Here is a 72,089-nt window from a genome sequence, read left to right on the forward strand (position 1 = left end):
GTATAAAGGATACAAGATATCTTTAATATCTTTTTCCACTGCCTTTAGAGGGAATTTTATCTCCATCTCCTTTTCTACTAGATATATTATCATCCTAAAATAATTCCTTATTTGGATATCATATTCATCTACTATATTCATCCAATGATCTTCTAATGCATCCTCATACATAAACTACTTCCCTACCAAATGATGTATCATCTTGATTTTATTGAAGTAGGGAGAAGGGGAGTTTTAATCTTCCAAGGGATATTGATCCCAGTTAGGATCAAAAGTCATGATGTATTTCTTTTTTTAACCTCAAAAGCACTAGTGGTGATGGGAAATTGTCTTCTCACTTTATTGTATGCACAAGTGAGTTGGCATGCAATCTCCAACAAAATTATCCTCTTAGATGGATATCTTGGGAGCTTCCTTGGGTTTTCTATAATATCAACCACCCTAAGATAAGTGAATATTTTAAATAGAATTTAGTAAGCACTAATCTCTATAATCCTTTCCACTACTCCTATTGACATCCTTTTTTCCTAATCACCTTCTATAAATCAGATGATTACAAAAATGAAGCCGTGATTCACCACCCTATATTTGACACTCTACTCTAAGAGTTTCTTTTTCACCAATTAGGGATATACCACATAGGGCCAAGCATTAGGATCTTGCATGCTCCCTTTCCTATAGAGGCTTGGATAATCTATGGTTCTTGTCACCAATAAGTACACCATATATGATGTCATGTAGAATCTTGGATCAGCTTTCATGACTACAAGTTGTTCTTAGAAATTATCACTAAGGATAGTAGACCAATCAATTAGCATTTAATGGTTTCAATAAAGTGGAAAATCTAGATGTGAAGGTGTCCTATTGTACGAAGTCCCATGACTGTTCTTAGAAGTATAATTGCATATTCAATGTCATCCTTTATATACCCCCTGGTCATGTCCACCCTGTCGACTCTATGGCCTATTGGTGTTTGATCAATCAGGAAAGAGTATGAATTATTTCTTTAGCCTCTTTTTCATTCTCATGATACCATCTTTATGCTTTGTCATAAGTAATCTTCAAATATTGGTTAGTGCTAGAAAGATGGGATACATTCTCAATGTTTCTGGGTTAGAGGTCAAGGACTATTATCTCTCCTGTAACACTCTTAACAACCTTTTCTCTAGTCACATAGTTTTTTGCAAGAGTAATTATGAGTTCTAAGGACTAGAAAATTTTTGGATGTGATGCCTTGTTAACAAGGCCTGAGTAGATAAGTGTGGACACAATTGTATATTGTTCTTTAGGTTTGTTATAGATTATAAGGAACATCTTCCAGTCTATATCCTTGAGTTCTATGTCATTGATCTCAACATGCCCATATTGAAATTAGGACTTCCTTGGTGCACCTTGGTACTTGAATATTATGGTTTTTAGAGATATCATTCCCACCATTGAAGAGGATGATGACGATATCTTATCTTTATAGAAAGGAAACATTAGTTTAGGAATGTAAAATTTAACCTAAAACAAATCCTAATTTACTCCAACCTTGTCAAAATCAATTAGAATACAATCAAAACCAATCAAATTCCCCCTCATTTCCTTGAAATTCAATATAGTGCACCCTTATAGGTGTGGAGGTGTGCTCATTTATCCCTAAAATGGTCTTTTGTGTGCAATTATGCACCTGCGAATGTGTGCATTTAGGGAAGGTGTGCACATGCGTAGTGCATGCAATTGGGGGTTTGAGACTTGGATTTTTTTTTTCTTGAAATCACAAAAAGTGCACACGTGTGCACCTTGAGGAGATGTGCATGTGCACACTTAATTTATTGAAACTTATATTTTTGAAAGCACCAAGGTGTGCACATGTGCACCTTGAGGAGGTGTGCATATGTACACCTTCATAATGTCTTAGTGGCTTGGGTTTAAAGTTTTTAGTTGGAGGTCTTCACATGTGTACCTCATGGAGGTGCACATGTGCACACCTTCTTGAAGGTTGTTGATCTTGGTTTGTATGAGTACAAGATGAAAAGCGATGGAGGAGCACACATTGAAAGGTACAAAGGTGTGGTCAAGTATAGGAGCAGAAGAAAATGAATAATTAGAAGGGGATCTAGGGTCTTAGATAGACCCTGAAGAAGGCACACATCTAGGATGGTGCACATGCAGGCACACCTAGAGGTGTGCATCTATGCATTTCCAGAGTGTGCACACTAGCGTAGCTTATGGAGGTGCACAAATGTGTGCCTTTGGGAGTGCATAGGTGTGCACTTCTAGAGATACACATTTTTTCAATTCCATAAGGACATGCTTATTCACACCTTGTAATGATGTGCATGTGTGCACCTACTAGGAGTGCAAAATATATCCTTTAACAGATTCTTTTTGTGTCCCTGATTCTTAGGGTCTATCTAGTCAGATACTAGGGCTTGAACTAGACTCATAAGGGAGTCTAAAAGTGACCCAGACTCCATATTGGGAGTTTGGTATACAAAAAAGGTACTAAGGGGTCCCCATTTTTAGGAGAAATGGGGCCTACATTGTGAGACTACAATAGGTGCCAAGGGAATTTTGGGATGTAGGGGAAAGGGTGGATGAGAAGAGATGATAATAAAAAAATAAGTTATACAATTTATCCTATTTACCATAGGATTTTCTCAAGGAATTGATGCCATTAATAGTTTAAGTGTAGATAACAACCTTTTATTTCTAGGAAATCTAAATCCCATTCTTCACCATTGGCTCCACAATGTTAGGTTTTCATGCATACATAGCTTTATCTCCACATAAAGGGGATAGTGAAGTGGAAACCATCTTGTGATTACCAAGTAAAAGGAGAACTAAGAAATGAGTGTTAAGATTATAATTGGGGGAATTATTTCCATAGTTTAATGCTATTTTCCATATTTTTTCAAAAGGTAGTGCCTATGCTTTTTAAGGTTTATGTTTAGGTTTAGGAGGGGGTTCTAAACCAAATTTCAAATTGGAGTCGTGAAAAAGGATTTATAATGTTTCCAAATCTCCTTGGTTTCTAATATGAGGGGTTATGTTATTATTAAAGGTGGTCTTGAGGGCTTGAAGGTTGTCATTAGGTTCTTAAAGGTCTTAGGAATCTGAATATTAAACAATGGAATAGTGTGCTTATTAGGTTTGGACTATGTATGAGAGGTGAAAGTAATTATTGGTTTAGGTTAAGGCTAGAGGATTATTTCTTTTTGTATTAGAGGATATCAATACCTCATATGGCCCTCTCTCTCACATAGGAAGAATGTGTTAATGCCTCTAAGAAAAGTGACAAGGCGAGTAAAAGTTTAGTCTTGCAGATCAAAATAGATGACTAATGGAAAGTATTTACCAGGATTAATAGAAATGATGATACTTACTTTTGTATGATGGAATAAAATATCAGTATAATCAACCTTATTCACTTTACCAATAATATCAAGGGTTTGTAGAATAAGGTTCCACAAGAAGGGTAGAAGGTTACTACAAGTGATTCATCTTGGTGAAGAATTAACTAAAGTTTATTCATAAGAAGCCTCAAAGAGCATGGAATTTCTTCAAAATTATAAGAGCCTATATGTTATAATTATTTATTTATAATTTCCTTTTGAGATTTGGGTTTGCCAAAAAAAAATGAGAAATAAACCTTTTTATATTATATGAAAATAATTAAAGTGAAACCATATATTATGTCCCCAAATATCATCCAATTGGTCATTGAATTTTAGAAATTTTTGTACTGCTAGAAACATAGTAGACACTTTCAATCTAATTTTTTCTACTTATACAAATGTGTACTTTTAAAAATTAGGTTTGATAATGCAAATATTTGTAAGAGTCTTACCTTCATTTTTATCACTTCATGTCTTCTCTAAATCTTGGAAAAAAATTTGGACGGCTTTGGAACCATCTGGTATGTGTTTTTCATCTATGAGGATCCTCTTGAATAATTTTATGGTTTATTATATGGTTATTTACTCCCATACTCCACTTTTATTGAGTCTCTTTCTTAACTCTTTAAGTATCCATACCCCAACATCTTCTAGTTTCTCATTGGTTTCTCTCATACTTGTAAGAACAACTCTTATGGCTTTAATTACATTTTCCTTAGAAAAAATTGAGAATGTATTATTCAATATAGATTAATTATGATTCTTAACAATTATCTCTAAAATTTCATCCATAGGAATTAGTTTAGATTTCTTCTTACATTTCTTCATAGCATTTTCTACTTTAGATTCTTCTACTACCTCTTCTATTACTATTTCTCATGTTTCTCCTTTGTTAGTTTCGATTTCTAATGAGTCTTTTTCTACTTGTGTCGATGGTGACCCTCTTTCCTCCACCTATACTTTAGGATTGTGTGGGGAATCCTTTCTAATTTAGCTTCCATTTCCTCATTAGTCATCACTTTAATCAATTCATCTTAGGATGGCTTTGCGACTTGGCTTCTCATTACACTTTGTGGGGTCCTTCCTCAAATTTCTTCTTCTCTATGAGAAGCTTGTTCCTTTATTCTATGTAGGTGTTAAACCTTCAAAAATTTGACCTTTATTCAATTTCTAGTAAGAAATCTATGTATGGATTAGCCTCTTCTTTTTTATCTTCATATCCAAATGTGTCAACTCTTGATTTCCTAGTTGAACTATATACACATTGCACTTATATGTGCTTACAAGGAAACATATATCACTCTTATAATTTCTACTAGACTAGTGGGAATCCTTTATAATTAATGTATTTCCCTTCCAAAATTCTTGAAATAGTCCCATAGCACGGTATTTCTCTTTCCCTCAAAATTCCTATATAGATCACTTATCTATGTGGTAATAGGTTGATGTTATCTCCAGTTGTAGAGAGGAGACCCCTAGGAACTCTCTCCTAAGATATAAAAATATGCAAACTAGAATTGAACCAAATCTTAATGTTTAGTCTTTATGGTATTTCATTATTTTACCTAGACTTTCTATTATTTTCCAGTGCAAGTATCTGCATAAGTCAATCAATGACTTAATTTTCAATGGCTTGGAATTCTCCATAGGCTATGTTGCTTGGGAATATAGCTTTCCTTTCTTGTGTGGCATACTTTGTTCCCCATTACCATGGCTACAAATCTTATCTTTAGACCTAAAATATCATTTATTGGGAATCCCAATGTATCTTGGGTCAACTTCCCAATGGTGATTTTAACCACATATTTTTTTTATAAGAGATTCATAGATAAATCAATTCCATCCGCATTGGATCTAGTTACCTTTTTGTACTAAAGTCTTTGTGATCTTATGAGACTTATCTTGTCACATGTATTGTTCATGGAATTTACATAACACAATTCTTAACCATTCTTCATAAAATAAATAAGGTATGTCTACTACCCCATTTATCTTAGGCTTTTCCAAGTCTTTATGTTCATCCTTTCGGTCTCCTTCCAAGTAAAATGAGATATATAGCTCGTGTATTGCGTTATCACCCAATTCTAGTACCTGGAACTCTACATATGGTCTTATGTCCTTTGTAAGAAAACAATTATCATGCAAAGATGAAAATTATATTCCATTTTCCACATCCTTTCCTTTAAAAATTATTCCCTCATAGTCAGAATGATCACTTTGTTTGTTATTGATTAGATTAACCTTGTTTGTCTCTTCATCCATTATGCCCTTGTGTATTTCTCAATTTGAAACTATGTTGGATTGTGTGAGATTAGTTATTTTTCAAATTTACTCAAAGTTCTTGGGGTTTTGTGATTTTCAAAGCATGAATGATTTCAATCTTGCAAAGTGACTAATGACTTGCAACGTATCTACTTATTGTTAGATAACTAACAAGTGAGGTGAATTAGTTATGTACAATTATCATATAGTCCCTTTCAAAAATTCTAGTACCAACTAAAAATTATAAAAATTAGCTTCAATCACTTGATCTACACATTAAAAAACTCTTTCTAACACTTTAATCCAAACTTTCAAATCATTGTTCTTTGCATTTCTAATTGACGGTAAAACTTCTAGTAATTACCTAGTGATATCTTAGTTATTAATAAGTTGAAGTAAATAGTAAAACATGTAAAAACACTTTAAAACACAAATAACATTCACAAAATTAAAACTATGATGTTAATGTGGAAACCCTATGAAGGGAAAAACCATGTGGGACTACCAACCCAAAATTTTCACTATTCTAAAGTAAGCTTTGCTAGGATCCAACCTTGTTAAAGGTTACATATACATTGTTATTGTGAACTACTAGAGGATTTTAAAAAGAGATCTTATAGACCTTATCACTCCATATGCCTGAAAAAAAAAGAGTTCCCTTGACGTAAGGCTGAGATAACTCAAGGAGATAACCCCAAGCTAGCCTTTCTAAGAGTTACACATGGAAACTTACTAAAACATCAACAAGGAATAAGATGCTATATGTGACATATCAATAGGTGTAATTATTTAAGTTCACATATAAAGACAACTATATTCCTAGTTATGAGGCCTTCCAAGTTGTGTCCTTATAAAAAATAAGAGTTACAAATCAGAGTCCAAGGTCACATCTTCTATATTATTCTCTCTTAGCTCTAAGTTCTACTTTCCTATTACATTGAACCAAGCTTCTTGTATAGCTATCTAAGCCACAATTTAGTTAGTCAGATAGTTAATTATATTATAGGTCCATACTTGGAAGAGTGAATCAAAACCCAAGAAATGGAAAACATAAGATCATGTGCTCTTAAGTATAGGTCCACATGGAAGCTATGGGTTGACCCCAAACTAGATAAGATGCCACATTACTAAAAAAAACTACATGAACCAAAACAACATGCCTCACCATTGGAAACTATAGAAAATAGAGACTACAAGAATGACATGAAACTCAAAGAACATGAAACCTTAGAATAGTGCACTTAAGTCAAGGATCTAGGATAGGTCCTCAATATGATATCAATGATGCACAACCTAAAAAAAAATGTAGCAACAAAACTTTGCAAAAGGTAGATCGATAAAGAAAATAAGAAATATTTTCAAATGATGCAAGATTTCTCATTGACCCAAGATGTTCTTATATCAGACATCTAGTGTAATAAGAGAACTAATGTCCACATCAGAAATCCTTAGTGTTCTAACTAAATCATAGAGATCCAGTTCAGCGCCTAATATGCATGAACTATCTATAACTAGTTTTCCTTTTCCACTAAACAAAGTATTCTATGTAATCATTTCCTCTAGTATTTTTGCTTATTCTAGTATTCAAGATCTATTCAATGCCCTCCTCTTTCTTTCTTGGATAATTTGGATTATCATTCAACCCAAGATCATGGTACTCAAAAATATCAAAAAAGTTGAATACGGGTGAAATATCCATATCTCTTGGCAACTCAGCTTCAAAATCATTTCCACTGTCAAAGTCTCTCAAAATTTTAAAAGGCCCAAACTTATCCATTTTCAATTCTCTATATGTTCCAATTGGAAATATATTTTTCTTCAAATGAACCATTAACTGATTACCTTAATTGAAATATTTATGTCTTCTCCTCTGATCAACTCAGTTTTTATATTCTTATTTATTGTTTTGTAAAGTATCTCTTACATCATCATGCAAATCTTTTATGAAAATCACAAAATCTTTAGCATCAACACTACTCTTTTCTTCCTTGCCCAAGTCACTTAGTTATGTAGTTCCTCTAGGGTGCAATCCATTTATGATCTCAAAAGGTTTCTTCTTAGTACTTCTATTCATAGAATTGTTGCATGCAATTTTAGCCTCTATCAAGACCAAGTACTAATTTGTAGGTTTATGTCCAAACAAGAATCTCAACAAATTACCCAAGCTTCAATTCACAATTTTAGTTTGTACATTAGTTTGAGGGTGAAATGTAAAACAAAACTTAAGCTCAATATTCAACTTCTTCCTAAGTTTCCTTCCAAAACTATCTAGTGAAGTTACTATCTCTATATGAAACAATTACCTTAAGCAATCCATGCAACCTCACTATCTCTTTCAAAAATAGTTCTTCTATATGTTTTGCATCAAATGTTTTCTTTCAAGGTATAAAATGTGTCATTTTAGAAAATTTATCCACTACCACAAAGATAGAATAAAAATATCTTTGAGTTCTAGGAAATCCAAGTACATAACTCATGTGTATATCTTCTCAAGGTCTGTTAGGAATAGGAAAAGGTGAATATAATCCCAAATTCTAACTAGTTCCTTTAGTTACTTGAAAAACTCCAAAGCTTCTCTCAAATATTTGGTCATCCTTATACATATGAGGCTAATAGTATCTTTTAGCAATCAACTTCACTGTGTCATCAATTCTAAAATATCTATCAATTCCACCACTATGCTTCTCTATATTGATATTACTTCTCATAGATCCTCTAGGTACACAAAGTTGAATTCCTTTAAACAACAACTCATATTGAATGAAATAGTCAATCCCTTATCTTGTTCATTTGTCAAATGATACAAGCTTTTCAAGGTTCTACAAAATCAAGGTTAGTTTCATACAAAGTCTTTAAATCATCAAAACAAAGAACTTAAACCTTCATTTCTATTAGCAAACTCCTTCTTCTACTCAAAGCATTAGAAACTTTGTTTTATTTTCCACTTCTATTTTTCAACATGGGGGTAAATTTTAGCAAATATTCTACCCATTTCATATATCTCTAATTTAGTTTGTTCTAACTTCCAATGTACTTCAACGCTTTATGATCTATATACAAGACAAATTTCATAGGCATCAAATAATGTTTGCACTTCTTCAAATCTTGAACAATAACATAGAATTACTAATCATAAATTGAATACTTCCTTCTAGCATCATTTAATTATCACTAAAGAAAGTTATAGGTCTTCCTTCTTGATTCAAAATAGCTCAAATTGTATTCCCATTGGCATCATAGTCTACTTGAAAAACCTTAGTAGAATTAGGAAAAGAAACTATAGGTAACTCTACAACCTTTTTTTTTAATGCTTCAAAACTCTTATATTCTCCTTCTTTTGCCTTGAAATCCCCTTTATCTCCCCTCATAGTCTTTTTCATAGAATTACATTGGAAGCTAGAATTTTTTATAAATTTTATGTAAAAAATCTCAAACCCATGAAATGATCTAACTTCTCCAACAATTATAGGTATAGGCCTTTCCAATATAGATTTTACCTTCTCAAGATCCATCTTCAAACCTTTAGCTGAAATCATGAAAAAAAAAATGCTAATTCATCCTTCACAAAAGAACATTTCTTCAAGTTAATATATAATATTTCATCTTTCAACCTTTGTAACACTTGTCTAATATTCTTAAGATGTTCCTCTTTAGTCATATTGAAAATGAATTTGTCATCAAGGTATACAGTCACAAATTTTCCCAATAATTTATTCAAAACATAATTCATCAATCTCATGGAAGTGCTACTGCATTTACTCAAACCAAAAGGCATAACCAACCATTCATATAAGCCTTCATTAGTCTTAAAAGGAGTTTTAAATTCATCTTCTTCTCTAATTCTGATATGATGATATTCACTCTTTAAATCATTTTTGATAAAGTATCTAGCTTCACTCAAACAATCCATGATGTCATCAATCCTTGGAAAAGGAAAGCTATACTTTATTGTGATTTTTTTTATACCTCTAGAATCAATGCACAATCTCTATTCTCCATTATCCTTAGGTTAAATCATGTAGAAGGCTTATCGACTTATGGATCCTACTGCAAAGAAGATATACATCAATAGAGATTTAATCTCTTATGAAAATGCACAGTGATTCTACATGCATAACTCACCTTTCTATACGTCATCATCTACTTAGTGCTACTATATTCAACTTGGATTGAAAAAGTGAGAAATTTTGAGATTATTCAAATGGGAGTTTTGATGATCAATCTAAATCAACACCCACAAATATCACACAACTTGTGCCCAAGTTTTAGGGTTGTGTGTGGGAGGCATTGTATAGTAGAAACACCTTGAAAATAGTAGGGATAGAAGGTTGATGCCATTCTTTTAGCTAGCAGGATAATTAACAATAATTAATAGGAGGGTTCTAATTGCTCCCACCCAATGAACCTTGATTAGCCCTACAATAATCTACCTCTACATGTACCTGAACTATAGTGTCATTAGGGAGGGGGGAGGGGTTAAGGGGATAGATTAGTTGCCCTTCTATTCACTAGGGGGTAGGGGGTTATGTTTGACATTCCCACCTACCCCTATGGGAGAATGATAGATTTTGTGTGTGGGTTTGGTGGGTAGAAGGTACTACACAATGAATCAAAAATTCTCTTATCAAACCTCTCTCAAGAAATTCTTGCACTTGTCTATTCACTTCAGCATTCTTAACAGGGGTTAGTCTATTTGGTGTTTTATTTGGTAAGCTATCTCCAAGCATCAAATCCATATAGTGATTAATATTTCTCATAGGAGGCAATCCATCAGGTGCATCCTTAGAAATAACATCTTCAAAATTGTCCAAAAAATATTTTATCTTAGGTGTATGCTCAAGTTGATCTTGTTTTTTAGTCTTCCTCGGAATAAAGGAAAGGCATATGTTCTATTCCTTTATATCTTTAACAAATTGATTTACATCCACCAAAAAGATCTTACAATAGTTCAATGCTTCTGATCAAGTTTTTTAATCAAAGGTAAAAAAATATGGTTCTCCCCATTTTTCCAAATTGTATATTCATTCAATCTACCATAATGAAATTCTTTTCTATCATATTGCCAAGGTCTATTGAACAAAATGTGACAATGATCCATAGGCATAATATCACACAAAATTTCATCACCTTGATTCCCAATTTTAAATTTTACAAGGCATTATTCACTTATAAATAATTTATGCTCATCTTAAATCCAAGCAACATGATAATCTTTTAGATGTTTTAATCTCTACAACTTTGGCTTATTTTGTAGTTCCTCAAAATCAAGATTTTCTGAACTACAACTGTCAATGATCACTTTGCAACATTTTCCATCAATTTTACATATATTATTTAATAGACTTCTCCCTAGAATAGGTCCTTCATCCAATTTCTCATTCCACAAAACCCTTCTTATCATTACAATCTCTTCATTCTCAAGTTCATTAGGTGTTTTCAAAAATTCTTCACAAGACAAAACATTTCTACCACTTCTTCAAACCTTTTTACTAGAATTAGTACATTCAAAATCTATATGTCCTTCTTTACCACATTCATAAAAATTACCTTTAAACCAAGATCTTTAATCCCTCTTAACATTACTACTATTCTTAGAGTAACTAGTATAGTTGCCTCTAGTGTCTTTACCTCTTTTACAAGCATTGTCATCTTTCCAAATAGATTTTCCTTTCTCTTGCACTTCATATCTACTACTTTCTAAATGGGTTATGCCTTTGTTTCTTTAAAATTACCTCCTTTTTCCTCTCTATCTTTTTTCATGTTTCTTGTTCAATTTCTCCTTGGCTTTCAAGGCATACTGGTATGCTAGTTATACACTATCCAATTTAATAAAGTTGATTTCATCCTAAATGGAGCTTCTCAATCCATTAAGGTATAATGCTGCCTTCTCAATTTAATCTTCCACATGTCCATATCTAATTTCTAGCTTATAGTGTTGCTAAATATATTCCTTCACATTCATGTCCTTTTTCTTCAAATTCTATGTTTTCCTCAACAAATTAACCTAGTGATCTAAATGAAGAAACTTTTTCTTTACTTTTCTCAACATCTTCTCCCAAGTTATGATCTTTAGATTTCCTCTTATATGTCTATTAGTTTGTAGATTCTCTTGATGGGACTCAAAATTGCATCCCCACTTTGAGTACCATTTTATGCTTTTGAGTAATTTTGAACTCCTATAAATGGATTTTTATGCATGATTACCCGACTGTCCTTTTGAGGCTTTAGAGGTGTTTAATGTTTCTAAAACCTTGAATTCAGTATATCCATGTGTTTTGTAATGATAAATTTTCATTTTGAGCCACCCCGTGAAGTTTCATTTTGAGCAATGTTTAGATTTGCGTTTTTGCCTAAGTGTCAAATAGCAATAGGAAACCTAGTTTGCATTTGAATAACTTGTACCCAGTAATGTTTCTTGACTTACTACTTTGGAAGTATTTATTACACTTATCAAAGAACCTATGTTTAATTATGTTTTAGTTTTCAATTTATTTCAATTTGTTTGACTTTGTTTTGAATCCCTCAAAGTTGGTTGCTTATTGTTGTCATGCTTGATGAAATTTATCAGAAATCTAGGAGGCCATGTTTGACCAGTTATAAATTTGACCTAGCTAACCAAAATGATAAGATTCCTTTTTTATTTTATTCTAGGGGTCAAAGACTTGTTGTATTTTATTTTTGAGCTTATGAAAAATTTGTTTGATTAGATTTCAAACATGATTCCAAGAGCAATTTGTGAAGTTTTACTGGTGTCAAGAAATATCGATTGATTTGTACCCCTATTTAGGATGTCATAACTCTAATTTCATGATTTTATAAACCAAAGAAATTATACCACTATTTTCTACTCTAAAATTTCTTTAAGTGTGTCAATTTTCAAATCTTCACAAATCTATTTGCACACTTTCCTAGGTCCATTCTATTTGAGAAAATCACTTTTCTACCAGTGTTTCTAGTCATGAAAATCCAAGTACCCCACCTTGAAGGTTCACCAAATGCACCCAATTATTTTTCATGAGCCCTAATCATGGATTTATACCCCCATCGTAACAATGAACCAATTGTTAGAAATTTCTTCAATGCTTCCCTTTGGATTCATGAAGGGGGCTTAACCACCTCCTATGTACTATAAGTTGAGTGGTTGTATCGGGCATTGAAAAATTATTATTTTGGTGCAATGAAAACCCCAGTCTAATAAGTGGTATTAGACCTTGGTCACAAGTTTGAATCCTTAGACCCTCAGGTAATGTTGAAGGGGATATTGTTAGAAATTTGTTTAGTGCTCCCCTCAGGATTCATGACAAGGGCTTAACTACCTCCTATATACTATAAGTTGAGTGGTTGTATTGGGAATTGATAGATCAATCTTTTGGTGCAACAATAACCCCACTCTAACACTAATGCCCCAATTTTCAGGCCTCCAAGTGTCATTTTGACCTTTTTTTGAAGCCAAAACCAAGTGTAATTTATGATTTTTTGACATGTTTGCTTGTCGGTAGCTACGATCAATATCTTTTGACCCAAGTGTCTTCATGACACAAGATCTAACAAGGTAAGAGATTTTGAACCAGAGAATCAACATGTAAGTTTTCAGACCTTAGTTAGGTGTTTTTATCATTTTCTAAGGCCCGTCAAAGGACCTCTTGATAGAAAAATCTCAATTTGCAATAAGTGGTAAAATGAGTTAAAAATGATCAAGCAATGGTGTAAATTTATTCTAGTCAGTTTGAAAAGGTCAATCAGTGGTTGCTAAGAAAATCAGGTGCTTGAAATGAAAATTTCATTTAATTGAACCCACTTTGGGGCCTAACTGATTACATTAGATTGACAAGATGTTAAGGTAGTATGTTAAAGATGTCATGTTTTTGGTTATTCTAGTTGTAAGAATTAAGTTTTATTCACAATTTTGAAGATAGTGAATAGGTAGTGTCTCCTTGCTTGTGTACCTTCTACATGAATAATCATTATTAAGATGGAAATAAAGAGAAAGAAGGCCATCTTCCTCATTCAACTACTTGAATTAATCTCCATTACAATTCTGCTTGATCACCTAAAGAAGGTGTAGACCTTTCCTCCCAAATATAAAGTTGTTCAATGTTTCTAAAAAAAAATGTTCACAAGTGAGAAAGATCGAGACTTTGGGTTTAAGAATCACAGGTCAAGGTTTTCTTGTCATCTCTATGCTCTTAGCATTTGTTGCCTAGGATGTTGTAGTGGCATTCATGGAAGGTAATAAGTAGATTTAGGATAGTGCTTTCACCCTTAGTTCCTTGACTATCCAATTTTGTGGTTATTTTGATGCCTAAAACATAAATTCCTTTAGAAAATCAAAAGAGAAAAAGAGTTGTAGATGTTGTTGAACAAGCAATTTTCTAGCAATATTTCTCAACTTTTTTCAAAAAAAACTAATATCACATTCCTCTCTTTGCATCAAGCATACTATATGTTTTTGGGTGACTATCCTTAAGGTTTCTTACTCATATTAATGCATGTTTGGACTACAAAAAGGAATGTGTCTACAGTAGTGAGGTAGACAACTGGAGTAGAGGTAGATGCCAACAGAGAGTAGAGATAATGTTTAAATGCAAAAGTCTTTAACAAAAACATACCAAGTTTGCTACCAACTCACTTCCACTATAGAAGATCACTTGCTCAAACTCTCAACTATACAAATGGAAGATTCCATTGAATTTTCATGCATGTAGGGTCCTAAGAAGATGTTTGGAAGCTCCACTACAAGAGAAGATGTAGAGATACATTAAACAGATGTTGAAGAGTTGATATGTTTTAGTGAATTTAGGGAGAAGGCATCGAATAGCTACATATGTCAAAAGGAAAGGGGGGAGGTGTTGAATGCAAGAGGGGAGACCAAGACATGATGGTTTGAGTGTGCCTTCATCTATTCAATTCACTAAGAACTCAAAAGTTAGCTAATTAAAATGTTTGTATAGTCTTAAATCCCTTGCAAGTCGACATATTCATGGGTAATGGAAGAACATAGTGGAGAATATTACAAAGCCAATGTGAATTCATATTGCATATAAATAGGGCAACATTTTTAGCACAAGAAGGAGGATAAGGAGTGACACATGATAAGTTTCAAATGGAAAAGGATGCTTAGAATCAATATGAGTTGTAGTGGGACATATCTAATCTTTGTTTACTTCAACATCGTGTACACATAAATATAACTGGAAATCCACCTCCATTCTACAGGTGGGTTTTTAATATGCTTCTGAATGTAATAATTAAATGAAGGCTCGGGTTATAGGGTATACCATGGGATCTGAGGGGGCACCTCCATTAAACTAATAGAAGGAAAAGCTACTAAGATAGTGGAGGAAAGGTACAAAGACTGGAGACCTACAATTTTGAAGGAAGGATTCAATATTTTAATCCCATATTTTTCATGTTGAAGGGCTTTTATGTTTTTAAAAGAATGAGCACTCACATAGTAAGTGTCTTGAAAGGCATGTGCTTTTGAAGATACAAGGCCTATGTGAGTGCCTACCACAAATGGCAAAGACAACTGGCATGAATATATGATTGAAGCAAAATTTTGAACTGACAAACTACAAATAGATAAAAGGATGAAATGATGAAGTCATGGTAGAAAGGTGGTGTTCATTTGTAGCATCACAGAGGAAACCACATGATTAGGCCTTGATCGTACAACAGTGTGAAATGGTTAGACTTAACAGTGGTCATTAGGTTGCCAACAATAAGTGTTAAGGTAGAAAATAATTGTGACCAAAAGAAAAGGTGCAACAGTGTAATATGCTTGGTTCACTTGGTCGCCAGAGTTAAGGTCGAGTTAGGACTTAAGCTCGTGACAAAGTGAGGAGTTGACACATAGTGGTGCCTACTGATAGGGCAGTGTTGAAATGTTGAAATTTGACCAATGGAAAGCTACCATGTGACACCAAATTGGTGGTCAATAGAGGTTTGACCTAAATTAGAAAAGAGGGCAAAAGGATAAAATAATAAAAATTCTTCTTTTTATTAATTTTGATTGATGTTCATTCAAAAAATTGAATGTGCTACTGAAAAATTTAAATGTTTAAAAGTTATTTATATAGTTTAAACTATAGACTATTTAAAAATTTTCATTTAATCTTTGAGCATGAAATGGGGAATGAATTTTTGAATGAGCACCATGGGGGAAAATTTTATCAAAAATGTGCAGTGTAATATACTGTCGGAATTGGGAGAAATTGAAATTTTCATTTCTATAATCAGATTTTGCATAGATCTTAAATGGTAGAAGCTATAGGAAATTTTGTGTTTCTGGGGAATCCTCGATATTTATGTAGATTCATTACTTTAGAAGGAATAATATCATATTGTAATTAGTTTAAGATAAGATCAAATCCACTAAAATTACTAGCAAGAAGAATTGAATATTTTTTAGGGCAGTCACGAGTGATAATGTTTTGTCAGAAGAGGTAGTTGAGGATTCATGACAAGGGTAGATGATGAAAAATAGAATCAGTTTGAAAGATCTCCACATTCTGGATGTGTATCAAATTTTCCATTAGAGGGGGTTATTCTGATTATTCTATGGGGATATTTTTGCAAATCAATTTTCCATAGCATTGATGAGATTTGATTCAAGGTTGATGAGAGAAGAGATGGGTCTACAGCAGTAGAAGGAAGAGTTTCAACTATACACTTGGAAATAGTAGATCCAATCTAGAAGCCTCTTTCTCATCTATATGTCTCTTTTCTTTCCTCATTGTAATGGTTCCAATTCTAGGGAAACTTTCTTATTGTTGTGATACCATAGTTGGTTCTAGTTTTATGACTATGATACCATATTTTCAAATTTTCTCTATATATAAACAGTTGTAAAAAGTTTTATATATAGTCCTAGTATATTGATTTGTTTCTCAATTATTTACATGCATCTTAAGTATGCTACTTCAAAGAGATGAATACAATGAAAATCCAATTTCTTAGTTTCATTTTGATTCTCGTCTTCTTCCTCAGTTGTTTGTTATGTTTTGTTGTTTAGGAAAAAAAATTTAAACCTATTTGTTGCCCCTTAAAGTTGTATGTCTTGTTAGGTTTTTCTATTGGAACAAAGAGCCAAGTGAATGCTTACTTACCTTAATAGGGTTGCAAGTTTCATCAAAAGGATATTGCATAAGTATGAGAGTTTTCATGAACATTGATGTTTGATTGAGAAGGTGATAGGATAGATCTGGGGTCCTGGTACATGATATGTGTCAATGATTTCCAAGGATGTGTATTTTTTAGTTGTGGAATTTCCCAATAGATGAGGCATTAATCAATTGTAAGATCAACATGATCTTGTTGTTGCATATTTGAATTTTGCTAATATCAATATTTAATCAAATATCTTTTCCCTTTTAGTTTAAGAGTTAAAAAAAAAATTTCCTCACTTAGTTTATCAAATTCACATGTCCTATTATTAGCTATTTCATGTCCATGAGTGTTTGCATAAACATAGAAGAGTCAAAGATTTTATCTATTATATAGATTCAGTTATATGCTTTGACACTGGTACCATATGAAGAATCTCAGGTACACCCACCTAGGTCTTGTAGCGCCTAAAGAAGAAGAAGGAGGGTAAATATCCTTATAGTTGGCCCTAGTATTTGAATAGGTGCATTGAATACAAGAATTAGCTACCATTAGGTTATTTGTTCTTATCATTGGGTTATTAAAAAATTGTTAATTCAAGAGCCAAAATCTCCCACCATAGGGAAGCATGCCCTTCAATTTTGTAATATCTATATTCATTTTCTTATCTTTGGAGTGTTGTCATACGCAAAGTATTTCTCCATCTCATAGATCTAATAAATAAAGTAATTTTTGTCTATCTTTCCATCGTAGCAAGCAACTTCAGTAATGGGTCTACTATTTTCCCTTGTCAAGACTTTTACAAGTCTCTCTTCATCTTCATCCACCTCAGGTAAAGGATTAATATTTGGTGATGCTTCTTCTACCTTGTCATCAATCACATCTTCAATTTGTACTACTCTTCTCTAGGTTGTTTCTACAACTTCAAGTCTAGCTGCTATCTGCCTCAACAAATCCATGATAGCATTGTCTATATTACCTCTACCTCAAAATTTTTTTACCAATGTTCTATAAGAATCATAACCCTCTACAAGTTATAAATTATATCATCAATCTCCTACCTTACAACCAACTTAATCTTAGGGTTCTCCATGATCTCAATCTCACAAGGAAATAAAACCATCTACTCTGATACCACCTGACACAAGATTGGGGCAACTCAAGAAGAGAACCCAAGAAACCCTTGCTAAGAGTTACACACAAAATCTTACTAAAAAATCAACAAGGAATAAGAGGTTATATGAAGCATATCAATAGGTGTAAATATTTAACTTCACATATAAACATAGCTACATACCTAGTTGTAAGGCCTTCCAAGTTGTGGCCTTATACAAAATAAGAATTAAAAATTATAGCCCAAGCTCACATCTATTATCTTCTCTCTTAGGTCTAAGATTTAATTTTCTACATCTAACCAAGATTCTTATATAGCCAACTAAGCCACAAGTTAGCTAGTTTGACATTTAATTACATTATAGGTCATGTCTTGGAAGGGTGAATCAAAACCCAAGAAAAGGACAATATAAGGTAACACGCTCTTAAGGATAGGTCCACAAGGGAGTTAGGAGTTGGCCCCCAACTATATAAGATTCCATGTCACTAGAGAAAATAGTGTAAACCAAAATAACATGCCTCACTAGTGGAAATTATAAGAAATAGAGACCGCAAGACCAACATAAAAATCAAAGAGCATGAAACCTCAAAGTATGCATACTTAAGTCAAGGATCTAAGATAGGTCCTCGATATGATATTTGTTGTGCACAACCTAAAACCAAAAGTATCAATGAAACCTTCATGAATAGCAGAGTGGTATAGTAAATAATAAATACTTTTGTTTGATGAAATATTTCTCATTAACCCAAGATTCTCCTACATCATGCCTAATTTAAAGGACCTACAAACACCACTAATCAATGTTATGATATAGGATTTTATAGACTCGTTAACTCCACTCGATACCTCTAAAATTTTCTACTATAATGATTGAACAGTAATAGTATATAAATGATCTATTAGAATATAAACTACCTTTACTTGTTTAGATATTTGTTCTTTCTTTTTCTCTGCCTTTTATCACTCAAATAATTCTCCCATTCACCAATTATGCTTCTTATCTTTTCTCTGCTATGCTCGGCTCACCTAGCTCAAGTCTATTTTCTTTAACCTTCTTCAACTTTGCACCATGATTTCTTCTCAAAAATATGATCAACAACTTTAGCCAACATCAAATTTGAACCAATAACCTAAGACTATCTCATTCTCCTCCTTAAATAGGTCCATACTTTTTTTGTTTCATACATGGGTTATGATGAAATTAATCAACTATCAAAATCCACTTCCCTTTATGTTTAAATTTTGAAATATTAACCCTCAATTGGCTTGTGAATGCATAGGTTTTGTAATTAGATACTTCTATTACATGAGTATAGAAGAATTTGGGGTTTTAATCTACTTTTTAAAGATTTAGACATGTATTTTAGCATTGATCATATGGATGAATCTAAGGTCTCCTAGCCTAGGTTTTGCAGATCCTAAAGTGTAGAAGGAGTGTAGCCTTATTGTTGGCCCAATTTTTATTCAAAGTGAATCTATCATAGAAGTTAGTTTCCCTTAGATGTATTTTGCTTCAGCTATCCTAGTTTTGTAAACATTTTTAAAACAAAATGGTGACTCCAATGGGAAACTATATTGAATTCTTCTAGTAGACAAACCTTGAGAATCTAAAAAGAGATTCAATACAATAAGGTAAAAGGGCATGAAGAAATTTGCTTCATAAGTAAGGTTCTAATGTGTTTTCCATTTCCTTGCTAAAAGTCATATCTTCTAGTACCGCTTTATTAATTTATAATTGTAGCTTTGAGAGTTGGATGTAAATTGTATTGTAAAACTAAATTCATCATTAATCAGTTCAGCTATGTGAAAAGTGTTGTTTCAAAATTTAGAGTCAAGAATGATCAGATGTATTTTCTCTCTTTTCCAAGTGTGTAAATATTAAAAGGTGGTTTGATGATCTATAAAATTTTCACAAGTTTGAAGTCTGGTTTAGATTTTTCAAGTAGTGAATTATGTTATAAACTTTTATCTCACAAGTGTGAGTGGTGACTCTAAGATCTCTACACTAGTTGAAATTACTTTTTTAAAAATATTTCAAGGACTTTAAACACTTTTTTGGGAAAATCTAAAGTTTTTGTGAGTAGTTCTTGGCAAGAAAAGAGAAGTTATAAATTCTTGATTGACAAGTTTGAATTTTTTTTCTTCTTCTGTATAATGTGGAATTTAAATGTTGAAAGAAAAATACAACAGTGATTTCATTTTCCTCTTCAAGAGGTGGCAACTCTACATAAGTTTTCAGGTGTGATGTGAATAAATTTTATGTCTATAGTAGCCTAATCAACAAATTTGTTTTAGAATAAGCACTTAAGGTATTTTGATTTTCATGTGTTTTCTCTCCATGCAAATTAAATGGTAGAAATGGTTACCTCTATTCAATGATTTTAGCACTAGGAGTAAGAGGTGTAAGTTTTAAAATGGATTTTGAGTTTAGATTTGTAATACTTGACCAAGCCATGCAAGTGTATGTGAAGATATTAACATGTTGAGAAAAGAACTTTGATGGTCACATTAATACTTCCATAAGAGATGAAGTAGGAATTTTGCAAGGTAAAATAGTATTTAATTCTATATGAGAATTAAGTTGGCAATCATTAAACTTCCCTTTTCTTTAAGACCTAAAGACTCATCATGGCCTGTTGTTTTTCTAGATGCTTTCATGCATAATTCGATTAATTTTTCAACATGTGTAAGGTTAGAAAGGGCTGATCTCAATGATAAAGTAATGATAAGAATGGAAAATTTTCTTCTTGAAAATGGATATTAAATGTATTCCTTAGATATTGATAGTAAAGATAAAAATCATAACGAAGGAAGTGAATCTCTTAATGATAACATGTCTTGTATTGATTAAGAAAAGGACTCTCAATGTGAATAGATAAATGGATGTAATCCACATATAGAGTATAAGCATGTGACTAAATTTTCTTCTTATGAAAATGTATGTGTACATCAAGAAAAGTATAACAACAACAAGGATAACTCTTGTTGTGATGAAAATGAACATGATCACATATCTATTGGGGGGTCCTCATGTAGAGAAGAAGAAATATATTATGATATAGCTTGTGATTTATCAAACTATCATGCTAATGTTGTTGATGCAATAAATATTTCACATCACTCAGATTATGTTTGTAAGTATGAAGAAAAAACTTGTGATGAATTATTTTTTAATAGTGATTAGATTTGTGCCTTGTTAGAACATGAGTTTGAAAGGTATATATCCAAATGTCACCCAAATTTTTATTTACTAGCATGTGCATATTTTGAAAATGAAAATTATGTTGTAGCTATGAGGTATGACGCAAATCTTAGCTCTCCTATTATTTCAAATCAGCTCTATGTTTATGATAATGGAGTTACATGTGAATATTCTTTTTCAAATGATGAAGATATGTTTGACATGTTTTTACAATTTGTTGTCACGAATTATGTTAAATTAGACTTGGATACTATTAATTCCATTAAAGAGTCTCCTACATTCTATGGTTCTGATTTAGCATGTACTAGAGTTTTTTCTATAGTTAGTGATGTTAAGATTTAATGAAAGAGTAGTTATCTCTTCAGTAGATTTGAATACATGTGTGATAGTAAAGAGAACTCATATGTTATTAATTTTGATTTTCTAGGTGGTGAAGAGGGCATTGCTAAAGGTTTTGATTTAGATCCTAATTTTTGTTTTTGTGTTAATGATTCTCATGAAAATAAGCTTGATACATTCAAGGTTTATTTCAATGGACTGTATGATGATTACAATGATAGTAATCAGCATTTTAGATATGAGCACTTTCATGATGGTTCTTTACACTTGGTAACTAATCTAGTGTTTGACTATGAAGAAGTTTCAACATGTGGTAAATCTAATTGGATATATGAGAATTTTGTAAATGAAATGAAATCAGATTTCATGTACTCTTCACATCTAGTTGCACAAAGGGATTTTAAAGTTCATTGTATGTATGATGCTTTTTACCAAGTATACTATGAGTCTTTGTGTTTCTACTTATAGCATGCATGAGCTTTATGATGATTAAGATTTTTAGTTTGGTCTTAATATGTTTGAGCATGTTGATTTGTACCTTCATAGTGAGCAAGCTATAGAGAATGTTTATAGATTTTCTATACACTATGAAAATGAACATGAGGATTTTATTTTACCTAACGAGTTGATTAAAGGTATTGATATGATGGGTGAAACTAATAAGGATGATATTTCCAACTTGCCTCATGAAAGTGGAAATAAAAATTAGGTTTTTGATAGAGGTAATAAGTTACATTGAATTTTTGGTGGCTTGAGGCCATCATGTGTATAGTTAGGGGTAGTTTTTCTTGCTTTTAAATCAAAGTTGTTCAAGAGAGTTTGTTGGAGTGGTATGCTTCTTCCACACATCTAAATTTTTTCCATTCTAACAAAGGATATGCATCCCTAGAAAGAGCCACTATTGGGAATCAAAATTACAACATGATTTTGAGTACCTATTTGAAAACTTTGCCAAAATAGACCCCCATATATTATTTTTTGTGCCTATGTGTCTAGTTGCCTTTTCAAGTCATAAGATGTGTTCCAAGTTCTTATTGTATTTAATTTAGTATATTCATGTACCTTAGTGCATTAGTTTTAAATTTCAAATTATTTGGTGAGGTGTTGTTTTTTAACACTTGGCAAATCTGCATTTTCATCGTGTCAAACAAAGTTCAAAGGGTTAGTTTACATTTGCATATCTTACACTTGGTTAAGTGTCATGAATCACCACTTTGGGAATGTTTAGTATGCATACCAAGGAACCTATATTTTTTTATTTCAAGTCATTTCCATATGTTTTGGTTAGGTTTTGAGTTCCTCAAATTTGGGTGTTTCTCTGTCATAGTTTTGCACTTAATGCATTGATCTATGAAATCTTGTTTCATAGTGAATATTTTGTCACCTTTTGAGTATTTTGAAGAAATGGCCATAACACTACATTTAAGCTATAAATGAAATCCTATTTTTTTAATGTCAAGGTTTTATGAATCCATTTGATAAGTTTTCAAAGATGATTTCATTAGCAAAAACTTAAAAATGGCCTAGTTGTCTTTTATGAGAGATCATCAATTGCCTTGTTTGACTAAAAATAACTTTGACCTAGTTTATCCCATTACAAAATTATTTTTTACATTTCATTCTAGAGGTTAGAGACATGTTATGTTCTAAATCTGGGCTCTTGACAATTCTATTTGACTAGTTTTCAAACGTGATTCCAAATGCAATTCCTAAAGTCAAAACTAATGTTCAAATTCATAGAATGATTGGAAGGCCTATTTAGGATGTTATAGCTTTGACTATATGATAGATAATCCCAAAATATTTTCACCATTGTTTTCTACACTAAAAATAATCCAATCATGCCAGTTTCCAAGTTTTCATGAATTTATTTGCACACTATTCTAGAGTCATTTCATATGAAAAAATTGTTGTTTTATCATTGTCCCCAATTCTGCATTTCCTAGTAGCCAATTTTCCATGCTTGCCAAATATTCCCAATTATTTTTCATGAGCCCAAACTACACATTCATACTCTCTATATCAAAGTCTACCTATGTCCCAAGTTTTAGATTCCCAAGTGGTCATTGGACTAGCTTTTAAAGCCAAATCCAAATGCACTTTTCTATTTCTAACATGTTCATTTGCAAGACAGTTTTAAATGTGCAACTCCAAAAGTCAATATCTTTTGACTTGAATATCTTAATCTTGACATTATTAATTGAATATCTTATGACTTGATATTATTAATTGAATATCTTAATCAGATAAGACTTTGTAGAGTGAAATAATGTACACCAGGGTATAGGAATGCAATTTTTTGGCTCCCTATCAAGTGTTTTAGTTAGTTTTTAAGTCCAGCTTCAGGGCCTCTCCCATGAAATTGATATTTTTTAGAAAAGACGAACAATGGATTTTAAATGAATGAGTGATTAAATTGAAGTTCAATTTCTATTAGGATGTAATGGGATCAATTTCATTTTTTCAAGTTTGAAAACAAAATAGTCAAGTCTGTTGGCATAAAGTTATTTTCCATTAGTGACAACACTCCTCTCACAGTTCAAACCAAGCAATACAGTTTAGACTGAGCACTGGAAACACAGTTCAAACCGAGCACTGGCAATACAGTTCAAACCGAGCACTGGCAACACAGTTCAAACCGAGCATTGGCAACACAGTTCAAACCGAGCATCAAAGACACAGTGTTGACCGAGTAAGGAAGCACTTAGTATTAACTTTGTGAGGAAGCACTCAGTGTTGACCGAGTGAGGAAACACTCAGTGTTGACCGAGTGAGGAAATACTCAGTGATAACCGAGCTCAGGAGGTTATCAAAGAAGTTAGTTTTCTACCGAGTGACACTATATCTATCGAGTCACCAATGGTTATCGAGTCCCAGGCAATGTTGTATGACTAGTATGAACCGAGCCCCTACCTCTACCGAGTGCATGACGATGTCAAGTAACATAGTGGAAGTCGAGTATCAAAAGGTCATCAAGTCTATCTGAAGAACCCGAGTTTATTTTACCATTTGGCCGACTCAGTTATATTTTGTTTATTTGTGTTTGGCCGACCTTGCATGAATAATTATTGAAATGGTATATATACAATTGACACATTCAAAAAGGATAGAGAGAATACATTGCACAAAAAGGGTGACATAGATATTTCAAGAAGACATACAAGATATTTGGATGATAGTGTGAATTCATCAGCAGAAAAGAATACTCAGCAAGGTCCATCAGGAGCAGAAATGATTTCATCAATCACAAAAGGTGATCTACAATAAAGAACTCAGTCAAGTTGTAAGTTGATCTGTTGGTTCATCCTAACAGGTGAATCATTTTTGTAAATCCTTTAATAGGGTAGACTTAACCGTCTTTATACAAATCTCCCAACAGAGTGCATACTTATAAAGTATGCTTGTAAATCCTCTAACAAGGTGGATCTAGCAATCCTCTGTGCTCCTAATAGGGTAGATCATCAGAAGTGATCATTGTAAGCCTTAACCGGCCAACTTCATACTGCAGTAACGAAGCTTTGTGGGTATCATCCCCACCCCAGTTTTACTTTCTATTTTGGAAGGTTTTTGGGTCACCAAATCTCTATGCATATATGGTTTTAATGTTTATCAATTTTTATGTAGCAGGATAGATGAATGTTGTGTATGGTTAACTTAAAGATTTTATTGTTACTGGTTCACCCCTCCCCTCTCAATAACCTATTACATCTTGAATATTTCCAAAAATTGGTATCAAAGCTTTTTGGTTCTCAGAAAAAAAGTTTTACAGCTTGAACAAAGATCTAAGTTATGGAGATATTCAGATTGGAGAAAGTGATTGAAAATGAAAAGCTAGATCTAGAAGTGGCCATGGTTCAACTCAAAGAAGAAAAGGAGCATCTTTCTCAATCCCTAAAAAGAAGAAAGGAACTTGCAAGACAAATGAATGACCATCACTATGTTGAAGAAAATATTGAAGATTTGTTACCATCAAGTAGTTCAGAAGAAGCTGACAAGGCAATCAAAGAACTTCTGGAAAAGAATGGATCTCTGCAAGAAGAGGTAAGAAAGCTCAAAAGAGAACAAGAAGTCCAATCCATCAGGTTATGTGAAGTTTTATAACAAAGAAACAAAGCAAATGAAGACTTAGAGGTAAGGAATAATCTATCCCTTCAGCATGAAGATCTTATAGGACAACTATCTAATGCAAATGAAGAAATCATGATTCAAAGATTTGAGAATGAAAGTTTGAGAAATGATTTAATCACTGAGAGACAAATCAATGTAAGTTTTCATAGTGACCTAAGAGCTGAGAGACAAATCAATGAAAGCTTGGAAAATGACCTAATCTCTGAAAGGCAAGTCAATGAAAGAATGATGAAATCCCAAGCAGATATGAATCAATTAAATTTGCAAAATGAGCAGAATCTTCATAAACAAAAAGGTAAAGCTGGTCTTGGATACAATGAAGAAGGTGAATCTTCAAAACAATGTACCCAAAAGAATTAGAAACCCACTTGTAATCACTGTGGAAAATTAGGTCATACATCAAACAAATGCTGGAGCAATGGAAAAGAAAAATTCAATGGTAAATGTTTCAATTGCAATCAGCATGGTCACAAAGCAATTGAGTGCAAAGAAAAATCAAAATTTGAAGGCAACTGTCACAAATGAAATAAACATGGTCACAAGGCATTCCAATGTAGATCCAAATCATTCAATCCAACTGAACAACTTGTGAAAGCCATATTTGGATGGGACTACAACACCTGGTGTAGATGTCACTATTGTGGAGAATATGGACATACTGGCATAAATTGTGCAAGACATCACTTAAGGAAGAAGGACACTACGGTAAGGTGCTATATATGTACAGAACTTGGTCATATAGCCAAAAATTGTATGAATATAGAAAGAATTGAAGATGAAAAGAAAATCAAAGCAGACAACGTTCGAAAGCAAATGAAGCAACAATGGATTCCTAAATCTACTGAACAAGATAAGTCAAGCAATGGAAATGTCACTCAAGAAATGAGTGACTCCATCATTTCCAGTTAATATTCATAAAAGAAAGTATGGAACTGCATCCTCCAAGAATCATCCTAAGCAGTTCCAAAGGAAGAAGAATGATCAAATCAGTATGCAGATAGACTTTGATCCTGTAGTGCCTACCCCTAGTTCGCATTTTGCTAACATTGTTGAACTCTTTTAGAGCTAGTTTCATGTTGTTGGTTAGCAGCATTGTTTTGGGATTATCAGATATTGTGCTATGGATTCAGTTTATTATGTCATGAGATCACTTAGACTTTATATTTCATGTATGATGATTATTACATTGCTTTCAGTTATTAATGATGATTAGTAAGATGATTTATTATCATATGTGTTTTATTATGGATACTTACCCCATACTTGCATGTGTATGGTGTGTGTGTTTTCTTTGCGTGTTTGCTTTTGTATGGCGTGTCTGATGTGGTAAGGAAGGGAGTCGTAGTCACCTGCTAGTCGGGATCTACACGATGCACCACTTCCTACCAGTGCCTGTTTAGTTTAGTATATATTGTGCTTGTACATGCATGGTTTCTATGCAGGTTGCAGGTACCGAGTATCGACTTCCCTAAATTGCCAGGATCAGCGTACCCTATCACACTATCTCAATGATAAGAGAGGGGAGATAAATTCTCAAGTCCAAATCCCAACCCTTTTAAGCCATTTGTCCTAATTGAAAAATTAGGACAAGTATCCGAGTTGAGTACCCTCCAAATATGTCGGATGACATAATTCGTGATATAAACCCTTGGTTTGATTTTGTATGTATTTTGGCTATGATGGGTTTTCATATTTTTACCTTGGTGAGTCTTTGGAGTATTTTCTATTAATTAAGCCTAATTAAAATATTTAATTAATGATTTAATTAAACGGAAAATTAATATGATATTTTAATATTTATTTTATTTAATTAATTGGGAAATTAATTAAATAAAATAATTAAATTTGAAGATAAAAGTTAAAAGTTTAAATTTGGAATGTGACAATATTTATTTTAATAATAATATATTTGGAGTTCATTTTTAATAAATGACTAAACAATATTATTATTAAAGCTAATAAATATTTTACCAATTAAGTTTTGGAAAATGAAATTTAAAAGTGGAAGATATATTTTAAATTATTAAAAGATTCTAGATTTCATGTGATTAAAATATAAATATATTAAGATTGAAAAGTGGAATTATTAAAGTTTGTGCATGAGATTTAATAAATAAATAAATAAAATTGGAAAGAGTAAAGTAAATATTATATTAATTAATGTGCATTATTTTAGTGTTTGCTCACATAGGAGTTGGCAAATTCTCGAGAGTTGTCATGTAGACAACACTGGAGTTTGCACTCTAAGAATGCACTAGTTGTCTACACTTAAGTTAGCATTTTATTTGAGCACATGGTGTCTACAACCTTAAGACTCATCTAGAAGGTTGGAGAAGACCCATGCTTGGTTGTCATGCTTATCTTCTAGTTGTTTCTAGAGACACTCTAGATGCATCTTAGAGGCCTTTAAATAGAGGCTCTCCTAGTGTGTTTGAACAAGCTGAAGTAGAAGCTGATTGGAAGCTACAAACTACAAGCCTTATGGAAGTTTAATGGAAGCTTCAAAGATTACATGCATTGGAGAAGATTCATATGCTCATGTATTTTCTATTTGCTTCTATGCTTCTTCTAGCATCGTTAGTCACTTGGAGATTTTTTGGTTGGCTTGGATTTTGGAAGGATTGCGAATGATGGAGAAGAAAAAGATTTTCCATGGACTTCTGAGGCATGGCAGATTAGCATCAGTGTCCAGGTGCACTCGTGATAATCACATACTCTCTTTGCACTATTTCTCTTCCTGTCTCTATCATGTCTATGTGTTTGAATACTCTTGTGATTGAATCTATAATTGAAAATTTGTATCTAGATATTCTATTTGGTTGTAAAGTAAACAATAGAAAACCCTAGATTCAATTAAAGAGAAATTAGATCTAAACAAGTTTGGGTTCGAATTAGAATTAAATTGAGAAAGGTGATTTCAAATCTATAGTTAAACCTATTAGATAGATTAATGGATATGTTGGAAAAACAATGACAAAAAAAAAATAAATAAATAAATTCTTGTTTAAAAAAAAGTCTTTAAATCTAAGTATATATTCTCTTTTGTAAATCTGCATTTATAAATATATATTTTAATACAGTGATAAATGATAGCAAATTTTGTATATATATATATATATATATATACACATATACATATACATATACATACATATACGTATATACATATATATATACATATATACATATATGTATATATTTGTGTATATTAAAGTGAGAAACTTAGTAAATCCGAAATCGCATTTAAAATGTGAATCACGGAACATTATTAAAAAATGTTATTTGAACTGTTTTATGGATGAAATATGTATATTGGGAAGAGTGGATTACCCCCCCCCCCCCCCGTACCCATTTCCTCAGTGGCAGAGTACTTGCGCAGGTCACAGAGTACCCGCGAGTACGCAGGGTACCTGCGACCCACGGGCCGCACGGCTCGTATGTTTGATGCAGGGATTAAATCGCTTAGCCTCCCATGTATATTTGTTTCCCCTTTTAATATGATTCGATGGCATTGTTAAAGATTTTATACGTATGGGTTTATATAATGATTGGTTATAATGATATTTCAAATTTGAAATAATCATTATATTGAAACGTTTTCATATTGAAAGTTTATATATATATATATATATATATATGTATGTATGTATGTATGTATGTATGTATGTATGTATGTATGTATGTATGTATGTATGTATATATATAAGTGTTAAATATATTGAATATATGATTTAATTTTATATAAATATATATATTATTCTGTTGATATCTAATGTTATAGATCTAATCTAAATGAACTTAGGGGGAATAATATTTGTTAATATTGAATTCACAATAAGTCTTTTGAAACACAATAGGGATCTTTTCAATTATGGAATATATTTTTAGGAATATCTCAATATATTGATTTAATGGGGTTAATTTAATATAACTTGTTATTAGTTGTTAAGAAGTTAATATTAAACTATTAATTCAAATGTTAACGGAAGTTGATCTTAGATTCAACGAGGCAACGCTAGTTACTGTAAACTATTGCGAGTGATATTATTACAAGAGAAAAAAAGATATTGAATTATTAATTTGAGTATTGAGAAATTAGAATATGAAGTCTAATGGTTGACTTTTAATGTTAATATATATTAAATAATTATGAGATGGTAATCTATAAAGATGTTTAATGGTGATTATTATGGTAATGTAAATTAAGAGATTATAAATGATATTGGATTTAATTGACAAAGGTCAAAATCATTGTTATAATATTTAATAACCTAGTCATGATCTGAATTTGTTAATACGTTAAACCTTAAGAGTTAGTTAAACATTAACTAATGAAGTTTATGTAAAGATTCTCTAGATTGACTATTTATAGTTATGATTAGTTTATTTATTAATGTTTGTTGGGTCTAACAAACAATTAATAAATAATAAATAGTATAAATAGATATCAAATAATCTGATTAAAGTTAATCTAGTGAAGATTATTTAATGAATAAAGTTTTGTAAAGATATTAGTTTTTGGAATTTGAAGTATAATTGATCAATTGATAATCATTGAGCTAATATCGTGACCATGATATTAATAATTAAGTTGTGTGATAGAGTGTTATTTAAAAAGAGTGACGTATGTGGTCATTAGAGATTTTGTACAACTTGCTATAAAATAATAACAAGTCATTATTGAACTATTAATATGAATATTGAGGATTTAAGTTATAGTTGACTTTTAACTTACAAGTTATAGTTAGTTATTAGTCAACTGATATTAATTGGAACGTTGCCTTGGATATGTAATTATTAATTAAATTAATTAAAGTTAATTAAATTTAGTTAATAATTATGTTATGTAATAGAGATTTAATTGATATAATTCTTTTAATGAGATTGTAGAAATACTGATATCAAAGTTGATAGGTCTTATTCTTATGACTTGAATTACGACCTTAGATGTTGAGAACTATTAGAATGTTGATAGGACATGGAATTGTGTACCTAAGTTAAATTGATGGATTTAATTGATCATTCTAATAAAGTTATAATCCTCTTATTTAAAGTTTGATAATTGGTTCTTTTATGAATGAAAAATGATCCTTTGACTATGTTGAAATGTAGAAGTAACATTAAGGAAGAGTTAATCAATTAGAATATGGATCATGGTTAAAATAGAGAATAATTTAATTAAAGGTCAATGATGATCAGTTTAGTGAATATTTATCTTTAAGTTATTCTTAGGATAATGCTATCGGGGAACAAATGGGTTGACTTGTAGGTCAAATGATGATAACTTTATACACTTGAAGTATACTTGAAAATGGAAACTGGAAACCCCTACACTTAATTCAACTATGAGATAATAGCAAAACCAAAACATGTGTCTGCATCGTGTATTCTATATGCTTCTTATTTTGGGTTTTGGGTTAACTAGTGTTGACTAGTCCTAGGTTGTTACCAGAGGCTCGGGGGTTATGATATGTGTTGGCATGTTGATCTTTTTGGTCTCGATCTTTATAAGCCCAACCATTGTTATGTGATCATATGCTCTATGAAATGTTTGTATTTGTTCATCAGTCTTCATGTGTGAAGCTGAGATGTATGTGTATGAGAGACTTGAGCTAACCATTTTTGAGTCATCGATCAGTTATCCTTGGATTATTTTCTAGTCGCTATCATGGGACTAAAATGTGGATTTATTTCTTGATGATGTCGTGTTGTGACATGTTTGACTCAACCATTTTGGAATCTTTGATCAGCATGATTTTGAGATATTCTTGGTTGCTTGTTGAGAACCAATGGATGTGATGATTTATTTTGGTTATTGAGAACCAATGGATACTTATGATTATCAGTGATGCATTCAGTTGCCAATAGAGAACTGTTGTGGTCATGATTTTCTATGGATGTTTTTCCAGATGCTCATGGAGATTTTGATGATTCTTATCTTGGAGATTTGATGATTCTTATTATGGATATTTGATGCTTATTTTGCGAATATTTGATGATTCTTTTTATGGATTATCTTTTGGATTTTCTTTACAGTCGCTTGTATAGGACTGTGGTGATTTTATGATTCCATGAGCATTAGGGTAGGTAATCTACTTGTAGTGTCGGGAAGTGGCTACCAGGGTAACTCATTGTAAGTTTGGTTAATAAGTGATAAAATTTACACACTAAATGGGGATTAAATGAACCTAAAAAGATAATTGTTGATGTTCTCGCCCATGCCTTGAGCACTTGTACAGGCTAGGATGGGAGTAGTGAGACGCATGGTTGCGACCTTGCATTCCATAGTATGCCTCGTCAGTATGAGAGGATACTAGTGGCTGCATGAGATCTGTATGGACCCGTGGAGTTTAGCTAACTGCCAAGGTAACTTGTACGAGATAAATGCGATGACACTTTCTTGCTTGCAGAGTAGGTTTCCTACATGTCATTGTTGTGCCTTTGGGAATTAGATGTTGATTTTGTGTGTGATTGGAACCTTTGAGTTAGTATACTTTTAGGATTCCTGGATTTATAGAGATATGTGCTTTGTGATTTGGATAGCCTATTTGGGACTTGAGATTATCTTCTTAGCATGGTGGGAGTGGACCACTTAGGTTCCACACGGTCGGGTGGTAGTGTTTTTCCACTCTTATCATTTGAAATCCATCTGAGACACCGTGGCTGGAGTATTCTTGGTTGGTATTTATCTTCATTATGTTCTTGGATCATTATGATAGATGTTATACCTTATGATAGCTGTATTTATTGGTATGTTCCTTATATTGATGATTTGCATATGTTAGATGATGTTATCTTATGCTTTACTTTGCATGTTAGTAGGATGTTTTAGGAGTGACATTCCTACTATGTTAATACCGATGATCTCTTCGGTGCTTTGGAATGTTGTGCCTGGAGGGATGGCTAGGATCCATGATGGTCTAATGATGCTATTTATGGTGTGGAGGAACTATGGACTTAGTTATTTATGTTTGTGATATATGGTTATCTTTTAGGATGGATGTTTATATCTTTATGATGATGATGCATCATGTATGGTTTATAGTCTCATTATGTTACTACATCATGAATTAATATTGGATGATGATGTACTTTATTTACATGGATGTTTATTCTTTTAAGCTTTTCATAACTTGTAACATGTATAGTGGATGATTGAGCAATCTAAAATGTACACTTGTATATGGTTTTAAGAACATTGGATGTATCCTTGTTATTTCATTGTTAAGGATGTAATGTTAGATGAATAAGTTATGATTAGAAGTAATTCAATGTTAAGGGATCTTTAAAGAATGTAATCTAATGTGTATGTTATGATTACTTTCAGTTGGATGTTACTATTGCTTTCACAAATGTTGTGAATGGTCTATAATTTATGTTTTAAAAAAAAAATTGTTTGGCAAAGTTAGTGGAATTCTTTGGATCCCTTGGCAGGGCATTACAGATCCCACATCGATTCAAGACTCAACCGAGTTCGGTTGGGTGCAACAAAGTTTCACTCATCGGGTTGTATCTACCGAGCGAGGTTAGTTCATAACTTTATCAAGTTAGGTCGGTACATCAATACTTTGTTTTGATCGCAGAGTTGATAGTATCTACCGAGCAAGTGGATGACAACCTGTCATTTCATCTACCATCATACCAAGCATTTATGATGAATGTTTCATCAAAAAGGGAAAATTTGATCTCATTCTTCGCTACAAACTTTGAGATAAGTTATCTTTTGTGATTCTAGAGCAAGCTTAAAGCAATTTCGAGCAACTTTTTAAAAGAGCGAAGAATCTATTTAGAATTTCTCTTCACCTACCGAGCAACAATGGTATCCAGAAGTAGCAGCTCCAAGACAAAAAGAGGCTCAGAAATGTTGGTTAAAGGTGTGGAATGGAAGGCACTAAACTTCAAATTGGTACCAGCAATTGCAAAATCACTCGACCCTAATGGTGATCAATCTCAAATTCCTTCAAAGGTACTCCTTGTAAATGGCATTCGCTCTCATTTCAAATGTTCCATTCAAAAGCTTGGAAACTTAGAAATTGATAATGCCCTAGGTGAAATGAGCGTAGATGGGAATTTAAAACCCGAGCATATGCATCTTGAAACAAAAGGGTTAACCCACATTTCACATTTGCCAAGAAATTTTCAAATTAAATGGGTTAGGTATGTACTCAGCCGGGTTCACAATGGGCAATTGTGGTTAGAGCAACCAGTGCTTATCACAAAGAAAATGATCAACAAAATTACTGGCCTTCCCATATTGAGCAAAGCTAAGACTACCAAAACCCTAGGTCGGGAAGAATTGCAAAGGCTAACCCAGGCAGAATGGGATGGTAGAGGACTTAAGCTCAATACAGTAACTAACGCTGAATTGAGATTTGGTATTCATGTCATTGCTCATAAAATTTACAGTTCCAGCCGACCAAACAGTGTACCTTGCGAAGCAGTATATTTAGCATACAAGATAGTAAAGAAGAATGTTGAGTTTGATCTGTCTGAATTGCTTTTGTCTCAATTTAATAAAAATATGGAAAGCATAAGGACTTCAAAGAACAATTCCTACAAATTTGGTTCACTTTTGATCTATCTATTTTTCTATGTTCAAAAGTCTTTTCCATCAAAAGGATCAGTAGTATGGAAAAAGAATATTCTCATTCTCTATCAAATAAATGAGTTTATACCAGAGTTAGGTGAAAATTTTGATAGTGTTTTGGATAATTACTTTGAAGATTTTAAGGAAAGAATGAACAATAGGTTCCGGATTCCACCAAAACTAGTTGACAAATACAAAGAAGATGTATGCTTTATGGTAGATTGTGACAAGGTATACATACAGGCAGTCAGGCCCCAAGTTGCATGGGTGAAACCTCTTCCTTATGAGGTTAATATTGATGAAACTAAAGACATCATAGAAGCACTGGTGAATGAACTAGTAGATCCAAATCAACCAGTCTTTGGAACTTTTGATGAACCTAAAGCTAGAATTGAGCTTTCAATCAAAATCCCTCAGGTCATTAGCAAAGGAAAGAGGAAGATTGCAAAGTTAAAAATAGAACTTGGTCCTCTGATGATTACTGAAGGGATAGGAGAAGATGATGAAGAAGAGGAAATTGAGTCAGAAAAAGAAGAGGAGCCTCAACAGAAGAAAGGTAAGGTGATTATCACCAAACCTAAAATGCAAGCCACTGCAGTCTTCTCCAGAAGAACAAGACAGGGGAAGAAGGAACCTGTATTTGTCAAGCCTCCACTCACATTTGAGGCAAGGTTAAAGCAATTAGAAGAAGGTACTAGCTTCACAAACTTCAAAGCATTGAAGTTTGAGATAAGAACAAACCAGGAGAAAATGCAGATTGAAGAATTGGTTTTTAATAAAATGGGGAGATGGAAATACTCTCCTAAAGAGATTGCCTCTCAGATCCCTAAAGAACTACTGGAGAGGTTGCAACCAAGATGGGAAATTGCAACCAAAACTGTCAAAGATATCTTTGAACAAACCCTAAAGAATCTCCTGCCGAGTCTCACTGATGCAGAAGTAAAGAAATCACTGAAAGATCATGAAGGTAATATGATGATTAGATTTCACACTTGTTTGATACTTATCAAAGACATTGAGCATTTTGTTAATGATGCAACAAACATGTGGAAACATATCTATCATCTACATAAACTCGATGAGGATATTGTTGAAATCAAGGACAATGACAACAGTGATGATGATATTGAAGATGTTCTAGGGTATCTGCACTCAATGATGATAAATATGGAGGAAGAATTCAAGGAAGATGAAATGGAGGAAGAAGACAAGGAAGATGAAATAGAGGAATAAGAAGCTAATCAAGCTAAGGAGGAAGATGATTCTGTAAAAATTGCAGCCAAAGTTATTGCATCTCTTCCTCACTCTCCACCTAAAGCAGCTACATCAACTATGGAGATAGCCTCTACTAGTGAGATTGTGTGCACAACAGCTTCATCAATTGCTCAATCTTCACCTGTCTCCTCTTAGCTTCGGGCACCATCTATGCAAGTGTCTACCACTTTATTAGTCAAGCTGCAACCATCTTCGTTGATCAAGGCATCATCAGCTACAGAAATAAGTTCATCAGGCATATCAACTTCTACTGCAAAGTGTTCAGTAAGTATATCCACTAGTACTTCAATTTTGACAACTTCATCCACTCCAATTTTTGCATCTATTAGTTCTCCCATACCAACCTATACATCAATCTTGGGAAGAACATCAATTTGTGATACTGTATGCACTTCTCTCAGTTTTCCTCTAGCTAGTCCTATTCCAATTTTGTCAACCAGTCCAGCCTCATCAACTATTGTTTCAGACTCAAAGGGAAAAGGTGAAGTCACTGCAGGAAAAGCAAAAAGATACATAATTTCCAGCAAGGCAGTGGATGAGGAAATAGACTTGGATAAGGAAATTATCATTCCTAAGATAGATCTGGATAATGCATCAGTTGATGAAATGAGAATGGTCAGTCAGCTATTAGATCAGAAGGCAAGGCAAAAACAATTGAGACATGAGAGAGACCAGGAATATAGTATCATTGAAAGTGCTAAGAATATTCTAATAGAGGCTATAGGTGTTGAAGTATATTCTACTCAACACATTTTGAATCAGTTAGAAGAGGTTGTATATAAATTCAATGAGGATACCTCTGACCAAGAAAAATTGATTGAAAAAGTAGAAAAGAAATTTGACAATAAGGTGCTTGAGCACATTGCTCAGCATATTGCATTAAAATAGGTAGAACTGTCTACAATTTTGAGTATTTTTGAACATTCTTTTAATAATGTAACTTCACTTTTTGGAAAAATTTGTGATGTTACTTAGTATACTAAGGAAATCAAAGAAAAGTTGAATAAAATTCATGAGGATATGAAGGTTAGTGCACAAATGTTGCAGCTTGACCATAGTTCAAGTTCATCCCATCATCTCAGAATAAGATTTTTGTCAGAGAAACAGGCAGAATTGTTGAGAGAGGAAGCAAGGATCCGATGTACTCTGATTGACATCCAAAATATGATCCTTCCTATCATGGACACAATGCAAAAGCACATTGCCCATTCCAAAACATTGATTCATGACAAAAACTTCTCAATTACAGATCATATGATTGAACTTTCTGTAGAAGTTCAAATAGCACTCTCCACCAGCAAACTTTTGCAAGAAAATTGGGATAAGACATTGGCTCTTATTCTTGAGGTACATTCTAAGTTTATCTCCCATTTTGGACTCTCTGTGTAAATATATATAGTTTAATTTGGCATTATTGTCAAAAAGGGGGAGATAGTACACTCTTGGAGATAAAATTGTGCAAATGTGTGTAATGACTTGTAAATACTGTGCATATTGTATGGGGGAGATACATGTAAGAAAGATATGTGTAATAAAGACTTGAAAAGATCAATTTTGAAAATTCAGAATTGTATGTCTATTTTTGCACATAATTGTTTTTGTCACTAATGCCAAAGGGGGAGATTGTTGGCATAAAGTTATTTGCCATTAGTGACAACACTCCTCTCACAGTTCAAACTAAGCAATACAGTTCAGACCAAGCACTGGCAACACAGTTCAAACCGAGCACTAGAAATACAGTTCAAACCGAGCACTGGCAACACAGTTCAAACCGAGCACTGGCAACACAGTTCAAATCGAGCATCAAAGACACAGTGTTGACCGAGTAAGGAAGCACTTAGTATTAACCGAGTGAGGAAGCACTCAGTGTTGACCGAGTGAGGAAGCACTTAGTGTTGACCGAGTGAGGAAGCACTTAGTGTTGACCGAGTGAGGAAACACTCAGTGTTGACTGAGCTCAGGAGGTTATCAAAGAAGTCAGTTTTCTACCGAGTGACACTATATCTACCGAGTCACCAATGGTTACCGAGTTCAAGGCAATGTTGTAAGTCTAGTATGAACTAAGCCCCTACCTCTACTGAGTGCATGATGATGCCGAGTAACGTAGTGGATGCCGAGTATCAGAAGGTCATCAAGTCTATCTGTAGAACCCGAGTTTATTTTACCATTTGGCCAACTCAGTTATATTTTGTTTATTTGTGTTTGGCTGACCTTGCATGAATAATTATTAAAATGGTATATATACAATTGACACATTCAAAAAGGATAGAGAGAATACATTGCACAAAAAGGGTGACATAGATATTTCAAGAAGACATACAAGATATCTGGATGATAGTGCGAATTCATCAGCAGAAAAGAATACTCAGCAAGGTCCATCAGGAGCAGAAATGATTTCATCAATCACAAAAGGTGATCTACAATAAAGAACTCAGTCAAGTTGTAAGTTGATCTGTTGGTTCATCCTAACAGGTGAATCATTTTTGTAAATCCTTTAACAGGGTAGACTTAACCGTCTTTATACAAATCTCCTAACAGAGTGCATACTTATAAAGTATGCTTGTAAATCCTCTAACAAGGTGGATCTAGCAATCCTCTATGCTCCTAACAGGGCAAATCATCAGAAGTGATCATTGTAAGCCTTAACCAACCAAATTCATACTGTAGTAACGAAGCTTTGTGGGTATCATCCCCACCCCAGTTTTACTTTCTATTTTGGAAGGTTTCTGGGTCACCAAATCTCTGTGCATATATGGTTTTAATGTTTATCAATTTTTATGCAGCAGGATAGATGAATGTTGTGTATGGTTAACTTAAAGATTTTATTGTTACTGATTCACCCCTCCCCTCTCAATAACCTATTAAATCTTGAATATTTCCAACAAAGTCCACTTGGGACCCGACTCATTTTATGGGACATGATTGCATTGTAGGATTGAGAAGCAACTTAAGAGTAAAATCAACATGTTTTGATTGAAGAAGGAATGATTTTATTCGCATTTTGGTGATTGAGTTCTTTAAGGGTATATCCAAGAAAAATGTTGGATGTCAAGGCTATGGTTTTAACTAAAAAATAGATGGGATTATGTAGAAATGTTGAGGCTTGACCAGGATTGAATAAGCATGCTAGAAAGAGTTTTGAATTGACAATTGTTTTATGTTTCTTGCAATTGAAATTAAGGATGGAAGTTAGCATACTAGGAAGATCCCAAGGCTTGGAAGGTTTTATCAAAACCTTTCTCATGCAAAAATGCATTATAATGTTTTCATCATTAGACTAAGTTTATTTTTTAAGGTACTCTACATCATGCTTATCATAATTGAAACTTGAGTCAAGAGCCTCTATCTTTTTCAAATCATACATCAATTTTTCTTATGCAAATAAAAACACAATAAAAGTATTGTTTTATTAGTTCTTTACTAAAGTTTGACCAATCCAACATGTTTTTTCTGAGACATGCCTATGTGGCAGTACAAAAAATCAAACATGATTAATGTTAAATCTTTTTGCCAATCTAAAATTGGTTTCTCATAATTAACCTATACATAGTTTGATATGTATTGTGCTAGTTTAAGGAAGAGATAAGGAATAAATAAGAGTGGGGTGCATGTTGAAAATAAGTGATTAGTTATGTACTATCTTTGATGTTACACAAAATTTTATATCATTGCCAAGCAATGTATGTCAAGCTCACTCGGGTGATGAAGACAATTTCTTGTGTTTGCCAAGCATTCCAAAGTTTACCTAGTTAAGAAGATAGTGTCTATCAAGTTCACTCAGGTGAGTGAGTAAAATTTGAATAAGTTTGAGTGTTAACCAAGCTCATTTAGTTAATGAAAGAAAAGTTAGATAGAACTAGTGTTAACCTAGCTCACTCAGTTACCAAAGGAACTTTGTGGAAATATAGTGTTAACCTAGCTCACTCAATTACCAAAGGAACTTTGTGGATATGTAGTGTTAACCTAGCTCACTCAGTTACTAAAGGAACTTTGTGGAAATGCATTGTTAACCAAGTTCACTTGGTTAACACAAGAACATTATTTTTGAGTTAGTGTCTACCATGCAGGGTCAGCTAATGAAGGATTTTTCTTATTTTGGCTTACTAAGTTGAATAGTTTTTTTTGTTGGTTCTATCTGACTGAGGAGATGAATATTAAGTATTCTAAGTTATATTTAATCTAACTTGACAATGTGTAAGATATAAATATAAGGTCAAGTTAAGGATTGAATGTGTGAAAGTGTATAGAAGATTTGAAGACGCTTAGAGGAAGTGAATTAGAAGGATAAGAAGAATGTCCTTGTTGAGCTACAAAGATACATTCCATTAGAAAGGATCAAGTATATTAGCAAAAATTGAGATCTATAATTAGCAATTTAGTTGCTTCATAAATTAGGTCATCTCATTGTTACTTTCTAACCATTGTAGCAGTGATCTAAATCTCTTAATAAAGTTAGCTAACAACTATTTGTAAATCCTCTAACAAGGTGGCATTTCTAGATTGAATTGTCTAAAGACCTCTAAAAAGGCCACTCCTAGTAGGGTGATTATCCTTTAACAAGTTCACACCTAACAATGTGTTTTTTTAACTTTTAACAGGGTTGAATCCTAATAGGACTCACTTTAGAAGAGTGAAAATCATTAACTAGTTGCAATTGGTAGTTTTTCCCAAATTGGGTTTCCACGTTAAATCTTGGTGCCACTTGTGTTCATGTTATTTATTTTATGTATGAAACTAAGTTAAGTAAGGTTAATAACTAATAATATCTCAAGATTTACATTTTTTGTGTTATAATATTTGCTAGTGTAAATTGAGTGCCTATTTATTTACTAAGCATCAGTATTTTTCAGTGAAGTTTATGTTTTGTGTTGACATCTAAGGGATCTGGGATTTATTTTATTTTTTTAGTAATTGATTCACCCCTCCCCTCTCAATTACTCCTCTTATATTTGCAACAATTGGTATCAAAGCTTCTTGGTGCTTGCAGTGAAAGGTTTCAAGGACCTAAGCCAAAGATCAGGATGTTTTACAAGAGAGGGATTTCCAAGCTAAAAAAAGATAACTTCTAGGCATGGCAAGAAATTATGAATTTGCACTAGACAAACATCAATGATTCAGGTTTGAAATTCTTGTAAAATTCTTGCAAGGCTTCTATTGGAAAATTGACTATAGAAGAGATTGCTAAAAACAAAAATCATAACATCATGATGATTGACATTGCATCAACTCTCAACTATGTTTAATTTTATGAGGTCAAAGGATGTACTACTTCTCATGAAATGTGGACCAAAATGAAAGATATCTATGGAGGTGATCATAATTAAAAAAGAGCCAAGGTGAAAAGCTTGAGAGGTCATTTTGATCAAATGAAAATGAGAGAGGATGAAAACATTGCAAAATATGTTGAGAGAATCAAAGCAAGTGTTAGTCTATCAAAGCCTATGGAGGAACAATTGAAGATGTAATAGTGGTAAGCAAGGTACTCAGAACTCTTCTTCCTATCTATGCAATTAGAGTTTCTACTATTCAAGAGATGAGATATGATCCAAATAAAAAGATAACTTTGGATGCTCTAGTTGGAAGATTGACTACATTTGAACTAGATAACTATGATAATTATACTCCTAGTTCTAGCAATCTTGACTCTGCATTTGAAGCCAAGGTATCACTCAAGAAGAAAGCTAAAATGTTTAGAAGAAAATAATTTGAAAGTGAAGAATAAGATAGTTCTAAAAGTGATCTTGAAGCAATTGAAGCATTGATTGCAAGAAGGTATCCCAAAGGAAAAGGAAAATATAAAGGTAAAATCCCTCTAATTTGTTTCTCTTGTGAAGAAGTTGAACACATTGCTACAAGGTGCCCAAATAGAGAAGACAAAGATGAAAAGAAGGATTTTCAATAACTTCAAGGGATATAAGGACAAAGGTAAGAAATATTTTTTTATGGCTATAGATTTAGATAGTAGTGAAGAAGATGAAATAGTTTATATTATTGTAAAAGATTAATCTAATTATGAAGGAGATAAAATGGAACTTATCTCTCATGTTAGAAAAAATGATACATGGATTATTGATAGTGGCTACTCACATCATACGACTGGTGACAAAAAAAAAATTTGAACATATGGAACATTATGATGGTGGAAGTGTGAGATTTGGAAACAATGAACCAAGCCGCATAAAGGGAAAAGGTTGTATCTCACTAACCAATAAACTTAGATGTGATAATTCTTATTGGGTTGAAGGACTAAAACATAATCTACTAAGTGTGGTATAGTTGAATAATATTGGATTCAAGGTAGAATTCATGAATGGGAAGGACAAGCTATTGGATGGAAAAGAAAATCTAGTTGGGTCTAACAAACAAACAAAAGGTAACCTATTCTACCTAGATCTTAATGAAAGTTCATGTTTCATTGCTCAAGTAGAAGAAAGTTGGTTATGCAATAAAATGTTATGTCATGTTAACTTTGATAATCTAATCAAGATAAGAAAGAAGAAAAGAGTAAGAGTTATTCCTTGTCTGAGGAAACCTATAATGGGCCTAATAAAAAATTGTCAAATTGGTAAGATGTGAACGACAAGTTTCAAAAGAAAGAATTATCATTTTGAAGAAGTCTTGGAGCTACTTTATACAAACTTATGTGGACCTATTGGAATAGAGAGCTACATTGGAGATAAGTATTTTATTCTTTTTATAGATGATTATTCTAGAATGATGACTATAATGTATCTAAAGGAAAAGTCTGAAGTATTTCAAAAATTTAAGTGGTATCTAGAAAGAGTAGAGAAAGAAACTGGAAAGAAGCTGAAGTGTTTGAGATTAGAAAAAGGTTGTCAATTCATTTCCAATGAGTTTAATGAATTCTACATAGAAGGAGAAATTAAGAGATAAGTATTAGCTCTTGGTACACCATAGTAGAATGTTGTAGCTGAAAAAAGGGATAGATCCATCATGGATTGTGCAAGAACTTTAATGATAGAAAAGAGTGTTGCAATGAAATACTAGAAGGAAGAAATCAGTACTATAGTGCATCCCTTGAATTGAGTAAACCTAAAGAAAGACTCAATTCAAACTCCTTATGAACTATGGTATGGCTACAAACCTAGTATATGTTACTTGAAAGTATTTGGTAGCAAATGTTATAACTTGAAGGAATCTATCAAAGATAAATTTGATATCAAAGGCAATGAAGGCATATTCCTAGGATACTCCTAGAGAAGGAAAGCATATAAATGTTTGAATTTTTCAACTCATAAGATCATTGAAAGTGCACATGTAAGAATTGATGAGTTTGCAAAAATGAGTGAAGAGGAGAGCAGTAAAGAACCTAAGGATTATAGAAATTTTATCTTCTATGAACTTGAAACATTGTCAAATAAAATTGGAAGTTAGGAAACTTCACCTCCTAAGTCCCCAAAATCTCCAAAATCTACCATGTTGAGTGTAACTCAAGTCATAGTCTAAAGGACTTGAGTGGTAGTCATAAGCTATTGAGTTGTTGCCAAAGAAAACTGAATCTAATGGACTTGAGTCACAGAGAATGGGACCCAAGCTTGATACAAAAGATCATGGTGAGGTTAGTGGAACTAATTCTAAATCCAAAGTACATTTGTTAGCAAGATATGCCAGGAGTCACCATGCACCTGATCAGATCATTGGAGACAAGATGGATGGAACAAACCATGAATGAAGAAATAGATCAAATAGAGAGGAATAAGAATTGGACTCTTGTTCCTAGACCCAAGGATAAAAATGTAATTGGCACAAAGTGGGTTTTTTAGAAATAAGTTTAATGAAGATGGAGAAGTTCTAGAAACAAAGAAAGGTTAGTATGCAAAGGCTTTTCTAAAGAATAAGGTATTGACTATGGTGAAACTTTTGCTCCTATTGCTAAATTAAAAGGTGTTAAAACTTTACTTGCTTATGCTCCACATAAAGGATTTAAGTTTTATCAAATGGATGTAAAATATGCATTCTTGGACAAAATTCTTGAAGAGGAAGTTTACATAGAATAACCTGAAGGTTTTTTGGATCCTAGAAAAAGGGATATGGTATGTAAATTACACAAAATATTGTGTGGTCTTGATAACAGTAGTGTGTATATCAAGGAATGACCAGACAGGAAGATTGTGTTGGCTGAAATCTTTGTGGATGACACTTTATTTATAGGAAATGATGACTTATGCAAGGCATTTTTAGAAGAGATGAGTAAAGAATTTGAGATGCCCATGTTTGGAAAGATAAAATTATTTGTTGGATTGCAGATCTAGTAGAAGAAAGATGATACTATATTACTCAATCCAAATATGTCAAGGAGATACTAAAGAAATATGGAATGGAATATTCAAGATCAATTAGAAAACCTATGTCTATTGGACATAAGCTTTTCAAAAATGATGATTCTAAAGAGCCAGATCAAACCACATACATACCAATGATTGGAAAATTGCAATATGTAGTGCATACAAGGCCTAATATTTTATTAGCAGTTGCTGTGGTGGCAAGATTCTCAGAAAATCCCAAAGAAAATCATGTGATGGAAATCAAGAGAATTCATAGATGTTGACTGGGTAGGAAGTGTTGATGATAGGAAGAGCACCAGTGGTTGAGTGTTCTTTCTTGATAAAAGACTAGTGTCTTGGAAAAGCAAGAAGTAGAATTGTATTTCTCAATCTATAGTAGAGGCAAAATATGTGGCAACAACTATTACTTATTCCAATATTATTTGGTTCAAGTAACTGTTGGCAGGTATGAAGATAGAAATCAAGGAGACAGTGGTTATATTCTATGATAACACTAGTGCAATTAATATATCAAAGAATCATGTGATGCATACCAAAATCAAGCACATTTCTATAAAATAACATTTTTTGAGAGAAAATGGTGAGCAGGAGCAGATAGGGGAGAGGATGGGGAAGTACAGCTTTTCAAAATTTAAAACCTGTCCTTGGTGGGATCCCTTAGGGAGGGGGGAATGGAAGCATTGATCATAGGGAGAGGTTGTGGAGTGTTAGGGGATTGTGGAGATCAGAGATGTGATAGAGAATGGTGATGGAGACCCACGTGACAAGGACAAAGGTCAAGACAAGTCTTTTCCATCCTTCAAGGTGGATTAGTCTGGGGCTCTTCTGGAAAAATAGTCTTCTATTTTTGGAGTTAAGCCTATTGGTAAATCTTCTTTTCCTTTGGTTAAAATACTTTCTAGTTTAGAGACGAGTTCTTATGTGATTGCTATTTTGGATGAGCTAGTGGATCATAACATTGCTTCAATCACTTCTACCCTGGTTGGTAAGTTTATTGGACAAAGGCTGAATATAGATATTGGTAGATCATTCACCCAGAAAAAATGGAAGCTCAAGGGATTGGTTACTATAATAGTGATGGTGAAAGGCTTTCTGTCTTTTGATTTTTCATGTAGTGAGAATCTATCTAGCATTTTGTGTGAAAGACCTTGGAGTATAGGTCTTTCAACCCTAGTTGCCTAGAAGTGGACTTTGAAGCTAGATTTGAACAACTCTTTTTTGTGCAAGCTCCAGTCTAGGATAGACTTCTAGAGTTGCCTCTAGAGTTTTTGAATGAGGATGTGTTTGTGAGAGTGGCAAAATCCTTTGGTGAGCTTCTATCAATAGACCTAATAATGACTTCCAAAAGAAGATTAACTTTTGCTAGGATTTTTATTGGAGTGTGAGAAGGGGTTGATATGCTAGAGGTGGTGTGTTTTCATTCTAAGCTTGGAATGCATACTCAACGTTTGGACCATGAAAGTATTCCTTTTGCTTGTTTTCACTATTTGAAATCTGGGCATAAGGCAAATTATTGTCCTAAGGTAAAAGCTGAAAAAACGGAGAAATCCATTGTTTCCAAACTGGGTAAGGTGAAAAAGATCTAGAAAATAAAGGATATTAAGGAAGGCTAGAAGTTTCAAGAAAATAGTGGAGGCTCCTTTTAATGAAGGGAATAAACTAGACTCAAAAGTCAAAGGCCCTATTAAAGGAGGAAATAAATGAGCCCATAATGAATTAAAGGTAGAGAAGACAATAGAATTGGCCTTATCTAGATCATAGATTATAGAGGTGGAAAACCCAATTAAGATTCATGGCTCTTTTGTAGCCAATGAGGTGGATTTCCCAGAGAAGTAGACTCAACCTTAGATCATTGAGAAGTTCTCAACTATTTCTATGTTGGATGGTTTCAAGGATAGTGAGAACTCAGGAAAAGTTGTTGTTATGAAAAAATAAATTTCTAAAGCAGATACTTATGAGGAAAGGAGTTAGAAGGATTATCAACCTCGGGAAGTTGAGAACTCAGGTAAAGTTGTTGTTTTGACAAAAGAAATTTCTAATGTAGATTCTAATGAGGAAAGGAGTCAAAAGGATTATCAACCTCAGGAAACTATTTTGGTCTCACCGCTAGTGGAGAGGAAGCAGAATAGGATAGAGTTTGTTCATACTAATGAGGAAAGGAGCTATAAGGATTATCAACTTCAGGAAGCTAGTTTGGTTTCACCTCTAGTGGAGAGTAAGGAGAAAAGGATAGAGACTATTTTTTCAAATTAGGATATTAGTTTTCCCTTAATTCAAAGGGAGAGAAAGGGGGATAATGAAAAGGACCAATTTGTTTCCTATAATCTAGAAGAGAGATTTGAGATTATTGGTAATCCCTCATCTCCTAATAAAATGAAAAGGGTTGATGACTATTTAAAGGAAATCAAAGGAAAGCCCAAAAAGAAGAATAGTTGGGATCTCTCCTTGATGTCACCAACTTAGACCAAGAGTCATGGAAAATCAAACTTGGGAGGGAGGCCTAAGTCAATAAGTAGGAGGACTACAAGTCAAGTCTTACAAGAGGAGACTAGAAGGAATTTGGTGGATGAGAGCCAACGAACTATTATGGAGTTTGCTTCTAATTGAAAATGAAGATAATTTCTTGGAATATTAGGGGACTTAATGGTGTCCATAAGCAGGAAATTCTTAGGAATATGATTAGAGATCAAAGACCTGATATTATGTTGATTCAAGAAACTAAAATAAAGGAAGTCTTGAGTAAGATTTCCTTTAGCGTCAATATGGTTGGAGAGGCCATAGATTCTAAAGGAGCATCATGAGGTTTGCTCACTCTTTTTAATAATAAATAGTTTAGATTTTCTCACTTGTATGATGACAGTAATATTCTCTTTCATAAAGTGTTTTATTTGCATTCCATTGATTATTGGTTCCTTTTGAATGTCTATGCTCCTAATTCTAAAAGAGAAAGGAAGTATTATTGGACTAAGATTTGTGATATGATTCAGAATAGTAATCTAAATAAAGGGATCATTATGGGGGACTTTGATAGTCCTCTTTCTGATGAGGAAAAATTGGGAGGTTTGGCCCCAGATTGGGATAGTAAGATGGATCTTTCTAATTTTATTAATAATTTGGCTCTTTTGGATGTGGATCTTTTGGGTGGGATTTACACTTGGTCCAATGAAAGAATTCAAAGTGATTGTATTTAGGATCATTTGGATAGGGATCTTATCTCTCTAGATTGGTTGAATTCTTTTTCTTACAAGTTGTCCATTCTCCCTAGAGTTAGATCAGATCACTACCTCATATCCCTCTCGGTTGTCTCTCTTGAACCTAGCAGGAATTACCCTTTTCAGTTTGAAAAGATGTGGATTTCCCATCTAAATTTTTTGAATAGGATAAACTCATGATGGGGTATGGAAGTGGATGGAATTACTATGTTTAAAGTTGCTAAGAAGTTGAGCAATGTAAAATGGATGATTAAAATTTGGAACAAGACAAATTTTGGCCATATTTTGTCTATCAAGCTTAGTTCAATTCAAGACATCATTCACTAGGATGGGTGTACTGATTTGAATAGGAATGTTGAGATGTCTATGTTAAGTGACTTGCACAATATTATAAGTGAAGAAGAGAAGTTCTAGAAACAAAGATCAAGAATAAATTGGTTTAAAGAGGGGGATTAGAAAACCAAGTTTTTTTTTATCTCTCTACTCTAAAGCATAGAGCAAATAACAGAATATCTAGCTTAAAAAAGGGGCAGTCTTTCTTAACTAAAGAGAATGATATTTCTGTTGAAGCTGTTTCTTTTTTCTCTTCTCTTTTGTCCTGGGACTCCATGTTATCTATGGTGGATTAGAATGAAATTGTTTCTTGTCTTCCTCAGATTATTCAACCCCATCATAACAAAATATTGACGATGATTCCTAAAGTGTAGGAAGTTAAAGATGCTTTGTTCTCTCTTCTAGCTAATAAAACCCCTAGATCGGATGGTTTACCAACTTTCTTTTTTTAGACTTATTAGGAGGTAAAATAGATGAATTCAACATTCCTAGTTCTCATTCCTAATGTTTCTGAGGCCAATTCTTTGGATAAATTTAGACCTATTAGTCTCTATAACTCTTTCTACAAGATCATTTCAAAGGTACTAATGTCCAAACTTGTAAAAATTCTCCCTTTGATCATATCTCAACAACAAACGAGATTTGTTCCTGGAATATAGATTTTGGATTCTATCATGATGGTTCATGAAGTTATTCATTCCATTGAAGTAGGAAAAAGAGAAGGCCTACTTCTTAAATTAGATCTTTCTAAAGGTTATGACTGAGTGGACTAGACTCTCCTTGGTTTGGTACTTCAATATTTTGGCTTTGATCAAAAAGTTTGCAAGCTTATATCTCAACTAATTTCTACTTATTCTCTAGCCATTTTGGTTAATGGGGCTCCCTCTAATTTTTTCAAACCTTCGAGAGGTTTAAGATAGGGAGATCCTCTCTTGCCTATTTTGTTCATTATTATCGCTAAATGTATTGAAATTTTGATTGAGAAGAATAAATAGGAAGGGAAACTAAGAGGGATTAGGGCTACCTTAGGGAATATTTCTTTTGCTCCCCAATAGTTTGCAGATGATACCATTATAGGAGAGGAAGCTTATGTTAAGGAGGCTAAGGTAATGAAAGATCTTTTGAATATATATATCAAAGGATCAGGCTAGCTTATTAATTGGGAGAAAAGCTCTATTTTCTTCATCAATACTCTAGAGGTCAAACAAAGGAAAATTTCTAGGATTCTTGGGTGTGGAGTGGGTAAGCTCCTTCAAGCTATCTTGGTCTCCCAATGGGTACTAAACCTCTAGATTATTTCTAGAATGTGATTATTGATAGGTTTAGCAAAATTTTGGTGGGGTGGAAAGGGTCTTCTCTTAAGAAAGTAAAAAAAATGTCTTTTGGTTAAGTCCACTCTTTAGAATCTCCCGATGTATGCCCTGAGCCTCTTCAAGATAGCAGCTAAGTTTATTGATAAAATAGAAAAGATTCAGAGAGATTTTCTATGTTCTAGGCTTGAAGATCAGAAAAGATATCCTCTTGTGGCTTGGGATAATGTCTATCTTCCTAAGAGCTATGGGGTCCTAGGTATCAAGAAATTAAAACATCTCAATAAGGCTCCTCTAGCTAAATAGATTTGGTGCATTTTTAATAGTACAAGAGAATGGAGAGATATTTTAGTTAAGAAGTATCCTTAAAGCAAGGGACCTAACAAAAGCTAAAATAAAGTGGAAAGTGGGAAATGGAGATGGCATTCTCTACTAGCATGATAACTGGTTGATTTAGGGCCCCTTAATAAATAATGCTAATTTTGCAAACTGGGTAAATATTTGTATTGGGCAATTTGGACTGAAAGTTAGAGACTATAGAACTAATCAGGGTTGGAGAGACCTATCTCTCATTTTGAATGATCTTAATCTGATAATGATAATGTTGAACTCAATGACTCTAAATAATAAAATAGATGAATTAATAAGGGAAGATAGTCCTAATGGATGTTATTTTATTGCTTCGAGATATAATTCTCTTTGGAGCTTGAATGAGAAGCCATCTTGGGCTAAATCTTGGTTACTTGGCCTTATTCCAAAAACTAATTTTTTTTTTGGCTAGTGCTACAAGACAAAATTATTTCTTAGGAAAATTTGATTAAAAAAGGACATTATATCCCAAATAGATGTACATTGTGTGAACATCAAATGGAAATGGTCAATCATATCTTTATCCGTTGCCCTTATTCTAGGGAAGTATGGGATAGTATAACTAAGAATTTTGGGGTTAGTCGGTGCAAGCCAAGTAATATGCTAGACTTCTTTTGTCAATGGAATAGATCATGAATAAAGGTACAAATTGGTAGGATTTAAGTACCTAGTCTTTGCCTCATTTTTTTTGGGGATTTTCAAAGGAAAGAAATAACTAAATTTTCAGGGATAGAGAGGAACCTGATTTTGTTTTGATAGATAAAATTTATAGTAATATAAAGGAAAACTATCAAATTAGAAAGGGGGGAGACATTGAAGATGGTGGTAAGAAGAAGGAGAAGGAAAATGATAAGAAGAACAAAAGACAAGAGGTGAAATGGATGTTGCCTCTTGAGGGATGGCATAAAGCAAATTTTGATGGTGCGACTAAAGGAAACCCTAGTCCTTTAGGATGTGGAGGTGTCATTAGAAATTGCTGTGGTGGAGGGATTGTGGCTATATCTTACCCTTTGGGATATCAAACAAACCACTATGCACAAGCTAGTGCAACTCTCCATACAATGAAATTAGCTTTAGATATGGGAGAAAAAAAATTATGTTTAGAGGGGGATTCAAATAACATCATAAGGTGTATTAAAGGGTTTATCCAACCAGTATGGACCATAGCTAATATCATTGAAGAAATTCATTATACTCTTAGTAATTTTGATATATTCCACATTAGCCATTAATAACGAGAGGCAAACTTGGTGGTAGATTGGTTTGCCAATTAAGAAGTTAAGCTAGATAAGATGATGATTCAGAATTTGGGTGGGGACATCAAGGAAGATGTGAAAAGCTGTATTGAGCTAGAAAAAATCTATGGAGGTATGGGGGATATCTAAAGTTAATTATGGATATTAGTGTGAGTATGGGTTTGAGTAATTGTAATTATGGTGATTATGGAAGGCAAAGTCAGATGATGTTATCAATGTTAAATCAACACATTTCTTGGGTCAATTTTTTTCTTCTTATTTACCATTTTTGGGGAAGATACAGATAAAGTAATGATTATTAGACAGCTTTCCATCAGGGTTTTCAGAGGTTTGAGAAAGGTAATCAGAGGATAGAGTTTATGAGAATTTTAGTGCTAAGAAGTCTAAAATAGTGGGGGAAAAGAAGTAGGAAAGAACCAGTTGGAGAGGCAAAAAAATGGAGGCAAAAGACTAAAGTATGGGAGAAGTTAGAGAAGGGAGGTATAGCTAATTATATTGCAAAAATTCATGGATTCAACCCTATGATCACTAATAGTATGGTTAATTCTTGGAAGAATAGGAGGGTTAAAGTGGAAGGGGTTTCATTTCAAGTGATTGAGGATATTATCACTCATGTTACTAAAATTCCAGTTGAGGGGTTGAAGTTTTATAGAGATAAGAAGGTGTCAATGAATGTTGTGAAGGACTTTGCAAAGAATACGGAGGAGAGAAAGTAACTACTTTAGAGTGAAACTTATTATGAAATGGACACTATCAAGAAGTTATGGAGGTATGTTTTGAGGGCTATTATAAAGTATATATCTTTGGACACTAGATTTGATAGAGTAAGAACGCACCATTTTATTTTACTCAATCATTTTTGCTATGGTGTTAGGGTTTCTTTCCCTTTTTATTTATATACTTCCATGTATAAGGGTATTTCTAGGCGCAAAAATAATCCCTCTACTAATTTGACCCTACACGAGGGGTTATTGCTATTGATATATGAGCATTTCAAGGCTTAAACCAGAAGCAAAACCCTAACCCAAGTTGTGGATGCCTCTATGGAAATGGGAAGTTCTAGCTTTTTGTTTGTTAAGAAGGATATTCAGAGTATTAGTTCAAAGGATGAAGAAGATAACATTTCATTTAGAAAGAAGGCTAAGGCTTTGGAGAATAAATTTCCCTCATCATCAAAAACCCCACATAGGAAAAGCCCTAGAGGGTTAAGGCCAAAAACTTTAGGTCAAGGAGATGAAGAATACAATGAAGAAGGGGAGGATATGAATATTGGTGATGAGAATAAAGAGGATGAGGAGAATAAGAATTAGAAGCTGGTGGCTAAAAGGTAGAGGACATCTAAAGAGAAGGATTCTAAGGGGAATTTGGATTCTGGGCTGGAGATCTCTTCCATTCCTATTTCCCCTATTCATTCTCAGGAATAGGACAAGGAGAGGAATGATGGTGAGGGTGGAGAGGTGGTAATTAAAGATAGGCACATGGCCTAAAAAATTTTCAATGTTACAACTTCCAAAATGGGTATTGTTAGGGGAGTCATGAACCCCTAAATTCTCAAAGAAAAGAAGGGTTAGCTCCAAATGGAGGATATCATTGATCTGACCATGGTGGCCATTATAGATTATGCAAGGGAGTCAAGCATGAATTTGCTTAATAATGCCAAAAATAGTATGATTCAGGTCAATAAAATGGCTATAGCATGAATTAGAGGACTTCAGAGAAATAATGTGTCAACTAGAGAACAAAAGAAAGAAACCTAATTCTGGTAATTTGAATGAGCAGGGGGAGCATCTCAGCTTGGTAGAAAAGAGAATTCAAAATTTGGAAAATTACAATCATAATCTAGCTAATTAGATGATTTCCATTCTAACTTCTATAAATGATAACATCTCTTCCCTTGCTGAAATGTTGAAAGCCAAAGGATTACTAGATGAAAATGAGGAAAAGGATAGAGCTAGAGACATAATAGAAAAGGACATGACAATGGACATTACCTATAATAGTTTGGATCAGACTGGTCAAAAGAAGTAGGAGTAGATTGCTGAGGAGTTACACAAAGCCTATGAAGTAGCGAAAACAATGCAAGAGCTCGAAAGAAAGATAGAGGAATAACATAGGTTTTTCTTTTCCTATCTTTTGGACTATTAGTCAACTGTAGTTTTTTTATAGTTGGCTTTTGTCTGTCTGTTGTTCTTGCTTTTTGCTTGTCTATTGTATTGGCATTTTGGTTGGATGTTGTTCTTTAGTTGGGCTTTTTTTGCTTATTATCAGCCATTTGAAATTTTTTAACTTGTGGGTTTTAGGATCCCTGTAAAACCCATTTTTCTTATCAAAAACATTTTCTAAGAGAATTGGTACAAGATAAAGAGGTAAGATTAAAATATATGAATACTAAAGAATAAATTGCACATATTCACTAAGCCATTACCTAAGGATGCATTTTTGTATCTAAGAGGTAAGTTAGGGATCATTCCCCTATCTAAAGCTCACTAAAATAAAGTTTAATGATGCATCAATCAGAGCATATTGAAGATCATCCAGCTGATTCAGTATTGAAAAGGGAATATTGCATATGAATTAGTACATGAGGTACACTGATATTCTCTGAATATTGTCTTTGGCATGAGATGTCAAAGAGGGAGATTTTGTTGTCATATCTTAGAAATTTTGTTTGAAGATATCAAAGAGGTAAAACATGATTTGATATCATAAAGGGAGAGTTTGTCATTAGAAGAAGATGTTGAAGATGGAGTTTGCAAAAAGAGGGAGAAACTAAAGGCAAAGGGAGTTCACACAGATAAAGGGAGTTCTCATAGATGACAATCAAAATGAAACTAAGGATATGTTCCTTACTTTATTCTTGCTCTAAACTTTCATTATATTATGACATGTTGTGTTTTCATCAATGCCAAAGAGGGAGATCATTGAAAATAATTGATTAATTGTGTATTGTATTTGATGTTACATAGAATGTCATATCATTGCTACTTAGTGTATGTCGTACTCACTTGGGCGATGAAGATAGTTTCTTGCATTTGTCAAGCATTCTAGAGTTTACCAAGTTTAGAGGAAAATGTCTACTAGCAACAAAGAAAAGTTTGCAAAAGGTTGAGTGTTAACCAAGCTCACTCGGTTACAAAAGGAACTTTGTGGAAATGCAGTGTTAACCAAGTTCACTTGGTTAATATAGGAAAATCATTTTTGAGTTAGTTTCTATTGAGTAGGATTGGCTAACGAAGGATTTTCTTGTTTTGGCATACTAAGTTCAATAGTTTTGGTTGTTGGTTCTAGCTGATTGAGGAGATGAATATTAAGTATTCTAAGTTATATTCAATCTGACTTGATAATGCATAAGATATAAATATAAGTTCAAGTTAAGGATTGAATGTGTGCAAGCATATAGAATATTTGAAGATGCTTAGAGGAAGTGAATTAAAGTGATAAGAAGAATATCCTTGTTGAGTTGAAAAGATATATTTGATCAAAAAGGATCAAGTATACAAGCCAAAATTAAGATCTGTAATCAAAAATTCAGTTGTATAAAAAATTAGGTCATCTCATTGTTACTCTCTAACCATTTTAGTAGTGATCTAAATCTCTTAACTAAGTTGGCTTAACAACTATTTGTAAATCATCTAACAAGGTGTCATTTCTAGATTGAAGTGTCTAAAGGCCTCTAACAAGGCCACTCCTAATAGGGTGATTATCCCCTAATAGGGTCAGACCTAAAAAAAAATTTTAAAAGCTTTAATAGGATTGGATTCTATTAGGACTCACTTCAAAAGAGTAAAAATCATTAACTAGTTATAATTGTTGCTTTTCCCTAAATTAGGTTTCCACGTTAAATATTGGTGTCACTTGTGTTCATGATTTTTTTTAATGTATGTAACTAAGTTGAGTAAGGTCAATCACTAATAATATCTTAAGATTTACATTTTCTAGTGTAAACTAAGTGCCTGTGTATTTACCGAGCATCAATATTTTTTAGGGAAGTTTATGTTCTATATTGACATCTAAGGGAACTAGGATTTATTTTTGGTGTAATTTATTCACCCCTCCTCTCCTAGTTACTCCTCTTATATTTTCAACAGTGCATGCATATAGATATTGTGAAATAAAGATGATTATGTATGAAACTTTCTTACTAATTGGAAGTTGGTGTGCTCCATTTTGACATTTTCCCCCATTTGCATACAAAGTTTGAGAAAATGAAATGATTTTGAATTCTTTCTAATTTATTGTCTACAAATCTTGATATATGTGCATTGTGCGTAGATGGTTGACCCATCATGTGAATGGACTAATGTCATGATCTAAATGCAAAGGGACAAATCTTATTGCCTAATATTCATGTGATGATTGTGTGGAAGCATTAGAGATTTGTATTGTAACTAAGAAGAGTTAAATGATGATGTTTGCATATTATTATGCCCAAATGAAGGGCTTTCTTTGATTTACAAGGGCACAAATACTATTGATTACAATAACAAAGAGAATGAATGTTACCAATTATCGAAGGTGTTGCAAAAGATATTTGCAAATGGAATTCTTGAGTGTTTTGTCACCATGAAACAATGATTAGTGTTGATGTTAATGAGGAAATGTGCAAGGCATTTTGGGTACAAAATGGTAAATAAAGATTATATCAAGAGTCATATTCCATGTGAGCATAGATTAGAGGATATCATGCATATCGAAAGGGGATTTTAGTTTCTTTTTATCCACTAAGAATTCATTTGTAGGTATAAAGCACCATTTCTTGCAGATGAAATGGAGGAAAGGTAGAGTATTGTTAGGAAATAGTAGTTGGATAGTATTTTTTTTGCATTACTTATGTGAAGAAGTGTATGCAAAGTGCAATCACTATATCTATATGTGCATAGAGGCATCGTGTATTATCATTAGTTTTAGAATAGACATTTGTGATATATCCCACATTCTTTGTGGGATGGATTTTTAATATGTTTATAATCCAAAACACTCAATACATTAATGTCTTGAGTAACTCTATTATAGATGAGTTGGAAGGGCCTACCTAGCCAACTTGGTGATAGATAAGGAATTTTGTACTAAAGTGCATGATGGTGTTCACAATAGTGTTGACTTGGATCAATGGACAAATTGGCAAGTGCCACATGGTACTCAGATTGAAGTGGGACCCAATATGTGTGACTTTACAAGGAATGCACATGGTTAGAAAGAACATGTTGCAAGGTCACTCAAAGCATGAGTTCTTTAGTCAAAGGCATGGTTAGGAGTGAGTGATTTTGAGGTTGCATATGGTTCAATTGTGACATCTCCACTGAAGAAAGTAGTTACCAATTACTAGCCTTGAGGTTGCAACTAACCACTAGTAGTTAGTCATGACTAATCCATAGTTAATGTGCATTGAAGTTGAAAGGCTTTGATGGTGCTCTAATGGTTTGAGCACAACATCTCTATTTTTTGAGTGGGTCCCTCCAAATTTGTTGCAAAGTTGCATAGTGTAGACATGAAGTGAGGGTGATGACATGGCATGCTAGGGTGACAATATGCTTAGATTTCCAATTAGCAATGAGAGCCACTTAGGGAGCAACATGTAGCCCCCACGTAGATATTGACCAAGTTTTGATCCATGTAGAGTTGAAGGGAGTTTATAAATATTTGAAAATTTCATTTATTTTTATTTGAGCATACAAGAGGAGGAGTTTTAAATAAACTTGGCACATATTATAAAGTTTGAACTTTGTCATATAATGAAATATTTTAAGGTTTGTTCATTCCTTGGCTCCTACAACTTCAAATACATGTTTTGGGCATCATTTTTGTCCAAATATATAAGTGTTATATACCATTGGAAAGGGGAAGAAGCAAACTCCATTTTTGAAGTTAGAATGTGTGTAGGTATTAATGGTAAAAATTATTTGCAAATTTGTGAAATAGAAGCATTCTCAAATACAGTTACTTATCTTTACCACAGAGTTTTAGTTTCAGTTTCAAAACAAATGGTTAAGTGCATTATCTCCAATTTTTTGAGGGATATGAGCCTAGCAGTGATATTTTTCCTTAGAAGCTATTTAGCAAGGATTTTGACAAGAGTTTTAGTAGTAGATTTTTCTTTTGCAAGAAATTGGTTTTTTTCATCATTGAATAGTTTCAAGCTTTTCTTTCAATAGTAATGATGAATATTTGATATGTAGATGGAAGAGGACATATGATAATTGTTTTACAATAGCTGGTGGAAGAATTCCAAGTGGGCAAATGGCATCATCAAGTTAGATCTAGGATATCTTCCTCTTCTATATCTTTCTTCTTTATCGCATTGTATGTGGTTGGTTCTTGCACTTTGAGCAAGTCTCAAGCTATGATTCCACCTATTCTTTATTATTCCTCTCTATATGAACAACATATTGTACATTTATTAGAGAAAATAGTGAAGTCATTAGTTTCATATCTAGTTTATTATTTGTTTTCTTGAGTTATTGTTTACATGTTGATGTATTTATTTCAAAGAAATGAATACAAAGTAGTAGTTATCAAATTATAATTTAATGGTGAATCATGTCTCCTATCTCTAAGTTTTGTAATTTGTTGTGATTTGTGGATAAAAAACCCAGGTCTCGGTTGCAACTTGTTTAGGGTTGTTTATCATTGTATGTTCTATTTTTTATTCAAGGAATCATGTAAATTCTTAGTGTATTTTAATAGGGTTATATGTCTCATGGAAGGATCTTGTTGAGTAGAAGATGCATTGTGAAAGATGATGTCTCATTTACAAAGTAAATAGATAGATCTTAAATATCATGATGTATGTTTTGATTTGAGCAACACCCAATAGATTGGACACTTATCTCAATTATGAAATTGCATACTTTTGTTGTTTCATATCTAGGTTATGCTGAAATAAATCAAATGTCAAAATCAATTTCCCTTTCTATTTAGGAGCTAAAAGGATAACCATCACTTTGCTTTTGAATGCATAGGTTTTGTAATTAGCTACTACATACCTTTGTTATTGCATAAGCATAAAATGATTTCAGTTTTAAATTATTATTATTTTATTTAGATCTATGTTTTAGCACTTGTCATATGGATGAATCTAAGGTATACCTACCTAGGTTTTGTAGATCCTAAAGTGTAGAAGGAGTATAGCCTTATTTTTTGCCCATGTTCTATTCAAAGTACATCCATCATAGGAGTTATCTCCTCTTAGATGTGTTTTCTTTAGCTTTCCTAGTTTTTTAAACATTGTCAAATCAAGAGCCAACAAGCTTAATGTTGATTCAATGATTGGACTCAATCTCTCTGAACAACTCAAATTTGTTGGGCAACTCTTCAAACAATCTCCTACATCACAAACTTTTTACTCCTATTTTGAAAGTTGTTTCTCCACTTGTCTTCAAAAATTTTAGTCTAAAAACTCTCAAAAAAATCTCATATGTCTCCTTAAATAGGTAGCTTTGATCTTTTTCTACTTAAACATAACCATAGATCTTACAGTTACAAATACATTCAAAAAATTCAATGAATCTAGCCATATTTTGTTCTTCTTCCTTCTTGAAAGTTCTAGGGCTTCCCTCAAATCTTAGCCTTTGATCACTCAACTAACACTTTCCACTCACCAAATGGTCACTCAACTAATGCTCAATTGCTACTATAGTTTTATCTTCATTTTTATAAGGAATTACCATCACTCAACTAATACTATCCTACTCATCCCTAACTTAAGTTCCTTAATCTTTTGCTCCAACTTATTCATTGACCTAGTAAATGGATACTTAGTCAAGCTTATGTTTTACTCAATTTCTTGACTTGATTCAATCTTCTCTTCTACATGTCAACTCAACTACATTCTCCACTTGATACAATGATCAAACAACACATTATCTTGTTAAGTACTAACTAATCAAGTGCCCATTATGGTTCCATCACACTTTCACATCTCAACTCAACCTTTCACTAGGTCATCTCATGATCCCTTCTTTTCAAATCCTCATCATCAATCAAAAGATATTGCACTGTACACTATTACTAAATGTCTTACTAGTAAGGTTTGACATCAATTACAACATAAAAATTGTTCCACATTTGTAGTTCCAACAATCTCCCTCTTTGGAATTGATGGAAACACCACCTAAATTAACATCTTCTAAAGTACCATGCAATCCAAAAAATAACCAATACCTCAAGTGTTTCACTGCTCATATCCCTCTATGTTTTTGTTCTCTCTTTCTTAGTTTCATTCTTATTGTCATCTAATAAATTATTAGGGTGACCCCTCTATCAGTTTTGTGAGGCCTCGCCCCGACCCTTTGTAGCCTTAGTTGTTACTTTATCATTTTGATACTCATGACTCGAGATGTCGAGATATTATCTGATACTTAGAACATATTATATTATTTTATGCTATGTGATGTTACTTTCAGATATTTGATGTTTGTCATTTAATTTTTTATGTATATGTATGTTGATGAAATCAGTAAATGTAGGATTGATACTTTGATTAAGAGATTTTAAATGGTTAAAAATTAAGTAGGATGAAGAAACCCTTATTGATGTATGTTTCAATTTATGTAAATTTCTGATACGTATACATATATGTACATGTGATTTTACAGGACTACTGATGTGTGCAATGAGTGTGTAGATATTTTAGCCGAGAAACCCTACGGAGGAATAGAACTGATCCCTATGTGCTAATTTCGAAAACCTTGTTGTTCGTAATTCAAGTATTGTATTGTGAGATGTATGTATGTATTTTTCTATGATTAGTAAATGTTAATGTTCGTAACTATGTTCTTGTGGTGTCACTTGACACTCGTGATTTGTTTATGTTCTTTAACATGCTAGTTAGGGTTAGCTATGTAACCTCTAGACCTAAGTCAGATTTAGTTAGTGTCAGTTTGCTAATTTGGTTCTTAATCAATTTTTGTCACCCTAATCCAGATTAGTGCTTAATCTACATTTTAGAGTTGTTAGTTGGTCCTAATTATTTCCTAGCTTTTGTTTGGCTCTAAACCTTTTCCTAAGGCTTTAAAACATGAAATATTTATACCCAAGGGGTATGGGTATGGGTTGGGGGTCTTTTCCAACCCCTAAGCCCCTTTTATTGACTTTTGAGGCACTGAAAAAGTCTCTTTTTTCCTTTGTGCGAAAATTGACTATGGCTACCATGAGTTACCTCACCTCACCTCCATTTAGTATTTCACCATAGTGTGGGTTGAGTTAGGAGCTTCTAGATTTGTAGGTGGGTGGGAGAAGTTATTGATCCCTTTGGTGGTTGAGTTTGAAGCTTATTTAGAGGCCCTTCTTGGTCTAGTTGAGGTGGTTACCCAATCTCTACATTTAGAGAGGAGTCTTGGAAGATTGGAGCAAGGAAGGGAAAAGCTCTACTAAAACTTGTTCATTTTCCATTACCTCTTTATGAAGGTAGGAGTTCTCATCTCCCTTGTTCAGATTTCATGTTTGTTTCATGCTTATGCTACCTTGTTGTTGTTTAAAAGTTTGTATGTTTGTGGGTATGTTGGGAAGCTTTGAAAACCATGTTATTTTGAATGATTTCCTTTCATGTTTATGTTTGAATTTTGAGATGTGCTTGCATGGGTGTTTTGGCATTACTCACCCTTGGAGAAGGTAGAAGTGGCCAATTTCAGGAAAGGGCATTTTAGTTGGACTCCAACAGTGTAGAGTCTCTTCTCAGGACGAGAAGAGGGAGAGAGGGTAGGGTGTTATGGGCCCCTACCTGTCAGCACAAACCATGTATGAGTTTTGGCATGTAAGAATGGAAGAACGGAAGTTCTTGATTTATAGCCCCAATTGGGCACCTGGTTTAGTGTTGTGTCTGACATCTCCTGTTGGAAAAATCCACCTTTCCCTTGTGTTGATTCATTGTGAATCCTATTGTAAAAAAAACCTAGTATGAATAAGCATGTTTGATTGGTTTCTTGGTCATGCTTGTTGTCACCCGATCAGATTCTATCCCCTCCATGGTTCTAGAAATGTGTTGCAGAAATTGTTATGAATCCCTTGATGAGGGTCATGAAGAAAATTCAATTAAATTGTTGTAATTTGGGATTGATATCCTATGTAATTTGTATTTCAAACTTTGTTGTAATGGCAACGAAGCTGGGTTTTCTTCCTGATTCTTTCTTGGCTGAGCCTTTGAATCAGGTTTGCCAATAAAATTGGTGTTTGAGTATAATTGGTTATCATGTGATTTAATCGTAATTTTAATTTAGATGGATGCAAATCAAAAATAGGATGGAATTGATGTTGATTTAATTTGGCAAAATTTCAAGTTTTCTTATATGTTGAAAACGAAAATTATGATCATGCATGTAGATTCAGTTTTCATGATTATTAGAATCAAACAATTATTGCATTATTGAACAAAATGGATAATTCAAATTCTTTGTATGTTAAGGTTGTGAGAAGTCTTTATAGATTTTCTTTCAAAAGAAATAATGAAAAAAGTCGAATTATTCCAATGTAAGTCATACATGAGAACAAATGATTATGGTGTTAATGTGACTCAAACTATGGTATCCATGTTTTAAATCTATTCAAAAAAAAATACATCTTAAAATATAGACCAACAAAAAAATATATATACATATACATTGCTTTGTAAATCCTTACTTAGAAAAATAGAGCAAAAAAAAAAAAATTTACCCCAAGAGCAAAATGCTCTCTGGATTTTACATGAAGGAAATTAATTCAATTGTGGAACAAAGAATATTCTCTATTGATTTCTTGTTTCAAATTTAAATTCAAAATAAATAATCAATAAAATAAATATGAATGACTAAAGAAACATAAAACTAATATCTAATATCCTAAATATCCTATATCCTACCAAGCAAACTTTAAAACATAATTACACCACCCACAACCCTTAAATCTAGGCATAGCATATGGAGACAAAGTCAGTCATTGATGGTACGGATGATGTCACCACTCTATAATGTCATTCTGAACATAAAATCTTTTGGTTGCTGTTACATCTTTGTGGAGGGGCAATTTGAAAAGTTGAATTTTTTTTTAAACTTTTAAATCAAACCTTAACTCTTCCTCCCTCCTTCCTAGCGCTTGCCTAGTGTTGGTGGGCAGTGTGTTGGTAGGTCTGCGCAAGTTTTTATGCGCTTGGGACAGTGTGTTGGGGGGGCAATTTTAGGAGTACATGGGGTAAATAATGGTTATGGGGCCACATGAGTGGTGTTAGGGTATGGGAATTAGATTAGATGTTTTTATATATTGTTAAATTTATGTTTTTAGTTAAGTTTTGGTTAGATTTAATTTTGGATTCGTTTTAGTGTTAGTTTTATACATTAAGTTGTTGTGTTATGTTAGTTTAGTTTAGTTTTTTTATACATATATATTGTTATTTATTAATAATTTTAAATAGTTAGTTTAAAATGCAATTTTAATTTGTTAAGTATAATTAGTTTAAATTATTAAAGTTTTAAGTTAGTCTTCATTATGTTGTTTAATAATTAGTTGTTTTTAAATGTTAATGTATATTTGATAGTATTAGTTATTGGCATGTTTTAGATAATTAGTTTTATTTTTTAATTAAGTTTTAAAGTTATGTTATGTTTTGTTAATGACTTCTTTTGTTATCTGTTATTAATTTTTAGTTAGTTGCTATTTGAACATAATTTTGTTTAATTTTGTAAATGAAAATTTAGTTAGTTTTAATTTTTTTATGTTAATATAATTTTTTTGACCATTAAGTAGATTAAATTTATCGATTAATTGGCTATTTAAATAAGTTTTAATGTAGGTTGATTGATTAGATATTGCAAGTAATTTTAAATCCGAATCCATGTACATTGTTATTTAAGTAATTTTCGCATATCATTATAAGTTAATATAAGAACGTAAATAATGATCAATATCAACTTTATAATGAGAGTATTAATTTAATAGTGTAGAAAACCTTTACCTAAAACTGTGAGCATAACCTTATCATCTTGGTGCATTTTAATTATCTTTAAAAAAAAAAAATTGTGTGTTTTTGCCCTCGTAGTTTGGGCATGACAAGTTTAACATGTACTCTATTTCCCTCCCTCTTATTGATAATAATGGTAACTCACATACATCTCTACTAACTTGATCACACTCTCCCTCTTTATCTAATAACTCATATGGTAATTTTGATCAAATTCTCCCTCTTTAACAATAATGCCAAAAACATTTCAGTCACCATATCAGGTTCATTTTCAGACATCTATGTTTTCATGCAAATATCATTGATTTCTAATCTTTAATATTACTTCCTCTATCATTAGGTAAAAATATCTATTTTAGATCATCTCACTACTTCACAAGACTCCACACCTTTAGGCAGATCCTAAAGTGTGATCTCCTACATCAATATGTAAGATATTCTAATAAAAACATTGGATGCAATGTTATATCTCTTCTTCTTCTTTTAGATAGGGGAATGACCCCTAGATTGCCTCTTAAGTATGCATGTGCTTCTTTAGGTAGTATCTTAGTAAATATATTAGTTATCTACTCCTTTTTGTTCACATATTCAAGCCTCAATTATTTATCTTGTACTAACTCTCTCAAGTAATGATGTTTTAAAATTAGTGGATACTTATGTATGTGGTTCTATTGGAGTGCAAAGCTACTATGGTGATAAATACTTTATCTTATTTGTTGTTAACTACTCTAGAATGATGATTGTGATGTTTGTTAAAGAAAAAAAGAAAAAAAATGATGATTTTCAAATGTTTAAGTAGTATTTGTCCAAAGTTGAGAAAGAAACATGTAAGAGCTTGAAATGCTTGAGGTTTGACAAAGGAGGAGAATTTATATCTAAAGAATTCAACATATTTTTCAATGATAAAGGTATCATAAGGCATATATCTACACCTAGAAATTCACAAAAGAATGGTATAGCTAAAAGGATAAATAGATCTATAATGGATTATGCAAGAAAATTGATGATGGACAAGAGTGTCTCACATAACTTCTGAAGAGAAGTTGTAAGTACTACTGTTTATACCTTAAATAGAGTACAAGTTAATAAAGGTACTGATGAAACACCTTTTGAACATTGGTATGGTCATGCACCTAATTTGAATTACTTCAAAGCTTTTGGAAGTAAATGTTATATTTTGAAATATACTAAGAAAATTAAACTTGATGCAAAAAGTGATGAATGTTGACATTAAGGTCAATTTTTCTATTAGTGACCTAATACTTAGTCAGTTGGTTTCATTGCTATCAAGCTCTACAATTGCTATCGAGCTTATTATTCTTCTAATAGTGTTAACCAAGTGTTTCAATTGCTACCGAGCTAAATAGTTAGATTGTAATTCATGTTGAGCTTCATAGTGTCAAATGAGCATCTAAGATAAATTGTAGTGTCTACCAATCTTTACAACATCTATCAAGCTTTAGATGCAAAGAAAAGTTTTAACCAAGCTCTTTAGTGTTAACCAAGTATATTAGTGCCTACTAAGCTCGCAGTGTTAACGAAGAGAATTCAATGTTGACCAAGCATTGCAGTGTCAACTGAGTTTCTCAGTGTTCACCAATTCATATAGTGTTGACCAAGTTCCTACTACTTGAAGTGATCAATATGGACCAAGCTTCAACATCAACCAAGTACTAGAGTCTTCTGAGTGTTGATAGTGTTTGCAGAGTGTTAGAACATTATTGCATTTGTCTTCAAAACCTGAGTTACAACAATGGTCTAACTTTGTCAATTATGATTAATTTGGTATTGTAGCTGACTCCAACAAGTAATTAATTGGATTGGTATATATGTAATGTATTGTAGCATATCCAAATATATTTAAGAAATGAGTATGTGAAGAATTAAAAAGCAAATAATTATGAATTGAAGAAGTTACAAGCAGTACATGGTATAATAGATACTTATATATCACAATCAAGTAATCATTGCAATTTGAGGAATCTCATTAAGAAAATTAATGTTTTAGATTAGCGATCAACCACTAATTCATCCTAATAGGTGCATTAGTCAATCAATTTAACTGGGTGGAATTAAAAATCTTTTTGCTAGATCTCCTAATAGAGTGCATACTTCACTGTATGTTTGTAACTTCTTTAATAAGGTGGACCTAATAGTCCTTATTGCTCCTAATAGGGAAGATCACCAAAAGTGGTCGATTGTAAGTCTTAATAGGAAAAATTTATATTGCATTACTAAAGCATGTGGGTATCATTCTCACCCTAGTTTTACTTTCTATCTGGAAGGTTTCTGGGTCACCATATCTTGTGTCAAAGTGTTATGAATTTTGTTGGTTTCATTATTTCATGCATACAATTAGATCATAATAATATATTAAGGATTAATTGGTGAAGTAAGTTTAAATTTTTATTGGTTCCTAATTCACCCCTCCCCTCTTAGTAACCTAGCCTACCTTATATTTCCAAAAATGAATGCATATTCTTAGGATATTCCACAAAGAGTACTGTAATGTCCCCACTATTAGCATTTGATTGGGATACATAAAAGCTATTAAAGATATGATCACAATAAATATAGTTAATTATCTTTATCCTAAAGAACTAATTAATATTTGTAACTAATGTTCTCCACTAGAATAACCCAGATCATGTATGACATTCCTCTAGAATTCCATCCACTAGGAAAACTTGGATCAAACTATGACATCCATATGAAAGGCCCTCCACCAAGTTATACTTGGACCATTCTTCATCAAGTGCACTTGGATCACAATATGACATTTGTAACAAACATCCCCCACTAAGCTTTCTTAGATCATATCTCAACATTCAAAATGAATACCGTCCACCAAGATATACTTGGATCTTATGCTCAATGACTATATTTTCTTATTCCTTTATTCCATTACAAGTAATTCTATAAATAATCATTTGAAAGATATAATCACAAAATATGTGATATAGTATTATTCATTTAATAATATCAAAGAGCACTTATTAATATACTACATAACATATACATTCAATTAATAATGATGTTACTAAGGAACATAATACAAACTTACCTTAATGGAACTAGGCCCCACTAATCTTCCTCCCTTGACAAGATGATGCCTATGGAATTTCCATTAAACATTTCCAACTATAATGTCCAAATTTTAGCCTCTTTGTAATCAGTCAAAAGTAAGTTCCCTATGGTATCCGCTGCTAGGTATGTTGTCTTTATCAATGATCTAGGTATGTGTGTAGACCCAAGATTTTGCATGGTTTCCTTCCTTCTTATCCTCCAACGCTTGTTACACTTGTTCTTTTTTGTTCCAAGTCTATATCTATGGCGTCTATCCATGTGGATGTAATTTTTAGTCTCTACGCCCTGCCCCCCCCCCCCCCGTCATATTCTTTTTGTACACTACCCTTATTTATATGTCCATTTCAGGTAGTTACTACTCGACCTGTGCCTTATTAATCAAGAATTTTATTATTTATAAATATAATCATTATATTATCTAATATTATAATTAATATGGATGTTTATCAAAGGTAATGTATTATTATTATCATTTATAAGTATTTTAAAGGAATTATAACATTACTTATTTAGTAATAAATTTAGTTTGCATTAGACTTATCTATGTATTAAAATGAGATTACTTATCATTACAATTTAAATATTTCTAAGGATAAAAAATTATATATGTATTTAAGAAATATGTTTATACATTAATTTAGTTCATGACAAGTAAGGCATACATGTGTTTAAATTTTAACACTAATAAGATTGTGGAAAGTGCAAATGTTAGAGTTGACAAATTTGCATAAAAGAATGAAGTTCAATACAAGATGGAACCTAGAGATTACATAAATTTTGTATATGTTTATGAAGGAGAACATAGTACTATTCCTAAATCAAAGAGTCTAGTTGAAGTGATACAAATTGAAGACATTACTCAATATCAATAGAGGAGTGTTGTCAAACAATAAGAACTTGTCGAGTGTTAGATTGTTCAAGCTAAGCAACAGGTAGTGACTACTGACCATTAGATGGATGAACCTATGATACAACCAAAAATACAACTGGAGGGACATTAAGAGAGTGAACATGTTGAACCAATTGAAATACGACAAGAAGTAAGAAGATTTGAACATGTTTTAGCAAAATATGTAAGAAGAAATCATACACAATATCAAATCATTGGAGATAAAGATTCATAAATTATGACAAGAAACAAATTGAAGAATGATACATGTTTTTTTGTGTGAGTTTAAGCCCATAATACTTGAGAATGAAGACTAGATAAAAGTGATAAATGAGGAAATTTATCAGATTGAAAAGAGCAAAACATGGACACTAGTACCTAGACTAAATAACAAGAATTTGATTAGAACAAAATGGGTATTCAGAAACAAGTTGAATGAGAAAGGTGAAGTCATAAGGGACAAGGTAAGACAAGTTTGTAAGGGATATGTACAAGAAAAAAGAATTGACTATGGAGAAACTTTTTCTCTAGTTGCAAGTTGGAAGGAGTTAGAACTATGTTTGTAAATGATTCTTACAAAGGTTTTAAAGTTTATCAAATGGATGTGAAGTTTGCATTTATGAATGGAATTCTAGAAGAGGAAGTCTACATTGAACAAGTTGAATGATTTGTTGAACCTAGGAAAAGAAACATGGTATGTAAGTTACACAATGATTTTTATGGTTAAAAGAAATCCCCTAGAGCCTTGTATGAAAAGTTGCATACCTATTTGACAAAAATTGGTTTTGTTAGGACTAATGACAATGACAATTTGTACCTGAAATGTGAATATGAGAACAAGGTATTGCTAATTGAAATTTGTGTTGATGATATAATATTTAGAGGAATATATTCATTATGTAAAAGTTTTGCAAATGAAATGAAGAAAGAGTTTCAAATGTCAATGTTTGGAGAGATTAAATTCTTTGTTGGTTTACAAGTCTATCAAAAGAAAGGTAGAATATATGTTCCTCAACGAGCTATATCAAGGTGATACTAACTTTTTTTGGCATGGAAGATTCAAGACCAATTGGAACACTTGTGGCCACTAGACTCAAAATTTTAAAGAATGATGATTCTACAGAGGTAAATGAGACACTATATGGGTCAATTATTGGAAAATTGCAATATGTTATTCATAGTAGACCTGACATTGCATTAGAAGTTGGAATAGTTGCAATATTTTTTGCTAATTCCAAGGAGAATCAGATGATGGGTGTGAAAATAATAATGAGATATCTGAAAGGCACATAAGACTATGGCTTATTGTACAAGAAAAATGACAAGTTTGAGTTGAAAGTATATAAAAATGTTGATTGGACTAGAAATATTGATGACAAAAAAACACTAGTGGAGGAACTTTCTTTCTAGGAAAGAAGTTGATTTTAGGACAAGCAAGAAGAAGAACTATATTTCAAAATCTACAACATAAGATGAGTATGTTGCCATAGTAGTGAATTGTTCAAACATTGTATTGATTAAAGAATTGTTGAATCTACCCCATATCTTATTCCTTCTAGAAACATCATGAAGAATCCTCTTGAATTCACCCAAAAATAGTTTGCCTAAAATTTTGTGCCTCCAACTCATCATCTTTATCCTCCATCAAGTTCACAAAATTAAAGGTAACAAACTTGTTAGCTTATATTTGGTGAATCTTTGAATTTTCATATAATGTAGCAGGTCAACACTATTGAAATTCTGGTGCTTGGCACAAATTGTGTTACTTGGAACTAACTATGTTTTACTGATGCTCAACACTTACTATGGATTCACTCGACATCCACTAAGTTTTTCTTTTTCTCGACACCTACTACTTTCTTGACACCTAAACTTTCTCAGTTCCTTCTATATCACTCGGCACACACTAGATTTTTCTTTTGCTCAGCACTAACTAATAATCTGCTCAGCATGAACTAGCTTGCTAGGCACTCACTAATAAACTTTGTAGATAGCCTTGTTATAACTTATACTTCTAAAGTTTCTAAGTGTGTCCAACCTCTGTATCTTCAAGTGTATTATCAATACATCATTTTACCATTGTCTTAAATGATTCTTATACTTCATTACAAAACCATAACACAACCTTTCCCTTAGGTATTTTTGTTACATCTTGTTGATTAAATCCTCTTCATCAATCAACTAAGTGATAGTACTTGGATCTTATAAGCAATTGTCATTCCAGCAAATAGCAGGTTTGACATTAGTGACAAAACAATGATTGAAAACATTCTTTATCAAAAAATCTCCCTCTTTGCAAACAATATGATTTTTTCAATCAAATTTCCAACAATCTCCTTCTTTGGTATTGATGGAAAACCAAACTGATCAACCAAGTTATCAAAATGCTAACTAGGTTAAAATAGTAAATCAAATGCCAAAAAGAAATAATGTTACCATTAGTTTTCACACCTCCCTCTCTGATTTTCTATCCTAATTTCTTTTCTTTTTCTTCTCCTTCATAGCTGATATCCTTTTCTACTATTTATTCTCCTTTTGCATGTCTAATCAGTTCCTGTATGACTCCCTCTTTTATGTAGTTTACCACTTTGATCAATTTTTCTTTCCTAAACTACTATTTCTCCCTCTTACATTTTGTTTCTTTAAATGTGTCATGCCATTTCTCCCTTTGCACAGTATTTCTTCCTCTGTATGAATTGATTAGTTTCTACTATTTCTCCCTTTGTCCATTTGATTCTATAGATTTGATCAGTTTTTGCTATTTCTCCCTCTTTGACAATAATGCCAAAGACATAGTATTTCAGCATCTTAACATGCAAGTGTAGCATTTTTAGGTACTCCAATTTCTCCCTCTATCACCTTGCTTGTGACTAATTTGGAACTTCAGCATGTTAGTTACTTCAGGCAAAAACTTAAAGTAAGTATCCTTTACATCAATTTGTAACATTTCATCATTCAACTCATTTGATGCAGGGCAATCTTGTTGTTGCTCAAATAGCCTTGGATAGGGGTATCACCCTTAACTTACCTCTAAGATACTCTCATGCATTTTTAGGTAGTGCTTTTGTGAAGATGTTAGCAATCTATTCTTTTGAGCTAACATACTCCATCCTTACTTGCTTGTCTTCCACCAATTCTCTTACATAGTGATACTGAATTACAATGTGCTTTATTTTGGCATGCATCATAGGATTCTTTGATATGTTGATGGTAGTTGTGTTACAACAATAGAGTATCACAGGTTTAGTTATCTCTTCCTTCATACCTTGTAGTAGATGTTTGATCGATACAATATCAACGTAGTTGATAGTAGCAACAACATATTCAGCTTCTGTTGTGGATTGTAAGGTACAACTTTGCTTTTTATTGGTCCAAGTAACCAATATTTTACCTAAGAAAAGTGCTCCTCCACTGGTGCTTTTTTAGTCCTCAATATTACCTCCCCAGTCTGCATTAGTGTAGGCTTTTAACTCCAAAATTTCACTCCTCTTGTAGTATAACCCAAAGTCATCTGTTTCTTTTAGGTACCTCAATATACTTTTTACTACCATCAAATGATTTTCTCTTAGGCTAGAAGAAAATCTTGCCACTATTCCAATAGCTAATGCAATGTCTGGTCTACTATGCACAACATACTATAATTTTCCAATCATTGATCTGTACATTGTCTGATTTACCTCAACTGACTCATCATTCGTGGATAACTTATGTCCTATTACCATTGGTGTACTGATTGGTTTTGAATCTTCTAAGTCAAATTTATTGAGTATCTCCTTGATATATTTTTATTGGGTCACAAATATGCCATGCTTTAGTTGATGTACTTGCAATCCAACAAAGAATTTGATTTCTCCAAACATTGACATCTCAAACTCATATTTCATTTGATTGGAAAAATCTTTGCATAAGACATATTTCCACCAAATATTATGTCATCAACAAAGATTTTAGATATGAGAATATCTTTACCTTTTTCTACCTTGATATATAGGTTGTTATTGTCATCTGTTCTCTCAAATCCTATCTTCACAAAATATTTCTGCAATCTCTCATACCATGCTCTAGGTGCTTGCTTCAAACCATAGAGTGTTTTATGCAGTTTGCAAACCATATATTTGTTGTTGTCATCAACAAATCCCTCTAGTTGTTCTATGTAAACTTCCTCTTCCAGTATACCATTTAGAAAAGAAGACTTTACATCCATTTGGTAGACTTTTAAACCTTTGTAAGCAACATATGCAAGTAGTGTTCTTAATCCTTCCATTCTTGCAACAGGGGTAAATGTTTCCCCATAATCTAGTCATTCTTCTTGTGCATAACCTTTGCAGACTAGTCTGGCCTTATTTCTTATGATCTCACCATTCTCATCAAGCTTGTTTCTAAATACCCATTTGGTACCAATCACATTTTTATCAACTGGTCTAGGTTTTGTTCTTCTCTATCTGATCTATCTCTTCTTCCATAGCTTTATGCCAATTATCATCTTATAGTGCATCTTTCACTATTTTGGGCTCAATCTTGCTCAGTAGACATGATTCATTCCTTAGTCTATTCCTTGTCATTGGTTTGGCTTCCTTGTCACCAATGATTTGTTTTGCAAGGTGTTGTCTTCTCACATACTTGGATAGTCTTGGTTCTTTCCTTCTTTCCATGTTTGATCTTTCAATTTCAGAATCACTATGCACATTTCTTTCAAATAATTCATCATCTCTTTCATGTGTACTAATTTTAAAATCATAATGTGCATTATTTTAATTCTGCAACTCAGCTTTTGAATGCAACTTGGCATTCACTAGTTATGATTTGGCTGATACCAAATTTTTTTGTTGATTCCCAACTTGATCAACAACTTTATCGTCAGTAGACATTCCTTCATAGAAGTATACAAAGGATTTGTATTCTTCTAGTTTCTTGATTTCATCAACTTGATCTTTTGCATGCTAATCAAAATTTACATTTACACTCTCCACAATCTTGTTAGTGTTAGTATTCAAACACTTATATGCTTTACTTCTAGTGGAGTATCCAAGGAATATGCCTTCAACACTCTTTGCATCGAACTTTCCATTTCTAGAATCTTTAAGAATATAGCATTTACAACCAAACACTTTGAAATATTTTATATTGAGTGAGTGACCATACCATAATTCAAAAGGTGTTACATTTGTACCTTTCTTGACTTGAACTTGATTCAAGGTGTACATAGCAATACTTATAGCTTCTCTCAAGTACTTCAAAGTAACATTCTTCTCCATCATTAATGTTCTGGCACAGTCTATCACTGATCTATTCCTTCTCTCTACAATCCCATTTTGAGTTGGAGTTCTTGGTGTAGATTTTTATCTTTTAATTCTTTTATCATTGCAAAATGTCTCAAACTCTTTTGATGTGAACTCTCCTCCCCTGTTTGATCTTAGGCACTTTAGACTCTTTCCTATTTCTTTCTCAACCTTGGCCAAATACCACTTAAAATTTTGAAATGTATCATATTTTCTTTTTAAGAACATGGCAGTCATCATCCTAGAGTAGTCATCCACAAACAGCATTTTGTATCTTTCTCCTTGGTAGCTTTGCACTTCTATTGGGCCACATAAATTAGTATGCACTAATTCTAGTACTTCTTTGGAAGTTTAGGTTTTACTTTTGAAACTTGATTTGGTCATCTTTCCTAGTTGACATTATTTGCACATTGTATTTTCAGGCTTCTTCAATTTAGGCAAACCTCTGACTTTCTTCATTTTGCTAATGCTAATCAGATTATCAAAGTTAGCATGACATAGCCTTTTATGCCATAACCACACATCATAAAATCTAACAATAAAATAGGATGTATCTTCTAGGTAAAATAGATTACTCCTACTTCATTCTCCTTTTCCTATCAAATTTCCATCAATGTCATAAATTTTGGCAGTTTTGTTTCCAAATTCTACTTTGCATCCTACATTGCCTAATTGTGACACACTTAGTAGATTATATTTCAATCCTTCAACATAGTATGCATTGTC

This window comes from Cupressus sempervirens, chromosome 6 (genome assembly GCF_028749045.1).
Source record: "Cupressus sempervirens isolate cs-2001-9-10 chromosome 6, ASM2874904v1, whole genome shotgun sequence".
In the NCBI taxonomy this organism is placed as follows: domain Eukaryota; kingdom Viridiplantae; phylum Streptophyta; class Pinopsida; order Cupressales; family Cupressaceae; genus Cupressus; species Cupressus sempervirens.